The sequence below is a fragment of the Ovis canadensis genome, chromosome 3 (genome assembly GCF_042477335.2).
Source record: "Ovis canadensis isolate MfBH-ARS-UI-01 breed Bighorn chromosome 3, ARS-UI_OviCan_v2, whole genome shotgun sequence".
Lineage (NCBI taxonomy): Eukaryota > Metazoa > Chordata > Mammalia > Artiodactyla > Bovidae > Ovis > Ovis canadensis.
In genome coordinates, this window is record NC_091247.1 from 186,614,034 (window position 1) to 186,685,240 (window position 71,207).

Genomic DNA, 71,207 nt, shown 5'->3' on the forward strand with positions numbered 1-71,207 from the left:
TCTCGTACTTTGGCCATCTGATGTGAAGAACTGACTCATTGGAAAAGACCCTGATACTGGGAAAGCAAAAGGAGAAGGGGGTGACAGAGGATGAGATGGTTGGATGGCATCACTGACTCAAGGGGGCATGAGTCTGCGCAAACTCAGGGAGATAGTGAAGGACAGAGAAGCCTGATGTGCTACAGTCCATGGTGTCACAAAGAGTCAGACATGACTTAGTGACTGAACAACAGCAAAATGACCACATGAGAAGAAACTTACAAGCAAAAAAAAATGCATTGGTTGAGGTGTGCCAAAGATTTTTTTCGTATTTGCAGGCTGGTGCTCCCAGATCATTTAATTCAGAGTCCTCGCATCTTTGCTTTTCTATCCAACAGCATCTGTGTGCCATCAAGGGCATCAGTGATGCAGTGAATGTTCCGCTGTTAATCTCTGAAATGTTCTTCCTGGCTACCACCACCTACCATTCTGTGTATATTTAGACTTGTTATTATAGGACAATGAAGGAAAAAGAGAAAAGGGAGAGAGAGGGAGACTAGGAGAGTGATGACAGATTTTATCTGTCTTTTTTATGCCTATATCTTATGTCCAATATCTGATTGCTCTATATCTTTATCTCTTGGGGGTCTATATCTATTGTTTGTTGTTTTTGGTTACTTTCTGCAGCTTCTTTCCTTGTAAGTTTGGTGACTGTTGTTTGTGAGCTTATAAGTGAGGAACAGATAATGCTTTTCTCCAGAGAGATACGCATGTGTTTCCACAGGGAGTCAGGGACTATCCTCCCCTAGACTTGATTGCGGTCTCCTTCAGGGCTCTAAGTTCGAGGTAAAAACCTTGAATTTACTGTCCCTGTCTTTGGGAGCCCAAAGTCCAGATGGTCAGAGCAGTTAATCAGCATTTGCACTGATCGCAAATTTGACACCACATTTCCTGCTTGCTTAATACTCGAGGTTTCAGCTCACTATTTTTGCTTATTTTTGCTGTTTGTTTTTAATTCTTGTTTGAAAAGAGGGAGTGCCTTAAAGAATTCCTTCTCCCCTGGGAAGTTGAGCAATGCATTTAAAAGACAAGTGGATGCAGAATCTAGGGATTTCAGAGTGAAAGAGACCCTTGGTGTATTTAGATCATCACACCAACTGACCTAGGAGATCTTCTGCTGTCTTTGGGGGTTGACTCATGGTCACGCTGAATGGAATGCCACAGTGGAGCAGCAGATGACGGCCTGATTATTATTATTATTTTCATCCCATGCGGGTGGTATGCAGGAGTCTTGAGGGTCTTTTGTCAGATTTTTGTAGGGTGTCTACTTGGCTCCTTGACCAGCTCCTCTCCACTTTGAAGGGCCTTTCTGTCTGGATTTTCTGACTCACTCTCTTTCTCAGTTTTGCTTCTGACTGAAGGCCAGAGGAGCTGCCTGTGCTGGGCTGCCCACCTCTTCAATGATTTCTTTGCTTCTGTGTCATAAAATCAAGAGCAGAAAGTCACTTCTATGTCCTCGATTGGTTGCTTTGGTACATTTCTTTTCAATTTTCTTCAGGAATTTTTTGTTCATTTTGGTTAGTATCTGGGAAATACAATCTGAGTTTTTGCTTCACACTCTTATTTAATCCAGAAGTCTGAAATCTATATTTTTCACAGCACCTTAGAAGTCGCAGATGGTCTTTAGAGCAGAATTTTAAAAGTCAAGGGTCACCCATGGCCACCAAGTTAGCATGAATAAGCAGAGAAGGTTATGGACAATTCTGATGTCAGAAAGTCTGCCTATCACTTTGTTTAACTGAAGCACATAAAATGCTACTAAGCATAATGTGATTTCATACAAGTAAAGTTCAAAAGCAGGCACAATTCAGAGTGGCAGCCTCTCAGTCACTTAGACAGAAGTACCATAGACTCATCAATTCCACTTCTGGGAATATTCTCAAAAGGAGTGAAAGCAGGGATTCGAACAGATATATGTGTATCTGTGTTTATAACAACATTATTCACAATATACAAAAGGTAGAAACAACCCAGATGTCCATTATAGTTGACTGGAAAAACAAAAGCAGTCTATTTACACAATGGAATACATTCAGCCTTAAAAACAAGGAATTCTGACATGTGCTACAGTATGGATGAAGACATTATGGCAAGTGAAATAAGCCAGTCACAAAAAGCTATATCCTGTATAATCCTACTTACATGAGATACTGAAAATGGTCAATTTCAAAGACATTGACAGTGGAATGGTGGTTGCCAGGGAGTAGGAGGAGGTGAGTACAGGGAATTATTGGTTAATGGGGACAGACTTTCAGTGTTGGATGATGAAGAATCTCTGGAAATGGATGGTGGTGATGGTTGCCCAGCCATGTGAGTGTACTGAACTGAGTGCCACTGAACTGTACAACAGGGTAAAAACAGAAAATTTGTTTATTTCATTCCAATTAAAAAACACACAAATTTACAGTCAGGGAAATCAAGGTAATGGTTATCTTTGAGAGAGAGTGATGGATGGAGGCACAGAATAGACTTCTGGGGTTTGGGAATCTTCTATATTTCATCTAGAGGTGATTATAAGAGCATATAGATTTCTTAATAGTCCCTACACTATATATTTGCTGCTGCTGCTAAGTCATTTCAGTCGTGTCAGACTCTGGGATTTGTGTAATTTAGAGTATGCACCTTTAAAATGTTCTAAATACAAGTACCACGGAGAATTTTATGGAGAATTTTTTTTACTTCCACAAGCAAAACTTGTTTGGTCCCAGGCAGAGAGGAGTTGGGCTCCACGACATTCACAGCAATCGAGAAAAGAATCACAGAGCTGGGAAAAGGCAGCCTGCCATGAACCAGGTGGCGCTCCTCCACCCTCCAGCCAGAACCGTGTTGAGTAACCACGTACCCCATCCCGCCCTGTGGAAGTTCACACCCACGTCATAGTCACGCCTCAAGAACACAATTTCAGTTTCTCTCCGTTTATTTTTTGCGAAACTTCTTGTTGTTGTTGCTTGTTTTTACATTATTGGGGGCTTTATTTTCAGACGTCAAAGACTGTTAATCTCTGATGCTCCATGTTCAGGTCACCTCACTGCTGGAAACACATCCTGTCACTGAGTCCCCCACGTGGAGCCTCGAGCCTGAGGGTCATCTTTGCCCACTGAGAAAGAGGGGTGTAACTCTTGTTGGGAACTCTGCTGCGCTGGGAGAGGGAGCTGGGCTGCCAGGTACCAGAGAGCTGATGACAACAGCTAGCTGACAACTGAAAGGGTTAAACTTTTATCACTTACTGCGATGGTGTAAGATGCTATAAGATGGTAGAAGCAAGATGGTAAAACAGGAGAAACACAGACCCTTGTCCTACCTCCATAGGGCCAGATGAATCCTCTCATTGTTGAGGAAACCAGAACACAAGGCTCCAGCCTTTTTATGAAACTTTGAGTTGGGTGAGGGCCAGGTGGAGGGCTTGGAGTTGAGAAGCACAGGGTTCTGAGTAGGGAAGTGTCCTCCAGGTGGCTCCCTTCCCCCCATAAGGAGACCTCCACCCAAGGCCTCAGCTAAGAGGCCTAGGAATGCAAGGATGCGAAAGAGCATGACGGACCGGGGAGAGCCTGAGTCCTTGACCTCTACTCTGCCGGAGCTGGCCCTGCACCGTGCGTGCACAGTCTGGAGTAAGGGTGGGGGGCAGACAGGGACAGCTAATCTGGGGTCAGGGCTGAGAAGCACACACAGATTTTTAACCAGGAGCCGGACTCCTCAGCAGTGTGTCTCTTGCCCTCTCTAGGTGGGAAACGAGGGGGTGGAGGGTCAGACCTTCCCCGAGGAGACAAGATGGAGTTACTCAGGCTCCCTGGAGAGCTGGAGAGCTCAGCGCCTGTTGCTCTCAGTCCGCAGAGCTCAGTCCAGTGAGACTACCACACCTCGACTTTCTGGAAGGGCCTGTTTCCTCCGCCTAGTGATCAGGCCTGGGGTGGGCCCTTTGGGGTGGGGTCCCCACCCCCTAGACCACAGCAGAGGAGCACAGCGCACGCCTTCTCTGTCCCACAGGACATTCCAGGCATTTGGGCCGGGCCTCTCCTGGTAGGAGAGAAGCAAAGAGGCATCAGGCCAGGAATCCAGTGGCCATAGGTTCCAGCCTTCCTCGCCCTTCTGCCCCAGCCCCTGCCCTGCACCGTTTCCCCTCATTTCTCCCCTTTCCCGTCACTCTGTCTCTGCTCAGGAGAAAAGGTACTGTCTCTTGCCGGACTCCAGTATGGCTCAGGGTGGACCATCAGCACATGTCTTTATTTAAAATGTTGTATTTGTTTATCATGTATTTTAAAAACGTTTTTATAATATAGTATTAAAATATCATCTTGAGGACTTCCCTGGTGGTCCAGTGGTTAAGAATCCACCTGCCAATGAAGGGGACATGGGTTCAGTCCCTGGTGAGGGAAGATTCCACGTGCCACAGAGCAACTAAGCCTGAGCGCCACAGCTCCTGAAGCCCGTGCACCCCAGAGCCCGTGCTCCGCATCAAGAGAAGCCACCGCGATGAGAAGCCTGCACACTGCAAGAAGAGTAGCCCCACTCGCCCCAACTAGAGAAAGCCCTTGCACAGCAGTGAAGACTCAGCGCAGCCAAAAACAAAATAAATGCTTAAAAAATTATATATATATAAATATATTTTTAAAGATAAATAAAACTATCGTATTGATTACTGAGGATTTGGGTGCCACCTGAAACTCTGAGCCCAAGGGGATGCCTTCCTCTTGGCCCTGCTGTGCTCAGGGGCCGCTCTCCATTCACTTCTTCATTCATTCATTCATCTGTCCCACACACAGCTGTTAAGGGCCCCATCTGTGCCGGGGGGCATGCTGGGTACTGAGGAGAGAAAAGGAGCTCACAGGACAGTGTTGGGGAAAGACAGCTGTGAGCCCCAAGACTTGTGGAACAGTGGAGGAGGTACAAGGCAAAGGGGCCCCAGGGGAAGCAAAATTGTACCAGCTAACACTTGGGGGTCTCTTGTACCAGGCTTTGAGCTAAGGTCTTGCCCTGTGACATTTCAATGGCCCTTTGATATTTACAGATACTTCTAAGTCAAGATGTGGGTCCTGAGCCCTGGTGAAGTTACATGCAGGTAATCTGCAGAAGATCTCACCCTGAGCAGGTGGCGATGGGAGGCCAGGTCCCTGTGGCTCTGAGCTCTCACCTGCTCTGGGTGTTGCAGCCCCTCCCCCCGCATCCCCCCGGGGGTGTCTGGGAAGGCTGCATGAAGGAACTTTGCACTGAGCAGAGAGAGCACATGTGGAAGTTTCTAGGGAGACCGCATAGAAAAGATTGGAGTACTTCTAGAAGAAGGAGCAACACTGGCAAAGCCAGAAAGGCTCAGAATAAAGCTTCACATCTTGGTGTCCACAGTTCTGGGAAGCCAGGCAATCTTGTGAAGAGGCGCTTGTACAGAAAGAGGCCAGGGCCTGCCGCTTCCTCTTTCTGCTTCTCTGTTTCCTAACAACGTCAGCATAAATAGGAAGCCTGAGAGGCTCGCTGACTGCCTCCGGGAGACACCACAGAAGGGCCGTCTGTCCCGGCACAAAGAGGTACGTGTGGGCTTCGGGGCAGGCTGAAGGGCGGGGTCGGGAGCAGGGGCGTGTGGCAGTCTGGGATGGGAAGGACAGTGAGAGCCTGGGGGTGTTGAGTGGGCAAGTGTGCCCCAGGGACTTGGGAGGTTAGGGCTTGGCCTTTTGGAAAAATCTGAACCCAGACTCCTGGGCAGCCAGTGGACGAGGAGACAGACAGCAGGGACCAACCAGCCTAGGTGTTGGGGGAAGGGCTTTGGGGGTCCAGTCCTCACTGGTGGATCCGCCTGTCCTGTCAGCGGGGAAGATGCCTGGGACGGTAGAGAGCTCAGGCCTGGGAGTCACACAGCTGTGTTCTGTTGTCTTTACTTTGTCACTAAGGTGTCACTGAAGTTGGTGGCAGTGATAAGATCCTGTCCTGGGCTTCTGTCTCATGTCTGGAACAGGGGAGTGCCGATAGTCTCTGACATCCTGGTTTAGAAAAAGTCTGTGCACGCACGCACATGCACACACACTCGTGTGCGTGCAGACACATGTGTGAATGTCCGTGGGGATGCAGAGACACTGGAGGCAGATGATGAAGCCAGGAACCTTGCTGTGCTCAGACCTAGATTGGTGTGGGGTGAGGAGCTCATGTCAGAAGATAAGAAGGGAGCAGGTTCCTTACTTACTTAGAAGCATGTCTTCCGCCCTCCAAGAATGTTTTCTTTATGGTCGTACTCTGCCCTGACCACTGTTGATTAGTTGGGTTTGGGCCCAGCTGTGGATGCCTGCTCCTGAAGTGAGTTGGCTAGGTGGTGGGCATCTGGGGGTGTTTTCGTCCAGGTGTGCACTTGCCCTCTGGATGGGAAGGCAGGTGTTTCTCTGGGTCCCCACTGAGATAAGAGCCTGGGGGGGCTTGCCAGGCAGCCCACAGCAACAAGTTGCAAATGTGCAACGTTTAGCCTTTAGACACCTCGCTGTTACATTTTTGTATAAACGGATTCTAATTTTCTCTGCTTATCATCTTCCTTGCTTTCCAACGGTTTAATAACAAGTAAAATCTGTCCTGCTAATTTTGGGTCACCCTTTTATTCATTCATTAGTTTTATTTATGTTGTGTTATATCCACTAACATCACTGGATACTTCTTGAGTTCTTTAACGAATGCATTTAATATTAAACAAGTGAATCCATGGATCTATGCTTTGCTAAAAATTTAAAAATTGGGAGTACATTAAAGTGATTATTACATACATGTTGCCCTATGGCTTAGTTTTCCACTTAGTATTACATTCTGGACAACATTCTGTAACAAGGTGGAGAGATGTGACTCATTAATTAGCCCTAAGAGAGACACGACATTTCCCAGTTTAGGTGTTACTGAAACAGCGTGATGGGGTCTGGCTGCTTGCCGTTCAAAAGCCAATAAGCAGGCCAGGTTGGTGGAAAGGAAAGTTTGCTTTATTTCAGATGCTGGCAACTGTGGTGGCAGGGCGTTGTGGATGTCTGTCCAAAGGCCAGCTCCCCACACTGGCAACCAGTGAGGCAAGAGCTTTTATAAACAGAAGGTGGGGATGGGGCTACATACAGAAACAGCACAATCAGCTCTGACAGTCATCTTCAAATTGGTCACCGGTGATCTGACCAGTGTCATCGTTATTGTTTTAGATACAGTTGACCTTCAGTTTCAGGGCCCATTTGTTCCCATTTCTTTGAGGCCAGTTCTCGGAATCGTGGCAGCTGATGTCGTGAGTACAGTCTGGTGGTCATACAGTTAACTTCTCCATCTTGGTGTTTTAGTATCTGCAAGACAGCTCACAGGATATGGCTCAGAATACTATCTATAGCCCTTGAGAAAGCACTAAAGATCCTTGACTCTGCTTAATGATTGCATTATTATTATTATATTATTATTATTTGGTCTCTTTCGACCATTTTCCCTTGCTTCTGTATGTCTCACTTTTCTGATTAAACTTATTCTTTGACTAAAGTTTTCCACAGAAAAAGGCAGGCAGAGGAAGCGGTGGGGTGGAGGGTGGGCAAGGACCAGGGGGTCCTGCTCCATTTCACAGGTGCACCACGATTTACCCAATCGATCGTGGTGCACCTAGACACTTGCTTGACACTTGGGTGGCTTCCAGTTTTCCACACCTGAGAAAGTCTTCCTATAGCCCAGATTCCTAGAAGCAGAATTGCTGGGCAAGAGACTGCACATTTGAAATAATAATAGATATTGTCAAACCATCCTCAAAGTAGCTGAACTAACACACATCCCATGGCAGTGCATAAAAAGTCTGGTTTCTCCTTAAGAAAACAGTCCATCTTTTAATTGTGTCCAGTGTAATGGATGAAAATTATCTGGTTCTTACTTGGATTTTTCCTTTCCCTGGTGATAGGTCAAGTTGTGCATCTTCCACGTGTTGAAAGGCCATTGGGATTCAGTTTGTAATGTGCATGGAAATGTCCTTTACATTTCTCAATGGGTTGGTTGTCTTTTATGTATTGACTATTAATACATTTGGAGCATTTTAGGAGCATTCCATTTATTACGTGTATGAACCATTTATTGACATATGTTGAAAATATGTCTTTCGGATTACTAGTCTATTTTCTCTTTGGTGTGTTTAAAGATACCTTGCATTGTATAAAAATGTATTCATTGCTTTTAAGTCAAATCTGTCATTATTTCGTATTTCGGGCTTTCTGGATTTGGTGTCTTATTCAATCCCTGAGATTAAAGAAATATTTTAGAGCTTTTATCATTTTTAGCTTTGACATTTAAATCTTTAATCCATTTAGAGTTTGGAGGTGTGGGTAATAAGTAATCATCTAACTTTTTAAAAAAATGATTAGCCGGTTGTCTCAATATCATTAATTTTGAGTGTGCAAACCATGTGTTCTCTGTGATTTGAAATTCTATTATTACTTCCAATTCCTAAGTAATTCTTTTCCTTAACATTTTCTGTTCCATCTGTCTACTATTATACTCATCGTTTTTCTAACCAATAGAGCAAGTCCCTCATGTTGGATTTGTTATAATCTAGAATCAATTTGTTAAGCCAGTTGAAAATCTTTCTGAAGTCTTACTTTGGATTGTCTTGAATTTACAGATTACTTGGGGTAAGGCTGATCCCCAAATACGGGTCATGTCATAACAACAGCAGGCAGCCTTCTCCTTTAAAGCAGAAGGTACTGACATTTCTGTTGACTTTAATGTTACTGAAGTTTTCTAGTACATACCCAGAAATGCCAACATTCTTTTCAATTCCTCATTTACCAAGGTTTATTTCTTTGTCTGATCACGAATGGCTTTTGTATTATCAAATATTTAAGGGCATCTGTCGAGATAAGCTTATCTTTTTCTCCTTTTAATCTGTCTGTTGATCTATTTCTATTAATCACAAATAGAGTTGATGCATTCTTCTTTTTAAAGTCTTCATCAGGTTGTCTTATGAAATTGTTTTTGTCTGGAGTGAATTTGTGCCTTTTTTTACCTTTTCCAATTGCTATTTTTATCATTAAATTTCTGCATGAGTTTGAGAATTTTGGTGAGCATGTTTATTTTATTTTGAGCGAGAAGGCATTTGGCTTTTCTCTCCTCTTCCTCCCTCTCCTCGTTCTCCTTTCCTCCTTCCTGCAATCCTCTGGTTTCCATGCTTAATCCTCACTCATAGTGATCTTTAACCCTTACATTTTAAACACATATATTTATATTTAACTTATATTTTCCATCAGCATTTGGGCTTACTCAGAATATATATACTCCTCCAAAACAAGGCAAGATCCTCATCAAGCTTTGGGTTCATCTCTGCTTTTTACCTCTAACCTCATAGCCAACACTTGTGTTAAAATGATCTCAGTTGTACTTCAGTGTTGTTACTGTGTATTTATTTGTTTTTACTTTGAAAAGTGGAGTTGCTCCATCGTGCTGGACTCTTTGCGACTCCATGGACTGTAGCCTACCACGGTCCTCCACCCATGTGATTTTCCAGGCAAGAGTACTGGTGTGGGTTGCCATTTCCTCTCCAGAGGATCTTCCTGACCCAGGGATTGAACCCAGGTCTCCCTCATTGTAGACAGCCGCTTTGCTGTCTGAGCCACCAGGGAAGTCAGTAACAATATTTCTTTACTTAACAGTAAGTCCTATTGGTTTCTTTTTTCAAATTGATTCCAGTATCAGGAGCTATCTCTCTTTTTGGGAACTTTTATTTTTTGTGTGAAATATATGCTAGAGTAACTCTCTTTAAAAAGATCTGGAAAGCTTTTGGACTGTAACCTATCAGGCTCCTCCATCCATGGGATTTTCCAGGCAAGAGTGCTGGAGTGGATTGCCATTTCCTTCTCCAGGGGATCTTCCCAACCCAGGAATCGAACCCAGGTCTCCTGCATTGCAGGCAGACGCTTTACCATCTGAGCCACCAGGGAAGCCCTTTTTGTCCTTACATTTCCAAAATATTATGATTTTTCCCCCTTGAACTTCAAAGTAAGCTAGACTTTTTATATTTCTAGGTTCAAACATATTTTGTTCTCAGTATTTTCAAGACATTACTATCTATTTAGCGTCATGTGTTACTTGTTAGAGGACTTTGCAAACCCAATCTTTTTTCACTGAAAATAACTTATTTGTTTACTTCTGGAAGCTTCTAGAATTACCTTTTACTCTTTGATGACCAAAAGTTTATTAGTATGTGACTGAGTATGGTGCTATTAAAAATGAGTTTTGCTTTTAACTTAGTAGATTATTGCCTGATGTAAAGCCCTGTGAATTTTTCTTCTATTTGCAATTGTATCTCTTTGGTTGCACATGGAAAACCCCCAAATAACAGTAGCATAATACTATATAAGTTTATTTTTCCCCTCACATGAAAGATGTCCAGAGGTAGGCAGACTCAGACTATATGGTTGGTCCACCGTGAGAAGAGCTATCGAGGTTCCTCTTTTTCTGTGATGTATGATTTCTACACTCAAAAGAACCTTCTAATTCAAAATGACTGCTGGAAATCCAGCCAGCGCTGCAAACTGGAGAAAGGAAAAAAAGCAGAAGGGCGAAAATAGATTCCTCCTACCTGAGCCACTTCCTTTAAGCAACTCTTTTTGAAAGACACACCCAATGATTCTACTCACCTCTTCTTGGACAACATTTAGTCACATGACCACACCTAGCAATAGGAGAGTGTAAGAAATAAAATCTTTTATTCTGGCAGCAAGAAACCTACGTAAAACCTAACCTTTTGTTACCAAGGGGAAAGGGGACAGCTAGGTAACCGACACCGTCTGCCGTACCTGCCCTCCGTTCTCTGTCTTCTGCTTCTAGATGTTGGAACTCTTGAATTTCTTTCCGAGGCTTCAATTTTTCTCTAAGACTTTTCTTTTCCTAGCCTATTTGCTGTCTTCAATATCTACATTTGTAACATGACAGTTCATAGTGTTAATTCTGATTTGGCCCATTATTGAATTACGGTGTGTGTTTGTTTCTTTGTTTTATGGATTTCTTCAACAAAACTTCAATAAAATTTCAATTACCTTCAAATGCTAAGAACTCTGATTATTTGTCCTTTGCATAGCAATCTGTTCTTAAGTGGCCATGATTTCTCAAATCTCTCTGAGCATGCTACTTAAGATGTTTTAACGTTTTGTTTTGTTTTTGCACAGACATCTGTGCATATCTACAGAAGTGTCTGTTGGGTCAGTATATGTCAGGATAGAGATGTAGGACTCCAATAATTGGGAAATACAACACTATGCTACTCACTATTATAACTGGTTAAGAACACAAATTCTAAAGCCAATCTCCTGTGCTACAGTCTCAGCCTTTTCCTTTCTGCTGTATCACCATGGACCTATACCAGTTTCCTCATCTACAAAGTGGAGATTTTAACCTACACATTGATGTGTTAATATCTGTACAGCCTTTTGAACAGTGGCCAGATGATGGTAAGTGTTTTGTAATTGTTAGCCACTAATACGAATTCTCTGCATGTAGGTCTTTTATGCTTGTGTCCTTGGACGCCATCAATTTGTTTGAACTATTTATAGCATAAAGGTAGTCACTTGTTCTCCATATTTTGGCACAAACATTTATTTTTCACTTTGTCCTTTGCTTTGTGGTTCAGTTATTTTTATAAAACACTGAAGTGTTCACTTTTAGGCACTTTTATTTGTCAGCCTTTGTCTTTGATTTCTTCTGGTGCTTTGAAGCTGAAATAGTTCAACGATATCCACTTGTACAGTTTGCAGGTTTCATAGGATTTAACTGCCTATATTTAAATTTTTCATTGATTTGATACATGGGGAATGGTGTAAGGTAGGGATTTAGGCTGATATGTTTTATGTTGTTATTCAATTGTTTCAACACTTTTTATTATTCCATCACTTAATACTGATTTGTGGTTCCTCTTCATCACATAGTACATTCTCTGGTGAAATACAGTTCATCTAATCAGTATGTCCACTGATTTGTTGTGTGTGTGCATGCATGTGTGTGCATGTGTGAAAATCCATTACTTTACTTATCAGATCTTTATAATAAATTTTGCTATTGAGTGGAAACTCATTATTTTATTGACTATAGTTGACTTATAATATTTAATAGGTGTCAAGTGTAAAGCAAAGTGATTTGGTTATATATATATATAAATCTAAATTTGTTTTACTTTTGATTCTTTCCCATTATAGTTTATTATAAACATAGTTTATTTATAATAGTTTATTACTGAATATAGTTCCCTGTACTGTACAGTTAGTCCTTGTTGTTTATGTATTTTATATATGGTAGCATACATGTGAGTTCAGTTCAGTTCAGTTCATTTCAGTTGCTCAGTCGTGTCCGACTCTTTGCGACCCCATGAATCACAGCACACCATCTCTGTCCATCACCATCTCCTGGAGTTCACTCAGACTCATGTCCATCGAGTCCGTGATACCATCCACCCATCTCATCCTCTGTTGTCCCCTTCTCCTCCTGCCCCCAATCCCTCCCAGCATCAGAGTCTTTTCCAATGAGTCAACTCTTCGCATGAGGTGGCTAAAGTACTGGAGCCTCAGCTTTAGCATCATTCCTTCCAAAGAAATCCCAGGGTTGATCTCCTTCAAAATGGACTGGTTGGATCTCCCTGCAGTCCAAGGGACCCTCAAGAGTCTTCTCCAACACCATATTTCAAAAGCATCAATTCTTCAGTGCTCAGCCTTCTTCACAGTCCAACTCTCACATCCATACATGACCACAGGAAAAACCATAGCCTTGACCAGACAGACTTTAGTCAGCAAAGTAATGTCTCTGCTTTTGAATATACTATCTAGGTTGGTCATAACTTTTCTTCCGAGGAGCAAGCGTCCTTTAATTTCATGGCTGCAGTCACCATCTGCAGTGATTTTGGAGCCCCCCCAAAATAAAGTCTGACACTGTTTCTACTGCTTCCCCATCTATTTCCCATGAAGTGATGGGACTGATCGTCTATTTACCCCCTACTCCCAATTTACCCCTCCTCACTTTCCATTTGGTAACCAAAAGTTTATTTACTATTGGTGCTTACTCACTCAGTCATGTCTGACTCTTTGCAATCCTCTGGACTTCCCGCCAGGTGCCTGTCCATGGAATTTTCCAGGCAAGAATACTGGAGTGGGTTTTCGTTTCCTCCTCCAGGGCATCTTCCCAACCCAGGGATCAAGCCGGTGTCTCCCGCGTCTCCTGCATTGCAGACAGATTCTTTCACTGCTGAGCCACTGAGGAAGGCCCATTTTTCTACGAGACTTCTGAAGTCTTATTAACTGTCCTCACACATATTTTTTCTCTTGTGAATTCCTGCCAAAAAGAAGGAAAATCTTGTTAAGTTTTGATTAGAGTTGCGTTAAACTTATAACTGACTTTCAGAAGAATTAACCTCTTTACATGTGAAGAATTTGCATTTGTGGTAAGACCCAAAGAGAAACTCTGAGTTTTTAGCTGAGTTCCAGGTAGGCAGAGCAAGCTGCACCAGCTCAGGCAGACTCTCCTTTGCCTGCCAAGGCACTGCTCCCCTGCAGGAGCTAAAATACTCTCCCTCAGCCCCAGACAAACCCACTCTTCCTTCCCAGGCATTTCTTGGACTAACCACCCCACAAAGATCATCAAGTTTGATTCTCTCACGATCTCATGTGAGATACGTCGGGTTGGGCCCATTTTACAGGTTTAGAGAGCGAGGTTCAGAGGGCACTGAAAAGTCAGCCCAGGCCGCCAGCACAGGAGGGACAGAGCCTGTGTTGAAAGTCAGTTTGGCTGAGCCTAGAGCCGCACTTTTCCCAGCAACAGAGCTTCTGGTATATGTGTCTGTGCAGCTTGAGTGAAGTTTTCGACAATTTTACAGACAGAAAAGGAGTCATGGTCCTCTCTGTTCTACTTTCCTGGTACTTCCCAGGGGCTGGATGAAATGAAATGAGGAAATCCCCAACCTTCTGCAGAAAAAAAAGGGAACCGGCATTTCAGGGGGTAGTGTGGGAGGAATGAGGTAAATGGAACAAGGTGGGGAGAGCACCAGGCTTGTGTATGTGTGTGTGTGCATGCACGCGTGAGCATGTGCGTGTGTGGTGAGGGTGTGTGCACATGCTCACTCCCACAGAAGGATCACACCCCAAAACCCAGTGACTCCCCCAGGTCAGTACCTGGTGGGGGGAAAAATCAAATACCAGGCTTCCCTCTTGAATTTTCTCATTACCAGGGCAGTGTGGCCCAGTGGGAACCCACATCTGCAGAGGCCACTAAGTGCATCTCCTTCACGGTCACATCCCTGGCACTGAGTTGAGGAGCAGGGACTGTCCCAAGGGCCAGGCTGAGGCAGCAGTGGGGCTGCAGCCAGGCAGCAAGGCCGCTCCTGGGTCCGCCCTACCACGTGGGCCAAGTCTCATGGGCTGATGATTCCTTCCGCAGGCCTGGAGGAGGCAGGATCCCAGAGAGAGGAGGATTCCCAAGAGCTGATGACATGGGTCTAGCCCAGCCTCCAGCAGGGGAGGAACACAAGACTCCAGGACAGTGAGGAGCCCACACTTTGCCCAGACCTGGACCCACCCGAGCGGGCCACCTGTTCTCCAGAGCTGAATCACGAGATGACACTGACCCAGGGGCTGCTCTCCCTGGCTCTGCTGGCGCTCTGCTGGGGACTCAGCACAACAGGGGCTGAAGGTGAGCCGGATCACCCCCACCCCTTCTCACTGCCGGGCCACAGAACCCAGAGCCCCAGACTTCCGTCCTCCCCACCATCTCTTCTCTCTCCTGATTTTTCCTGCAGACCTCCCTTCCCTCCCCCTACACTCCCGCTCCTTCTTCTCTGGCCTCCTGTAAAGACCCTCTCTGGTTGTGTGGCTTCTCTGTCCACATTTCCTAGTGTGGCATTCCAGACCTCTAACCTCCTGGCTGGCCATTCCAGTCCTTTGTCTGACCTTGTGTTCCCCCCAGACGCTCAGCACCTGGAGGTCTTGACCAGTTCCCACCTCTGTACCTTTGCTCCTGGGGACCCTCAGCCAGGGTGTGGGGGGCTGTCTCTCTTCTTGCCTCAAGGCCCTGCTGAGATGCCCCCCTCACCCCGGGCTCCTCAGGCCACTGACCACCCTCTCCAAGGGCTCCCAGAGAACTCAGCTCCCCTGATAACCCTGGGAACCACACTCCACTTTCTAAGCATCAGGCCTAGTGGGGCCTGATCCAAGAGCAGGGTGGGGAGGTCCCAGAGTAGGGCCCTTAGGGGTGGGTTTGTGCCTCTGCTCCCAGGCTGCGCCCACCCGGGGGGCCCAGGGACAAGGCCTGTGTCTGATGCATGTGCCCACCTATAGTGGGAGGGACTCTGTTCCTCCAGGAGCAGGGCAAGGCAGGGGCTCAGGACACATGCTCTGAATCAACTAGAATATTATGTTTTTCCCGACAGGAGGGTCCACAGCGGGCTCCCTTACATCTGCACACTTGCAGAGACAGCTGCCTCTGCCCCTGCCACGGTCTCTGGGGACCTTTGCCTGGGCTCTAGGAGCCTCTACAGGATTCTGGGAGATTTTTCTGCAGTGCTGTGCACCCAGGAGGTGGTGACAAGGGAGAAGGTGTGACCCTCTTTCTGCTTTCCTCCCTGGCAGGGACTATCCCTCTGGAGACCCTGCGCTGCCACAATGACTACACCAGCCGCATCATCTGCAGGTGGGCAGACACCCAGGATGCCCAGCAACTGGTCAACGTGACCCTCTACCGCAGGCCCAAGGAGTGAGTGAGGCAGGGCCCAGGGTTGGAGGGCAGTGAGGGGTGCTGCTGTGTGGGCAGTGCCAGAGGTTTGGGGCTGGACAGAAGGTAAGGATGGGAAACTCCTGCCCAGGAGCTCCTGACCCATCAGGCAGCCTGCTGGGCCCAGGGGCTTGTGTCTGATGTCCGGTTTGGGGGAAGAACCTCCAATGTTAATATTGTTGATGACGGTGATAATCTCTTATTTTGTCACAACTGAACAAAATCAATCGGCAGAAGTCAATTTTGGTTCATCCTCCTTATGAGGTTGGCAGGACAGGGACATGATGCCCAATTCACAGATGGAGAAACTGAGGCTGCAGAAGTGAGGTCTCTCCCCGTGGCCACACAGTGGGTTCAAGGCCTTAGCAGGACCAGTGTCCTGTGTCCAGCCTGCAAGGCTAAGCACCATGTCTCCCCCAGGCCCTGCTGCCTCTGGAGTGGGGGCTTCTCTTCTCACCTCACCTAGTCTCCAGGGCATAGCCCATTTGGGAGGGTACTCCCACCATTCTGGGATCCAGTGATAGTCTAACTCACCATAATGGAAGTAATTAAACAGCAGGCATCACACAGGGTCTGGGGAGACCCCTGACGACCTCCCCTTGGAAGAAGGGCTTTCACTCCACAGCATCATTGCCCCTACACTCTCTCCCCTGCTCTCCCCAGAGCCTCCATCCTCCTTGTCCACTGCCCCCATCCCCATCCTCAGCTGTGGCCTGCCTCCTCCTGCACTGGGACACCAGAAGAGAAGCTTCCCAGCACCTCCCCCCGCCGTGGCCTTCCACCTCCCTGGATATTCCCTGCAGTGATGGCCTGTCCCAGGCCTGTCTGAGGCCAGAGCCGGGGTCCCAGTTGGTCTTGCTGCTCAAGGACATCACTGCCATCCCAGTCTCCACTGTCCCCACGCTGTGGAGGGACACTGTCCCGGATCCACTTACAGATGCCAACCAGACTGCAGCTCAGGGCCTCGCGAGCCCAGTCTCCTAGCCCGGCTGTCCACTCTCTGCTTCCCTCTGAGGGAACCTCCTGTAAAGAGTGGTCTGGAGCCCTGTTTCCAGTGCCTCTCAGGTGCTTCCTCCAGAGCCCACTCTCCCAGGACTCTGCTGCCCCCAGCAGGCCATTTAACCTGCTCCTGCTGGAGTCAGTGATGCCCACGTGGTGAAAATCAGTGGTTAGTCCTGGCCTTCTCCCCACACACCCGCAGGCAGCACCTGACAAGGACCTAAGCACGAGGCACCATGGCACCTCCCTCCCTGACCCTGGCCAGCACCCGGGCCCTTCCCCACGTCCCCCTGGCCTGCCCTTTTCTGTCTCCTAGTCTGTTTCCTACTCTGAAGGGGACGAGGTCCCAGGGCTCTTGGACCTCCATTTTCTTGCATCTGGATCCAGTGGCAGAGATCCAGCCCCAGACTATGGTTCTGACCCAGACATGCTCTCTCCAGCCTGGACCTTTCCCCAAGTTCCAGAACCACAGGTGCACTTGCCTGTCCACATTGTCCCTTATAGTCTTTAACTTCAAGTGTCCTAAACAAGTGCCTGCTCTGCCTCCCAAAGACAGCCCCTTTGCTAGATTCCCATCTCAGCTCACCAAAGGGGAGCTTCCAGGGGCTCAAGCCAGACAAATGGGGGCAGTCTTTTATTTTTTGCATTCCAGTCTCCTTTCCCTCTTTTCCTTCTTCACCGCAGCGTCCAATCCATCAGCAAATGTGATCTACTTCATCTTCAAATAGAAAGTGAATCTGGCTAACACCTGATTCAGACCACTTCTTATCACTGAGATAGTCCAGAAGCCTCCTAACTTGTCCCTCTGCTTCCAGTATTGCCGCCCCCAACCCCCAGCAACCTAAGTCAATCTATCCACAGCTCAGCAGCCACAGGAATCCTTTCAAAATGTGTGTCAAAACAGCACTCCTTTGCTCATAACTCTCAATTTTCCTCACTTCCAGTGAATTCAAAATTCCTTACATTCCTTTTAAGCACTGACCTTCTGTAATCTCACTCTGCTAGGCTCCTGGACCTCCCACCCTCACATCTCTACTCTGCATGCACTGTTAATTGCCTAGTCACACAACATCCCAAACCTATGCCTACCCCAGGACCTTTGCACTTGCTGTTCCTTTTCCTTGAAATCCTCTTTCCCCAGATTTGGCATGGTTCCCTCCCTGATCTTCAAGTTTCTGCTCAGATGTCACCTTCTCCAAGAGGTCTTCCCTGCCTCTTTTACTTCAAATTGTATCCCCAGGCCAGCCCTTCTGACCTGCTCACACCCCTTTCCTTCCTGACTTGTCTATGTACGCTTTTCTCCATTTGACATGTGACATCATTCTTTCATTGCTTTGTGTATGTCTGCCTCTATTAGGACGTCTGCACTGTAGACAGGGATTTGCATGTGTTTTGTTTCCTGCCAGGCTCCCTGGTACTAAACAAAGCCTTACACGTAGGAACCACCCGTTAATATTTGTGAGTGAGTGATTCTTCTCTCTCGGCTAACCTTATCCTCTCCTGGCAGGGACCATCCACAGCGAGTGTCCTGCAATCTTAGTGACGACAAGCCCTGGTTAAACAGCCCTTGTCCTGGCTGTGTACCCAGAAAATGTGTTATTCCTTACCGAAACTTTGTCCTTGCCGACTATGACTACTTCTCATTCCGACCGGACCAGCCTCTGGTCACTGAGCTCACCGTTAATCTGAGTCAGCATGGTAAGGCCTGGGGTCCCTGGCCAAGCGTAGTCCCCTGTGAGGACAGAGAACCCTGGAGTGTCCACAAGTGCCTGGCCTACTTGGGGAGGCAGATGTGGAAACATCTAATCCTCCAGGGTTGTAAGGACCATACAAAGGGTGTGGTGGGCCAGGAAAAGGAACAAGGGATTCTGCCTTGGGGAGAGGACCCAAGAAGTTTCCAGAGGATACACATCTGCTAGGTACTGAGAGGTGCAGGATGACCCTGGGCAGAGGAACTAGTTAAGTGTGGCCTGAAGAGGGAGTTACAGGAGTCACAGTGCCCTCTGCTGGTGGCCACGCAGGCCACCTCATGGACCGTGGGGACAGAAGGAAGCTAGCTCCCTCTGGAGTTTAATTTGAGCACCTTTTATGGAGTTTATGTTCTGAGGCCTAGGAATCTGCACAGCTTCATTCATTTTCACGCTGAATCCCCACGATTTAGCAGAAGGCAGTCTGAGGTCCATGGAGAAGAGGGGTCTGTCCAAGGTCACTCAGCCAGTGGGAGCAGTGCCTGGCCTGGGACCCAGGCCTATCCACACATGGGCCACAGAGCACCTTCACCTCCCGCACAGTCATCCAGCCCCTTAGGGACCCTTTCCTTCCTGTCCCTCCAGTGCAGCCCCCCACACCCAAGGACCTCAGCGTCACGACTACCAGGGAGAGTCTCCTGCTGTCCTGGAGGATAGCCCATGAGGGTTTCCAGAGCCACTGGCTATCCAGCCTGGAGTTTGAGGTGGCCTACAAGCGGCTTCAGGACTCCTGGGAGGTAGGGAGCCCACCAACTGTGCCCCAAACCCACAGGTACCCGGCCTAGCCGGCCCTGCTCAAACAGCCCCTCTCCCCTCCAGGATGCCCACACCATCCACTCCACGTCCCCCCAGGCCATCTTGGAGCTAAAGTACCTCCTGCCCAGCAGCACCTACGTGGCCCGAGTGTGCACCAGGCTGGCCCCAGGCTCGGGGCTCTCAGGACGACCCAGCCAGTGGAGCCAGGAGGTTTCCTGGAACTCCCAGCCAGGTGACAGAGTTGGGACAATGCTCCCTTGTGGAGAGGGGAGCTCATTACAGCTCCAGGACAGGAGTCCACTGTCCACACAAGAGGATCCTCGGGTGCTCTGTGTTCAGCGTGGCTTCCTTGGACCCACCCCATCCCTACTGTGACTCTGCAGAGGCAGAGGCTGCATCTGACTCACCCCCAGGCCCCAGTTTGCTGTCCACGTTCTGTGGAGGAATAATTACAATTTAATCACAATGGCATATGGGCAGCTGTGTTTTCATGAGGGCTGCACGACATGTGGACACACCAACACGACGGTGTTATTTAATAAATCCCCAAACCCCGAGGCTGAGAGGTCCTCCCCATTTTGCACAGGGGGTGTGAAGTTTCACAGAATTCACCCTCTGACCTGAGGTCACACGGCTGGCAGGTCAGGCTGAGTTTAACCCCTGATGTTTTTAGCCCCACAATCTCTCTGTGACGAGTCTCATGCTGAGCCCACTGAAGGCTAGGAATGAACGAATGAGGACTGAAGGAGGGTTTGTTCTCCCTCCCAGGGGATAAGGCCCAGCCTCAGAACCTCCAGTGCTTCTTTGACGGGGCCGCCCTGCTTACTTGCACCTGGGAAGTGAGGTCCGAGGTAACCCGCTCTGTCTCCTTCACCCTCTTCTACAAGACCGGCCCTGATGCACGGTGAGTGTTCCCTGCCTCTGTCGCCTCCCCTCCTCTAAGCCTCACCCTCTCCAGGCCTCCTCCTGCCCCTGGAGCCCAGCAGAAGCCACAGCTCCCCCTGAGGTCTCACCCCTCACATGGCCTGCCTCCCCCTGCCCTGACCTCTGCCGTGATCCTCAGGGAGGAAGAATGTTCTCCTGTGCAGAAGGAGACTGGCAGTCCCTACATCCGGCACCGATGCCAGATTCCTGTGCCTGACCCCAGGAACTACAGCCAGTACATCGTCTCTGTTCGACCAAAGATGGAAGAGAAACTTATAAAGAGCTCAGACAACAGTGAGTTTGCCCCTAGCCTTCTGTGTGGAGCATCTCCCAACAGCACTGTTCCGTTCCTCATGGTCCGGACTTCATGTGTGTCAATTTCAATGAAATATCCCAGGGAGCCAGATGGAACAAAAATGATTCCAGTCTATCCTGGAAGTTCTCAAGAAGCAATAATGCAACAATGACAAATAACATGAAGGAAGATGCAACTGATATTCCTCAAGAATATCAGTATTAAAACACCTTTGATCTCAGTCTTTTAGCTCTATCTGCCCTGGTGGCTCAGATGGTAAAGAATCTGCCTGCAAAGCAGGAAACCCCGGTTCAGTCCCTGAGCATCTTGGGAAGATGCTCCAGAGAATGGAATGGCTACTAACTCCAGTGTTCTTGCCAGGAGAATTCCATGGACAGAGAAGCCTGGTGGGCTATAGTCCATGGGGTCACAAAGAGTCAGACACGACTGAGCTACTAACACTTTCACTTTATTTTCCCCTCCAACTTCTCAGTTGCTCAAAAGTTCCTACTTCTGCCCATGACCTCCTGGTCTTCCCACCGATTTTTCCTTTTCTTTCCCAGATTGGATTTTTCTTTTTTAAGTTTCCAAAGTCCTCCCCAGATTGATATTTTCAGAGTTAATAATAATTCATCTGTGATTTCATCTGTGATTTACTTCTTATGTTGGGTACTGATGCTGCTAAGTCACTTCAGTCATGTCCAACTCTGTGCGACCTCATAGACGGCAGCCTGCCAGGCTCCCCCGTCCCTAGGATTCTCTAGGCAAGAACACTGGAGTGGGTTGCCATTTCCTTCTCCAATGCATGAAAGTGAAAGGTGAAAGTGAAGTCACTCAGTCGTGTCCAACCCTCAGCGACCCCATGGACTGCAGCCTTCCAGGCTCCTCCGTCCCTGGGATTTTCCAGGCAAGAGTACTGGAGTGGGCTGCCATACCAGGGGGTATGCAAATGGACTGTGGTTCCTTGCAGGCTAAGCTCCCCAGTTCCTGTTACATAGCGAGGACCTCATGCAGAGGAAACTCCTGCATTGTTTCTCAATAATCAAGTTCTTCTTCCCAATCTCTAGTGTGTGTCAGGGACAGCAGCTGATTTGTCTTAGTTACCTGGGTTTAAATCTGCTACTTATTGTTTGGGATCTCCCATGCAATCTTTGTCTCTACCACTTGATAGCTGCCTGTCCTTGGAAAGTTACCTAATCATTGTGGGGCTCAATTGTCTGAAAAGTGGACAGATTCAGAGTACTTACTACATCCAGTTGTTATAACTGAGTGAAATTATTCATATAAATTTAGCATGTATAATAATGCTTAGAACAGTGTCAATACTCTAGGTTAGAATACATAAACAGTACATTTATTTCTATTTAAATACTAGGGGTAACCCATACTTTTGGTCACCTCACCACAAAACAAGTGTATATTAACATCTCCCAAGAGAAGGGCATTTCAGGTCAAAATAGATGACATGGTGAAACCGGGGTCCAAAGACCCTAAGATGGGTGGGATCTGGGGTCCTGGGTTAATGGAGAGAGCACCTATGATGAGCACGGAACACAAGAAGTGTTCCACTGGAGGAATATTAGAAACAATAGGCCTTAAAAGTTTTCCTCCCTCCAGTCCAGATGGCTCCCCCAACCCTCAACGTGACCAAGGGCAGAGATGGCTACATCCTGCACTGGAAAGAAGAAAAAATGAGCTACTCACACATAGCTTGCATCTTCCAGGTCCAGTACAAGAAAGAAGGAGCCTCATGGGAGGTGAGAGCCTGTGCCCAGGGAGGGGCCTGGAGGGGAGGAAAGGGCAGTGAGACAACACTTGGGAAAATGTCACCTGCCGGATGCCTGGCTCCCAGCACATGACCAGCCTCAGAGAGCCACTGGGACTTGGCGGTCACTCCAATGAGCAGTCTCATTGTCTCTTCCTTTGGTGAAGGAACTGAGACTCACAGAGATGATGTGAACTTGGCCAAAATGTACACATGACCCTGAGTTGCAAAGGGGGCATAGACATCAGGAGGGGGAGAGCTGAGAGGCAGCTGGAGGATGGGTTTTCAAAAGTCACAATAAGGGGACACTTCTTCATAAGAATCTCATCCAGGATGCAAATGTGCAGTTGCTAAGAGCAGAGCAGCTCCTGGGGAGGCCAGCAGGGCCTCAGCCCAGGGCTCAGTATCTTGCCCCGGCCCTCAGGCAGCCGCTGGGGCCTGTGGACAGAACCTGGGACTCCACAGAGGGCAGACCAGAAACCTCAGAGCCAGCCCCAGAATTTTCGGCTAGAAATGGGGAAACTGAAGCCAGGAGGAAGTGGGTTAGTGGTGGAGCTGGGAGTGGTCCTTGGGCTCCTGAACATCTGTTTTATGGTCCAGGTTTCGGTCACCCTGCACCACACTCCAAGGGAGACCATATCTGGGGTTCAGGCTGCCCCAAGGTGAGCTGGGAGGGTGAGCGGGGCATGATGGCTCCTCAGGGTTTCTGCACCCCGATGTTGTCATGTGTGCCAGGAGTTCAGTACAAGAGGTGCTCCCTGGTCCTGTCCCTCTGGAGTGCAGTCCTCCGTGGTGAGAGTGATGCTGCTCAGATCTGCGGATGTGACTGCAAGCTGGAAACTGATGGGTAGCAGGAAGGTTGGGGTGCTGAGGCGGGAGGGTTTCGTAGCTGTGCCCACGCACCCCAGACCTCAAGACTCCTGCTCACACACCTGCCCCTGCAGGACACCAAGACAGAGGACTTCCAGAATGCCCACACCATGTCACTGCCGCCTCTGGAGCCAGCCAGCCGGTACCAGGCCAGAGTGAGAGTAAAACCCGACCCGGGGAACTACAATGGGATCTGGAGCGAGTGGAGTGAGGCAAGGTCTTGGGACACCGACTGGGGTAGGTCTGCCACGCCCTGCCTCACCCCTCCTGGCACAGCCCTGCTGGGCAGAGGACAGGGAGGATATGAACACAGAGATGTAACCCCACCCCAGAATAGCATCCTTCCCTCCCAGGCATCATTAGGGATTAGAAAATTATACCTCCTGGTGTGCAATGCAGACTGCAGGCAAGGTCTCCAGAGGACAGAGGAGAGAGCACGTCTCACCAACAGGTCTCCCTGAGACTGAACCTTAGCCTTCTGTTAATATGGCCCAGGCTTATTGGCTTCCCAGGTGGAGCAAGGGTAAAGAATTCGCCTCGCCTGCCAATGCAGGAGACACAAGAGATATGGGTTTGATCCCTAGGTCAGGAAGATCTCTTGGAATAGGAAATAACAATTTGCTCCAGTATTCTTGCCTAGGAAATTCCATGGACAGAGGAGCCTGACAGGCTATAGTCAATGGGTTCACACAGAGTCAGACATGACTGAGAGCACACACACACACACACACACACACACACACACACACACACAGAGGCATGCTTTCATTAGCCTTTGTGGAAGCTACTACCCAGGGACCACTCAGCCTGAGGAACTACAGACTGGGGCCTGAGACTGGAAAGCTTTGGTCTGATTTCTCAATCTCCTACTTTTGTTAATTTCATTTATCTATCACCATGGTGGCCACCAGGAGACAAGTATAGGACAAGGTCCAGGAGGTGGCTGCAGAAAGAGGACAAAGTATTTGCAACAAGGTCCCCAGTCCCAGCCAACTGTCAGGGAAAGAGCCCCAGAGAGAGGACCTCAACCAAGCAGAAAGGAGAACTGGGCCACAGGACCTAAGGGAAAGAGATCAAGGGAGTTCTGGAGGGGCCCAGCCAGTAAGGGGCTTAAGCCCAAGTGGACAGTTGAGAGAGTCTTTGATGGGACTTTGCATTTTATGGTTCCTCCACCATCACCCCTTGCTCCATCTCTGCCTCCTGTTGTCCGTGTTCTTGATGACCACCTTATATGCCACCTCCTTTGGGAAGTCCCTTGTGATTGCCTTTGGCCACAGTTGCTGCCCTCCCATAGCAACTCCTGCTACTGGCCAGGATCTAACCCTCTGTGTCCTCCCACCGAGCCAACATTGTGGGTGGCTCAGACAAAGGCCCCCTTCTTCTTAGTCAGTTTCTGGCCTCCTCTCCTCTGCACCCCAAGGAAGCAGCTACACCCCATCTTCTGAGTCTCCAGCCCTTTCCCTCCCTGGATGCTAATGATCCTTTTTCCTTCCTGGCTTCCTGAAGTGCTGCCCATGTGGGTCCTAGCCCTCATCCTTGTCATCAGCACCTTAATCCTGCTTCCAATTCTGCACTTCTGTGGCGTCTACGGGTACAGGTAAGGGTACTCCAAGAGGAGGGAGAGTGTTATCCAGGGCCCCAGAGGATGCCAGGGCCACTCTCTGTCACTGCTTTGTCACCTGCTCCCAATGGGGTCTTGGACAAATCTGAGCTCTCCCTGGGCTTCAATTCCACCTCTGTACATGAGCACAGGCAGCTGCCCTGAGGTCTTGGGCAGCAGTCACCTCTTTGCTGTCTTTCCAGGCTGAACCGGAAATGGGAGGAGAAAATCCCCAACCCCAGCAAGAGCCACCTGTTCCAGGTAGGAGCTGGCCGTGAGGGCAGCGGAGGTGTGGGGCTCGCGTGCTCCTGCGCCCATGTCCCCATGCCCGCATCCTGCTCCCCTTCCTGTGGGCTTTGAGTGGGGCTAGGGGTGCAGGTGGCTAGAGAAGGGTCTGGGAAGCTCTAAGAGCCAGGCCATCCCGCAAGCCCAGCGCTGAGACCCCCTGGTCTCCCCTGGCGCTCATGGTGCCCTGCCGGTGGGGACTCACCCAGGATAGGAGGGAGGGTTGGCATGGGGGGCTGGTCCCTGGGAGGCTCCAGGAGAGGCGTAGTCACATCGAGGGCAGGTGGATGGTGGAAGGCAGAGTAGTTTTCCAAGGACAGAACGGCAGAGCTGAGCGCTAAGGGGTGCAGGGTGGTGGCAGGTGGGAGAGGCCACGGCAGGCAGAAGGCATGTGGTGGGTGGAGATGAGGCTCCTTCGAGAAGGGAATTGAGTGGGGAGGGCGGTGAGTCTGGGGCACATCGCAGGAGGCTGAGAGGACCCTGGGGAACAGGAACCCTTTGGTCAAGTACACGGGGCCAGAGCTGCCTTGGGAGGGTCTCACGGCAGTGCAGAGGGGGCTGGGGTGAGCATGGAGCAGGGACAGTCCAGATAGAGTCCTCAGAAGACCCAGGACCCCGGTGAGGTCCCAGCCCCTCTCTGGCCTCGTCTCCCTAGTGTCAGGAGGCCGTCCTGCTGGTACTGAGAATCTGCCTCTTCTGGGGGCTCCTGAATCTGTACCATCCTCAAGGCCTTCCTTCCATCTGCACCTTCTGGAGCACCTTGACTCCCAAAGATACAAATGCCCTTTCTCTTCCCAGAACGGGAGTGCTGGACTCCGGCTGCCAGACAGCATGGCCACCCTGGGCGGTGGAAGCTGCCCACAGAAGGGGCCGTGGGGCAGCAGCTGCCCTCAGCTCCTGGAGGGGTGAGTGTCGTGCAGGGGATCCCTGGGTGGTGGGAGGGTGGCCCCCTCTTGCACACCAGAGGTTTGGAGGAGGTGGCCTGGGTCTGGGCCTCAGTTTGAAGACATCCATGGAGGCTAGTGGCGCTAAAGCAGGAGGCATCCCAGGTTAGCGAGGGTCACACCTCAGACTTGACTGGAGGCAGGAGACTGGAGCAGATGACCCCCCTTCACCCTGCTGCCCAGGGAGACCACACTGCCTTGGCTCCACTGGGTGGCAGAGGGTCTGTGAACCTTCATGGCCTCAGCATCAGAGCCACCAGCTTGCCACTAACCCTCATGTGAGAGATGACTGAACCCAGGCTGGACACTGACCTGGGGCCTGAAGCTGGGTGATAGCAAGGAGCGGAGGGTGGGAGGGGTCCTTGACCTTGAATGAGAGCATGGAAGCTGGAGGGCCAGACCCATGGGGAGGCTGAGGAGCATCTGATTTCCTGCTCTGGGCCTGCTCCCCAACACTGCCCTGCTCTGAGTTTTCTGTGGGTGTGGCCAGGCCTCTCGTCCCACTACCCCCTCTGCCATGAGCTGAGACGTCTGTCCAAGGAGGTCCCAGCATCTCACCCCTGTTCTTCCCACAGGGTGTTCCCTGTAGACTGCAGGCACAGCGAGGTGTCACCTCTCACCACAGAGGACCCTAAAGATGCCTGTGACTCATCATCAGAGCCTGACATGACTCTGATCGCCTCGGACCTTCCCACGGAGCAGCCCCCCAACCCCCCGACAGAGCTGACTGCCCCCTCAAGCAGGCCTGAGAGCCAGGCTTCCGGCTTTGACTTCAACGGTCCCTATCTGGGGCCGCCCCACAGCCGCTCCCTGTCTGACCTCATGGGCCAGCAGGTGCCCCCACAGGCAGGCATGAGCAGGAAGCCACAGTCCTCGGGGTCCCTGGAGTACCTGTGTCTGCCCGCAGGGGGGCAGGTGCAGCTGGTCCCGCTGGCCCAGGTGAAGGGGCAGGGCAAGGCTGGGGATGGGGATACAAAGTCCAGCCCAGGGGCCCAGAGGAGCCATTCCCTGGAGTCAGGGGTGGGCCTTGCCCCTCCAGAGCCTGGGCTGATGGAGGATGGTCAAGACCAGAAGGATAGGGCCCCCACAGTTCTGCCCACTGGCTGGCCTGAGGATGGTACCATAGCCTCTGGTTATGTCCCCGCTCCAGATCTGATATTCACCCCACCCACTGAGGCCCCATCTCCCTCCCAGGCTGCCCCTCCGAACCTCCCCTCAGACCAGAACCCCACTTTCCATCCTGGACTGGCTAATGGGCCCCCTGTAGCCTCAGCTCCCCGGAAACCAGAGTTCGAGGGCTATGTGGAGCTCCCTCCAGCCACAGGCCAGTTTCCCCAGTCCCCTCTAGCCAGCCCTGCCCCTCCTAGAGTCAGCAGCCCTGTCCTGAGCCCAGGCCTACACCGGGCAGATGTGCCCCCCACCTCCCCTACCCCTGAGGGTCTCCTTGTCCTGCAGCAGGTGGGTGACTACTGCTTCCTTCCTGGCCCTCTCTCCCCCCAGAGTAAGCCCACTTCCCCAGGACCATGTCCTGAGATCAGGGACCTCAACCAGGTGGTCCAGGCTAAGAAGCCTCCAGCTCAGGCCTTTCCCCAGGTGCCAGCCATTCAGCTCTTCAAAGCCCTGAAACAGCAGGACTACTTGTCACTGCCCCCTTGGGACATCAGCAGGCCTGGGCAGGTGTGCTGAGTCTCTGTAGACCTGGAGGGAGGGGAACAGAGGAAAGGGCCTGCCTTTCCTCCTGCCCTGCCTGGCGCTCCTGCCACCCCTGCTCCCTTCCCTGGTCCTTTCTGCAAAGCCATGGAGAAGCTTCCATGTTGTAACAGATGGAGACCAGAAAAATAAGTTAACCATCTACCTCCTTCCTTGACCTTCAGCAAGGTCAAGCTTCTCTCCCTCCCTTCCTCTCTGCCACACACACACATACACACACACACACACACTGTTCTTTGAAATTAACTTATTTTAAGTTCTGAATTATTGGAACTTTATATATATATACACACCAGAGAAGGAAATGGCAACCCACTCCAGTACTCTTGCCTAGAGAATCCTGTGGACAGAGGAGCCTGGTGGACTGCTGTCCATAGGGTCGTACAGAGTCGGACACGACTGAAGCGACTTAGCATGCCTGCATGCATTGGAGAAGGGAATGGCAACCCACTCCAGTATTCTTGCCTGGAGAATCCCAGGGACGGAGGAGCCTGGTGGGCTGCCGTCTGCGGGGTCGCACAGAATCAGACACGACTGAAGCAACTTAGCAGCAGCATATATACACACACTCATTTCATTTGTCTCCTTTTCCTTTTTTACTAAGTTTCCCTGCTCTTGCTATTGTCTTCTTTCTCTTTCCACTGATTTATCACTAGAATTAGTTTGCGGTCTGGGCTAAGCCCATTCTGAAGTTCATCCTGTCTCCATCAGAGCCTTTTCTGATGCTGACACGTCTGGTTTCGTGGAGGATTTCTGTCTGTCCCTGGCAGGCGTGAATGTGCACAAGAGTCCAGCCTGGAGGCAGGAGGCTGGAGGCAGTGTGGAGGCTTGGGGGTTTCAGACTTGGAAGAGCAGCCCTGGACACAGCAAGCATCTGTCACCCCAGGTGTGGTAGCAAAGCACCAGCCTCAACTGTCTCTCCAAGAATTGTCACTTCCCATGGACTTGGCATGGGAAGCACTGTCCTGAACTCATGGGAAACACTGCTAGTCTCTTCGAGGTGACTGGGGAGCTTCGGGGGACCCCCTAGTCCCTGCATTTAAGCAGTGGGCAGTGCAGGTTGCTGGTTGAAGTGATCTCCTTCCTATACTTAGGCTAGTGGGGCTGGGGAAAGTTTGAGAGGGGAGCAGAGTTCAAAAACCAGGTAGAAAATTCAGAAAGAATTGCTCAACAAGGGGAAAAGGAAAACGACCCAAGGGCATGGACGCTTGAGCTTATAGCCCAGATATCCCGGCTGCCCTCCCTCCAGAAAGATCTTACCACTCTCACCCCACCAGCCACCTACAAGAGGCTTTTGGTCTGTGATTGGCCTACATTGAGGATCATGGTTCTTTTAAATCTTTGCCTTTCTAATATGCAAAAGATAGCATTAAATTGTTTCAATTTGCATTATTTCGAAACTGTCATGTTTGCACATATTTTCCTATGTCTTGGACATTTGTAATCCGCCCCCCGCCCCCCCGAGCTAAACTCATTAAGATCTCATTGCGTCAGATGTCCACTTTTTTCTAAGTAAACTTTACAAAGTATTTAGCTCTGGCTGGCCTTTCACAGATGGTGCAAATTTATTTTTCCAGTTTGTGGTTTGCCTTTTAATTCTGTTCATCACGCTTTTGAGTGTATTCAATGCAGGCTTGTCTGGGTGGTCTTATGAATCTATGGGTGAACTCCATGGCTTCCCTTTTGGTGTCAGATTTGACAAAGGCCTTCCCCATTGAAAGCTGCATTTGTCCAAAGTCATATTTTTTTCTGGTTCTTTTTGTGTTTGAAAATTGTATGCATGGAATTCATTTGGAATGTATGCATTTAAGATGGAGAGCCAGCTTAGACAAGTAGCCCAGATGTTCTGGAATCCTTGGTGGAATCACCCATTCTTCATCCGTGTATCTGATATAGAAAATCTGTGTATACACTTGGTCAGTTTCTAGACTTCCCTTTTTATTACATGGTCTTCTCCATGGACCCCACTGCCCTGACTGTTCTAGCTTTATCATATGTTTTAGTAAATGGCAGAGCAAATGTTCTTGTTTCTTTCATCCACAAAAATCCCTGTTGATTATGGCATTGTTTGTAGCTGAAGAAAATGATAAACAGTTGAAATCTTCACCCATAGTGAAACTAATCACAACATTTGAGTGCATTCTAAGGTGGAATCCAGTGTGCAAAATGAATGAAGTGGACCTATGCGCATTAGAGAGAAGTCCAAGATGTGAATTCCAAAATGTTTGGAAAAAAATTGTGATAAAATATTTTTATTACAAAACATTAATGTGTATATAAGTGTTTAGGTGGATGGGCAGGGGTGCCGTTTGAAAGCATACCCTAAGGAGGATGGATTCTGTTCAACAGAAGGGCCTTCTGTCTACCACAGTGAGTTAGGGGCAGTTTTGATCAGACCTAAGATGCTGGTTGTAACAGAATGAGAAGCAAGTGACACTCCCAGGACAAGCCAGGAGAGAGTGAGGGAAGGAGAAAGATGGGCTGGGGGAAAGAAATATAAAGGACACATGCAAGCTAATAAAGGGATTCCTTGTAATCCAAAATTCAAATCTAACTGGGCATCCTGTGTTTAGTCTCTAATAAGAGTGGAGACAGAGGGAAGAGACTGAATTCCTCATAAAAATAGATGAGAATTATTTTGCTGTTGATGTGGATTTTTTAAAATTTTTATTTATTTATTTTTATTTCCAGCTGTGCTGAATCTTCACTGCTGCTTGGCCTTCTCTCTAGTTGCAGTGCGTGGGCTTCCCGTTACGGTGGCCTCTCTTGTTTTGGAGCACTAGCTCTAGAGAGTGTGGGTTTCAGTTGCTGCCCATGGGCTCAGTAGATGCAACTCCAGGTTCCAGAGCACAGGCTAAGTTGCCCCAAGGCAGGTGAGACCTTCCCAGACCAAGGACTGAACCCTTGTCTCCTGAGCTGGCAGGCAGATTCTTTACCACTGAGCCACCAGGGAAGCCCTGCTGCAGCTAAGTCGCTTCAGTCGTGTCTGACTCTGTGCGACCCCAGAGACGGCAGCCCACCAGGCTCTTCTGTCCCTGGGATTCTCCAGGCAAGAACACTGGAGTGGGTTGCCATTTCCTTCTCCAATGCATGAGAGTGAAAAGTGAAAGTGAAGTTGCTCAGTTGTGTCTGACTTCGCGATCCCATGGACTGCAGCCCACCAGGCTCCTCCATCCATCGGATTTTCCAGGCAAGAGTACTGGAGTGGGGTGCCATCGCCTTCTCTGAGGGAAGCCCTAGATGAGCACTATTAAGAGCTTATGCCTGTCAGGCCCTGCTCCATTGATTTAGGGGATTGCAACCCCTTCAGACAAATTCTACCTTTATCATATTCTTTTCTGTGTGTGGGGAAACTAAAGCACAGAGAGGTTATATGACTCACTCCAGGTCAACCAACCAGTGGGTGGCAGAGGCAGGATTCAAACCTTGGCCCTGTAGCTTAGAAGAAAAAAAAAAGCCAGTCATTCAGTTGTGTCTGGCTTTCTGAGGCCCCATCATAGAGATCCCATGAGCCTACCAGGCTCCTCTGTCCATGGAATTCTCCAGGCAAGAATATTGGAGTGAATATTGCTAATTCCTTCTCCAGGGGATCTTCCCAACCCAAGGACTAAACCTGGGTCTCCTACATTTAAAGTGGGTTCTTTACTGTCCGAGCCACCAGGGAAGCCCTGGAATTTAGAATCTGCCCTCAAAAGCAAGGTCTCTCACCAGAATGTCCACCTGTGAATGCAAAATGATCCATATTGCTTGGCAAGACAGAAAAAAATTACAAAATGAGCAGGTTTGGCAGGGCGGGAGGGTGGGGGGGGGGGGGCGGGTAGGGGCAGGGGATACTGAGCCAGAGCCAAGCAGAAAAACATGTTTTTACTTCTTTAAGTGTAAGTAAGTGAAAGTCTCTCAGTCGTGTCTGATTCTTGCGACCCTATGGAATATACAGTCCATGGAACTCTCCACGCCAGAATACTGGAGTGGGTAGCCTTTCCCTTCTCCAGAGGATCTTTCCAACCCAGGGATTGAACCCAGATCTTCCTGCATTGCAGGCAGATTCTTTACCAGCTGAGCCACAAGGGAAGCCCAAGAATACCAGAATGAGTAACCTATCCCTACTCCAGTGGATCTTCCCAACCCAAGAATCAACCCAGGATCTCCTGCATTGCAAGCAGATTCTTTACCAACTGAACTATCAGAGTAACCCTTTTATCTCTTTGGGAGCTAAATATTAAGGGTGTGGGTTCTCACTCACTGATGTCTTGAGATACCTTGCAAGTAGGACCATGTATTCTTCACCTGTGTGCCCCTGAGAAGCCAGCCCAGAGCTGTACACATGAGTAAGGGACCACCGAGGAGTTGTCATGACTGAGATCTCCAGGAAGCTGTCCCTGAGATGGAAGGAGACACACAAAGGACCTACTGGGGTGTGACAACACAGCGGAGAGGGAGAAGCAGAGATGAACAGGAGCCGTTAGGTTTTCCAGACCTGGATAAACATCTACCAGCCTACAGGGAGCTCCAGAGCAAAAAGGCCCTGCTGAAAGAGCCCCACAATGGACAGAAATGACCAGGCCCTCGGGCTCTCGTGGTGTTGGCTCATGATGTTTTCCTAATAGACTTTACTTTTTAGAGAGGGTATCCCTGGTGGCCCAGTGGTAAGGAATCTGCCAGCCAATGCAGGAGACATGGGTTCAATCCCTGGGTCAGGAAGATCCCCTGGAGAAGGAAATGGCAACCCGCTCCAGTATTCTTGCCTGGGAAAACCCATGGACAGAGGAGCCTGGCAAGCTACAGTCCATGAGGTGGCAAAGAGTCAGACACAACTTAGCAACTAAACCACAACAATTTTTTTCAAGAAATATTAGGTTCACAGCAAAATCAAGCAGGAAGTACAAAGATTTCTGATATATCCCCTATCCCACATATGCACAGTGGCCCCCACTAGCCACATCTCTGGTTCACCAGAGTACATTTGTTATAATTGATATATATAATCAATTACACCCATCCAAAGTTCATCTGCAGTCCATGGGGTCGAAAAGAGTTGGACATGATTGAGTAACTAACACACACCTTGGTGTTGAACATTCTATGGGTTTGGAAAAAGGTGGAATGACATGTGTCCCCATTATGGTATCATACAGAGTACTTGCACTGCTCAAAAAACTCTCCATGCTCCGCCTATTCATCTCTCCCTACCTCCTGACTCTAAGCAGCAACCGATCCTTTGACTGCATTCATATTTTCGCCTTCTCCAGCATGTCATATAGTTGGAACCACAGTGTGTAGCCTCTTCAGTTCAGTTGAATTCAGTTCAGCTGCTCAGTCGTGTCTGACTCTTTGTGACCCCATGGACTGCAGTACGTTAGGCTTCCCTGTCCATCACCAATCCCGGAGCTTGCTCAAACTCGTGTCCATCGAGTTGGTGATGCCATCCAACCATCTCATCCTCTGTCATCCCCTTCAGATTGGCTTTCTTTCACTTTGCAATACACACTTCAGTTTCCTCCAAGTCATCTCATGGCTTAGTAGCTCAGTTTCTTTTAGCACTAAACAATATTTCCTTTGGCTGTTACATTTGGATGTATCAGTTTATTGTCCATTCACCTACTGAAGAACATCTTGGTTGCTTCCAAGCTTTGGCAATTAGGAGTAAAGCTGTTATAAACATCCATGGGCAGGTTTTTGGTGAACATAAGTTTTCAGTTTCTCTAGGTAGATACCAAGGAGCATGACTGCTGGATCATATGGTAAGAGTACATTTAGTTCTATAAGAAACTGTCAACCTATCTTCCAGAATGACTGTCCCATGCTACTTGCCCACTAGCAATAAATAAGAATTCCTGTTGTTCCACATCCTTGCCAGCATGTGGCGATGTTGGTGTTACGGATTTTTGCCATTCTAATCAGTGTGTAGTGGAATCTCATTGTTTTCATTTGTAATTCCCTAATTACATTTGATGTGGAACATCTTTTTGTATGTTTATTTGCCATCTGTACACTTCCTGGTGGGAGGAATCTGTTCACCTCTTTTACTCATTTTTCAATTCAATTCAGGTCAGTCGCTCAGTCATGTCTGACTCTGTGACCCCATGGACTGCGGCATGCCAGGCTTCTTTGTCCATTACCAACTCCCAGAGCTTGCCCAAACTCATGTCCATCAAGTCAGTGATGCCATTCAACTATCTCATCCTCTGTTGTCCCCTTCTCCTCCTGCCTTCAATCTTTCCCAGCATCAGGGTCTTTTCCAATGAGTCAGTTCTATGCATCAGGTAGCCAAAGTATTGGAGTTTCAGCTTCAGTGTCAGTCCTTTCAATGAATATTCAGGACTGATCTTCTTTAGGATGGACTGGTTGGACCTCCTTGCAGTCCTTGGGTTATTCATTTTCTTCTTATTATTATTCACTTTCTTATGATTGTTATAAGAGTTATGTGGACCATTTGGATAATGATCCACTATCAAATATGTCTTTTTCAAATAATTTCTCCCAGTCTGTGGCTTGTTTTTTCATTCTCTTGAGCAAGTACTCTTACACTATTTTGGTGGAAAGTAGTTTTTTAGACATTTTGTTTCTAAAAATATTTGAGAAACATGACCAAAAAGATAGGTATATAAATGTTTATTGCAACATTATTTGTCTTTCAAAAACAGAAACCACACGGAAGCAGCAGTGTGTTCCCTAAGTCTGGGGGGGAGAGGTGTGGATGTGTGTACTCCACCCTGGGGAATACTATATGGCCGTAAAAAGAAAGGCTAGTAAGGAAAGATTTCCAAGATACATTAATTAGAAAAAGCAAGGTCTAGAACAATCTGTTGAGTAGAATCACATTTTTAAGGTGGGGAGCCTGGAGGGAAGTAGTCAATGTAGGCTTAAGTCTATAAATGCAAGGGGAGACAATGAGCGCACACAGCCACCCAAGACTGGGGTTTCCTCTAGTGAGGGCAGGGAATCAGAATATTTTTATTCTGCAGCCTTTTAAACTGATCTTTTAATGTTTATGTGCTACTTGTGTAAAATAAAACCAATATTTAAAAAACATTATGATTGTGTCAAAAGCAAGGGAAGTGAAAAAAAAAAAGTCAAATACCTATTTATTACTATGAAAGCAAACAGAACCATAAGGCCAGGATTCTCAGATTGGATTACATATGTTTTAATGCAGTTGTGGTCTGTTTTCAAAACACATACACCACACATAGGGTTTGAAATTTAACAATAATAGGATGGAAAAGGCAAATGCTAATAACAACAAAAGGCAGGTGGCAGTGTTAATATCAGATTGAACAATATTTAGGACCAATATATTAAATAGAACAAAGAAGGACACTTACAGCAAAAATAAACAACTTTGAAGACACAGTGATCATCAGCTTTTAAAAACTGAACAGCACGCAAGACATGGAAGCAACCCAAATGTCCATCTGCAGAGGAATGGATAAAGAAGAATGTGGTACATATATACGAAGGACTATTACTCATCCACTAAAAAGAATGACATAATGCCATTTGCAGCAACATGGATGGACCCAGAGACTGTCATACTGAGTGAAGTCAGTCAGACAGAGAAGAAGAAATACCATATGACATCCCATATTTGAGGAATCTAAAAGGAAATTATACAAATAAATTTACAAAACAGAAAGAGACCCACAGACTTAGAGAATGAACTTATGATTGCTGGGTGAGGGGAAGGGGTGGAGTTTGGGATGGACATGTCCACACTGTTATATTTAAAATGGATAACCAACAGGGACCTACTGTATAGCACATGGTCTGCTCAAGGTGATATGGCAACCTGGATGGGAGGGGAGTTTGGGGGAAAATGGATACATGTGTATGTATGGCTGAGTCCCTTAACTGTTCACCTGAACCTATCATGACATGATTTGTTAATCAGCCATACCCCAATACAAAATAAAAAATTAAAGAGCTTAAAAAAACCTGAATGGCATAGGACAATCCATAAAGCAAATTCTTATAAATTTAGGAGAATCGGATAAAACTCTCAAATAGCAAATGTACTTATTTCATATTTGGCAGATCCCATAGATAAAATATTTACAAGAATTCAAGAAAGTATCCTGGTACAGGACACACAGTGGATTCTCAACAAAAATGGGTGAATGAGTGAGGGGAATCAATTTAAAAGCTGACAAAGAGCATTCGATTTTATACCAGGCACTTCACTCTCTTAATCTTCCTCACGACCTTGTGAGATGGGCATGGTTATCACCCTATTTTACAGATGAGGAAGCAGAGGCACAGAGAGGGTGGAGATTTGCCTAAAGGTAGTAAGTGGCTGAACAGGGGGTTGAACTTAGGCAATTTAACTACAGAATCAGAGCTACTATCCTCTCCTGCCTCTGGAAATAACTTACATATGACAATAATTAACAAGTGAGATTATATAGGTGAATAAGTTTATTCATAGCTGTATAATATACATATGTGTATATATATACAAATAAAGATTACCTTCTCTTGCTTCTTTTTCTTTTATTCCTAAGGAATAGATAGACAGATCAACTTAGCCACAAGGAAAAGTTTAAAGAAATTTCAGAGAGGAGAATTTTCTATATTGTGATTACATTTTCTGTCACAACGAAAATAAAAATCAGTAATAGGGGGATCAAAGAAGAGTCTTGATTGCTTGCTTATAATTAATCTTAATTGAGAACAATTTCTGGAAGTGAGGGCTTAGACTAAATAAACTTGGCTGAGATGCCTTTGCCAGGCTGAGCGTGATGGACAATGTATAGCTCAGATCTTCAAAGGGTGAAGCCAAGGCAGGATCCAGCATGACTGAGGAGTGACAGGCAGGCCTGGAAAGGTCTGGCTCGTCTCTTGACTCAGCTGAGGCTCTGCATCTGCATTAAATCCCGGACTTCTTCCCCAGAATCCTCCATGTGTCTAGAGAAGGCTTCCCTCGTAGCTTGGTAAAGAATCTACCTGCAATGCAGGAGACCTGGGTTCAAGCCCTGGGTCAGGGAGATCCCCTGTCGGGCTGGGGGGCTGCTCCATGGGGGAGGTCCGAGGTGGTCAGAGTCATGTCAGGCTCTGATGATGGGTCACAGGCATCTTTAGGTTCTACAAATTAATTATTATAAATGTGAGTCTCCACACTTTAAATGCTGACATTTTTCTGGGTAATAAGTTTCCCAGCACTCAGCACCAGATCATTCCTGGGTTTCCTCTCCTACACTCTTGTAATATCCAACTGTTGGAAAAATTCCTAATCTTTTGAGGCACAGCTGAAGATCTGTCAGTAAAAGTTTTGGGCAATGCATTTCTAGAAAGAACTCTGTACCCAGGACTAATGGTTCAGAAAGATCCTAAGACCTTTATCTTTGACTGTAGAAAATGGTTGGCAGTCTAGAGCAGTCATTTCTAAAGCATTTTATTTAGACTTTAGCCTCTGAGGACTCAATACTATGAGGAATGGCCTTGCTAAGTCATTCTTGTGACGTCCGCTGTTTTGAGATTTGAATAAGAGGAAACAATGTGGTTGGGTGCCTTGTTGATCTGTAGGTCTGGCTGCTTTTCTTCTTTGCGCCATCATCTTCAGGGTGTCTGCCTCAAAGATAATTTATCATGAATCTAAAACTCAGTTTTGAACTTACTTGTCTTGGTGAAATTTTGACATGGCTAAGCTGACGTTTTGCTTCTAATTTATTCACACGAGATATGAACAGTTGGGAGCTATAGTCAGTTTCCTGTGATAATGGAAAAGAATATAAAAAAGAATGTATATGTGGGTATGAGTCACTTTGCTGTACAGTAGAGACTGGTACAACATTGTAAATCAACTATATATGCTTCAATAAAAAGTAAAAAAATACCAAGGAAAAGATGTGACAATTCTCACACTGGAGCTCTTCTTGAAGGATATATCGCCTAAGTGGAATTAAACCACTAAAAAATGAACTAGAATTCTTAAAAGGATCCTGTTCCATGTGAGGAATATTGCTACTCTAAAACTTCTACAGTGATGAGACATAATTAAATCTCCATTCCTGCCTTTTATTGTTATTTCAATTTTAGAAGCTCAAACCATCTATAATATTCTTCCAGAAATTATCAAGCAAATGCACTCTCTTAATATTTGTATTAACCATCAATCTGGTCTCCTAGTCAATGATTTAAAACGCTTATTATTTTTTTCTTCAGAAAATTAACAGCTTTCGCCACTATTAATTAGTGCAGCCTTTTACTTTTGAAATAATAAATATATGTTTATACTTCAAGTGACTGATTCAATTTCAGCATGAAAAGTGTGTAAGCAAACATATTGCAAGGAGAAAAAAGAGAAGTAGATGGAGTAGATACAAATTTTAAAAGATAAAACTATGATAAAATGTTTGGTGACATATCTTGGATGATAAAACAATAAAGAGAGGACTTCCATAGTGGTCTAGTGGTTAAGACTCTGCACTTTCAATGCAGGGGGCTTGGGTTCAATCCCTGGTCAGGGAACTAAGATCCCGCATGCTGCATGGTGTGGCCAAAAAGTTAAAAAAAAAAAAAAAAAAAAATATATATATATATATATATATATATATATATATATATATATGTTTGCAGGGCAGTAGTAGGGATGCAGACACAGAGAACAGACTTGTGAACATAGCAGGGGAAGCAGAGGAATGGACAAATTGAAAGAGTAGCATTGAAACACATATATCACCATATGTAAAATGGATCACCAGTGGGGAGTTTCTGTATGACACAGAGAGCACAACTTGGTGCTCTGTGACATCCTAGGGGGCTGGGATGGGGAGGAAGTGAGGTTCAAGAAGAAGGGGACATATGTACACCTATGGCTGATTCATGTTGATGTATGGCAGAAACCAACACAATATTATAAAGCAATTATCCTCCAATGCTGGAGAGGGTGTGGAGAAAAGGGAACCCTCCTACACTGTTGGTGGGAATGCAAACTAGTACAGCCACTATGGAGAACAGTGTGGAGATTCCTTAAAAAATTGCAAATAGAACTACCTTATGACCCAGCAATCCCACTTCTGGGCATACACACCAAGGAAACCAGAATGGAAAGAGACACATGTACCCCAATGTTCATCGCAGCACTGTTTATAATAGCCAGGATATGGAAACAACCTAGATGTCCATCAGCAGATGAATGGATAAGAAAGCTGTGGTACATATACACAATGGAGTATTACTCAGCCGTAAAAAAGAATTCATTTGAATCAGTTCTGATGAGATGGATGAAACTGGAGCCAATTATACTGAGTGAAGTAAGCCAGAAAGAAAAACACCAATACAGTATACTAACACATATATATGGAATTTAGGAAGATGGCAATGACAACCCTGTATGCAAGACAGGAAAAAAGACACAGATGTGTATAACGGACTTTTGGACTCAGAGGGAGAGGGAGAGGGTGGGATGATTTGGGAGAATGGCATTCTAACATGTATACTATCATGTAAGAATTGAATCGCCAGTCTATGTCTGACGCAGGATACAGCATTCTTGGGGCTGGTGCATGGGGATGACCCAGAGAGATGTTATGGGGAGGGAGGTGGGAGGGGGGTTCATGTTTGGGAACGCATGTAAGAATTAAAGATTTTAAAATTTTTTAAAAAATTTAAAAAAAAAAGAGAGAGAGAGAAATTCTAAAGTGATGGACTCTGCCCTAGAGGTCCATGTCACCCCCAAGCCCCAAAAACTCTTTATCTCCCTGGGCCCTTTCTGGTTGAGTCAGCCTTGTGTCTAAGCAACCTCCATCCAAATTTCTTGAGGCACATGCTGAACACTTCCTTAGACTCATGCAAGGCTATTATTTCAAAAGAATCAAATTCTACGGTGGAGAGGAAACCATGGAAAGGTCTGAACTAAGAGGAAGGCTGGCTTTTATTCTGGTCCCTAAGATCTGTGCATATGAAGCTAGGAACTTGGGATGCAAACCTGGACTCACCCTGAAACCTTGACAGGTCCTTGCCAATGGTGATAGCTGACTGGACAGAGGGTAAGCCAGCTACCCAGACCAGGGCTTGGGTCACAGGCTCCCCGTGGCTGGGGAGGGCCCCAGCTCAGGCAAGCCACTCTGAACCCAGCCCTCCACACCCACCTCTCCTGCCTTTTGCCTCCTGCCTCCTCCATCAGCACCACCTCTGCCCACTGGCCCTCCATTAGTGGCAGCTCTGAGCCTTGGGCTACACTTGCAGGATTTGTCCATCCAGGTCTCTCTGTGCCCAGTGGTGGGTCCTCCTCTCTCCTTGACTAAGCCGCCTGTGCCCACCCTCCCATTCCTTCCTTCCTCCCACTGCATAGCTGGAGGCAGCGATCCATGCTCCATCCTAAGACCAGCCTTGGCTCTAGGCAGCAGGGATGCACAGGGCCAGAGCAGTTTTTGACCCCATGCAACTCTGTTCTTTTCCTTATTCAGTTCAGTTCAGTCACTCACTAATGTCCAGCTCTTTGTGACCCCATGGACAGGCTTCCCTGTCCATTACCAACTCCCAGAGCTTGCTCAAACTCATGTCCATCATGTCGGTGATGCCATCCAATCATCTCATCCTCTGTCGTCCCCTTCTGCTCCCACTTTAAATCTTTCCTAACATCAGGGTCTTTTCCAAAGAGTTGGTTCTTTGCTTTGGGTGGCCAAAGTATTGGAGTTTCAGCTTCAACATCAGTCCCTTCAATGAATATTCAAGACTAATTTTCTGTAGGATTGACTGACTGGATCTCTTTGCAGTCCAAGGGACTCTCAAGAGTCTCCTCCAACAACACAGTTCAAAAGCATCAATTCTTCCAAGTTCAGCTTTCTTTATAATCCAGCTCTCACATCCATACATGACTACTGGAAAAACCATAGCTTTGACTAGGCAAATCTTTGTTGGTAAAGTAATGTCTCTGCTTTTTAATATGCTGTTTAGGTTGGTTATAGCTTTTCTTCCAAGGAGTGAGCGTCTTTTAATTTCATGGCTGCAGTCACCATCTGCAGTGATTTTGGAGCCCAAGAAAATAAAGTCTGTCACTCTTTCCATTATTTCCCCATCTATTGCCATAAAGTGATGGGACTGGATGACATAATCTTAGTTTTCTGAAAGTTGAGTTTTAAACCAACTTTTTCACTCTCCTCTTTCACTCTCATCAAGAGGCTCTTTAGCTCTTCTTCACTTTCTGCCACAAGGGTGGTGTCATCTGCATATCTGAGGTTATTTATATTTCTCCCGGCAATCTTGATTCCAGCTTGTGCTTCATCCAGCATGGCATTTCGCATGATGTACTCTGCACAGAAGTTAAATAAGCAGGGTGACAGTATACAGACTTGACATACTCCTTTTCCTATTTGGAACCAGTCTGTTGTTCCAGAATTCCAAAGAATAGCAAAGAGAGATAAGAAAGGCTTCCTCAGCAGTCAGTGCAAAGAAATAGAGGAAAACAATAGAATGGAAAAGACTAGAGACCTCTTCAAGAAAATTAGAGATACCAAGGGAACATTTCATGCAAAGATGGGCTCGATAAAGGACAGAAATGGTATGGACCTAACAGAAGCAGAAGATATTAAGAAGACGTGGCAAGAATACACAGAAGAACTGTACAAAATAGATCTGAAGATCATGAATGACCAGATAATCATGATGGTGTGATCACTCACACTCACCTAGAGCCAAACATTCTGGAATGTGAAGTCAAGTAGGCCTTAGGAAGCATCGCTATGAACAAAGCTAGTGGAGGTGATGGAATTCCAGTGGAGCTATTTCAAATCCTGAAAGATGATGCTGTGAAAATGCTGCACTCAATATGCCAGGAAATTTGGAAAACTCAGCAGTGCCCACAGGATTGGAAATGGTCAGTTTCACTTCAATCCCAAAGAAAGGCAATGCCAAAGAATGCTCAAACTACTGCACAATTGCACTCATCTCACTGCTAGTAAAGTAATGCTCAAAATTCTCCAAGCCAGGCTTCAGTAATACGTGAACTGTGAACTTCCATTTGTTCAAGCTGGCTTTAGAAAGGCAGAGGAACCAGAGATCAAATTGCCAACATCCGCTGGATCATCAAAAAAGCAAGAGAGTGCCACAAAAACATCTACTTCTGCTTTACTCACTATGCCAAAGCCTTTGATTGTGTGGATCAAATAAACTGTGGAAAATTCTTCAAGAGATGGGAATACCAGACCACCTGACCTGCCTCTTAAGAAACCTGTATGCAGGTCAGGAAGCACCAGTTAGAACTGGACATGGAACAACAGACTGGTTCCAAATAGGAAAAGGAGTACGTCAAGGCTGTATATTGTCACCCTGTTTATTTAACTTATATGTGGAGTACATAATGAGAAACGCTGGGCTGGAAGAATCACAAGCTTGAATCAAGACTGCCAGGAGAAATATCAATAATCTTATATATGCAGATGAAACCACCCAATGGCAGAGAATGAAGAGGAACTAAAAAACCTCTTGATAAAAGTGAAAGAGGAGAGTGAAAAAGTTGGCTTAAAGCTCAACATTCAGAAAACGAAGATCATGGCATCCGGTCCCATCACTTCATGAGAAATAGATGGGGAAACAGTGGAAACAGTGTCAGACTTTATTTTTTTGCGGGGGGGGGGGGTCCAAAATCACTACAGATGGTGATTGCAGCCATGAAATTAAAAGACACTTACTCCTTGGAAGGAAACTTATGACCAGCCTAGATAGCATATTCAAAACCAGAGACATTACTTTGCCAACAAAGGTCCATCTAGTCAAGGCTATGGTTTTTCCTGTGGTCATGTATGGATGTGAGAGTTGGACTGTGAAGAAAGCTGAGCACTGAAGAATTGATGCTTTTGAACTGTGGTGTTGGAAAAGATTGTTGAGAGTCCCTTGGACTGCAAGGAGATCCAACCAGTCCATTCTAAAGGGGATCAGTCCTGGGTGTTCTTTGGAAGGACTGATGCTAAAACTGAAACTGCAATACTTTGGCCACCTCATGTGGTCAAAGTTGACTCATTGGAAAAGACCCTGATTCTGGGAGGGATTGGGGGCAGGAGGAGAAGGGGAAGACAGAGGATGAGATGGCTGGATGGCATCACCAACTCGATGGACATGAGTTTGCGTGAACTCCAGGAGTTGGTGATGGACAGGGAGGCCTGGCGTGCTGCAATTCATAGGGTCACAAAGAGTTGGACACGACTGAGTGACTGAACTGAACTGAACTGAACTGAACTCCTTGGAAGGAAAGTTATGACCAACTTGGACAGCATATTAAAAAGCAGAGACATTACTTTGTCCACAAAGTTGCATATAGTCAAGGCTATGGTTTTTCCAGTAGTCATGTATGGATGTGAGAGTTGGACTATAAGAAAGCTGAGCATGGAAGAATTGATGCCTTTGAACTGTGTTGTTGGAGAAGACTCTTGACAGTCCCTTGGACTGCAAGGAGAACCAACCAGTCTACCCTAAAGGAGATCAGTCCTAGTTGTTCATTGGAAGGACTGATGTTGAAGCTGAAACTCCAAAACTTTGGCCATCTGATGCAAAGAGCTGATTCATTTCAAAATACCCTGATGCTGGGACAGATTGAGGGCAGGAGGAGAAGGGGACAACAGAAGATGAGATGGTTGGATGACATCACCGACTCAATGAACATGGGATTGGGTGAACTCTGGGAGTTGGTGATGGACGGGTAGGCCTGGCATGCTATGGTTCATGGGGTCGCAAATAATCAGACATGACTGAGCAACTGAACTGAACTGTTTTCCATATCCAGTTCTAAATGTTGCTTCTTGACCTGCTTACAGATTTCTCAGAAGGCAGGCCAAATGATCTGGTATTCCCATCTCTTGAAGAATTTTCCAGTTTGTTGTGATCCACACAGTCAAAGGCTTTGGCATAGTCAATAAAGCAAAAGTAGGTGTTTGTCTGGAACTCTCTTGTTTTTTTGATGATCCAGTGGATGATGGCAATTTGATCTCATCCTTGGGTCCAGTCTTATTCCTGAGAGCTAGGAGGCTAGCCTCTGACACCTGAATTCCTGCCTTCTTTCTCATGCTGGAGTCTCTGTCCTAAAAGACTAGAGAATCGTACCTGTCCTGTTCTGCCCCTGCCCAGCTCCTGACATGCTTCTGGTCCCACGCTTGGAAGGAGGACCCCTTTCTACTGAAGATTTCCTCCTGGCCCCCCTCATTAATGAGTGAAAACACGCTTCCTCCTCTATTACTGCTCAGTGCTCTTCTCTGCTTCCCTATCTCTCTCTGCATACATGGCTTCCAAGTTTTGCATTTTACTGATATTTGTGAGTCTTAAAAAAAAGAAAAAACAAGAGAAGCAGTACTAAATTTTTATTTTTAAAGCAGATCAGTTAAAAAAATTATTAACTAAACTTTAGACCAGCTTCTTGACCCTAGGCTCTGACCTCCCTTTTCTTGAAGCATTTTCCTTAGAAATCTTAACTCTCTCTGTCCTGTTGAGATATGTAGACATCATTTTTTAAAAGGCTCTCTCCAGTCTTACAACCCAGAACTGCCTTACTCAAGGACCTGGCTGCTATCCTTTTGAAGTGTCATCCTCAAAGAAGTTGGGTCTCTCTCTCCCAGTTACTGTGCAGAGGTAGGTGCTTGACTGCACTGAGCACCTTACTCCAAATTGTAAAACTACTTTCTGGCCTTTGATAGGAGAAAGCTTGTTTCTTTGGGTAAAGCCAATTAGCAAACTCAGACAGGCCAATGAGCTCCCTCTCTGGAAAACTCTTAAAAAACCTCCCGCCCTTTTTGTTTCAGGAAAATTGAGTTTACATTTGGTTCTAGTCTCTCTCCCCTAGCAACAGTCTTTTTTTTTTTTTTAATTGGAGGCTAATTACTTTACAATATTGTAGCGGTTTTTGCCATACATCGACATGAATCAGCCATGGGTGTATATGTGTTCCCCATCCTGAACCCCCCTCCACCACCCTCCCATCCCATCCCTCAGGGTCATCCCAGTGCACCGGCCCTGAGTACCCTGTCTCATGCATCGAACCTGGACTGGCGATCTGTTTCACATATGATAATATACATTTTCAATGCTATTCTCTAAAATCATCCCACCCTTGCATTCTCCCACAGAGTCCAAAGGGCTGCTCTTTACATCTGTGTCTCTTTTGCTGTCTCACGTACAGGGTTATCATTACCATCTTTCCAAATTCCATATATGTGTGTTAATATACTGTATTGGTGTTTTTCTTTCTGACTTACTTCACTCTGTATAATAGGTTCCAGTTTCATCCACCTCATTAGAACTGATTCAAATGCATTCGTTTTAATGGCTGAGTAATATTCCATTTTGTATGTGTACCACAGCTTTCTTATCCATTCGTCTGCTGATGGACATCTAGGTTGCTTCCATGTCCTGGCTATTATAAACAGTGCTGTGATGAATATTGCAGTACACTTGTCTCTTTCAATTCTGGTTTCCTCAGTGTGTATGCCTACCAGTGGGATTGCTGGGTTATATGGTAGTTCTATTTCCAGTTTTTTAAGGAATCGCCACACTGTTCTCCATAGTGGCTATACTAGTTTGCATTCCCACCAACAGTGTAAGAGGGTTCCCTTTTCTCTACACCTTCTCCAGCATTTATAGTTTGTAGACTTTTTGATAGCAGCCATTCTGACAGTCGTGTGATGGTACCTCATTGTGGTTTTGATTTGCATTTCTCTGACAATGAGTGATGTTGAGCATCTTTTCATGTGTTTGTTAGCCATCTGTATGTCTTCTTTGGAGAAATGTCTCTTTAGTTCTTTGGCCCACTTTTTGATTGGGTCGTTTATTTTTCTGGAATTGAGCTGCAGGAGTTGCTTGTACATTTTTGAGATTAATTCTTTGTCAGTTGCTTCATTTGCTATTATTTTCTCCCATTCTGAAGGCTGTCTTTTCACCTTGCTTATAATTTCCTTTGTTGTGAAAAAGCTTTTAAGCTTAATTAGGTCCCATTTGTTTAAGTTTGCTTTTATTTCCATTACTCTGGGAGGTGGGTCATAGAGGATCCTGCTGTGATCTATGTCAGAGAGTCTTTTGTCTATGTTTTCCTCTAGGAGTTTTATGCCGGGAGCCAGTGTGAGGAATCCCGCCCGTGACAAGGTCATGGGGAAGGAAGCTGACATACGCAAGGCGTGCTCAGACTTCAGGGGCCCCTCTGGAAATTCCTAAGCATGTACCCCAACAAAAATCTGCCGGCTTTTGTGCTCTGCTTTTCCACTCTTCTGACATTTTCTGGAAAAAGTCAATTCAGGGCTTTAGTCTTCTGCATTTGAAAGAGTGTTTCAATCCAAATACCCCTCTGATGTCTTTCTAGCCTGCCTGCAGCACTCGTACAGCTGCGCTGTGTGATTGTTTGAGGCCTCCTGACCGCAGGAGGCACAGGAAGCTTAAAATATCCTAGGAATGTAGGGGCTTCCGAGGAGTCAAAATCTTTAGAATAGGACTGATTAAAGGTTTCATTTGTTGAGTCAATATTTGCTGCCAAATTTTCACATCCTTTATTTGTAGATATAGTTGGTATACAGAAATGCAAGTAGTAGACCTGGTATTAGCAACATTAGATCTTTGAGTTGAGTACCTTCTTTGTTATATCCCACTGCACCTTTGTTCTATAGAGATGTAACTTTAATGCTTTAAGGAGATGTAAATTAAAGAAAAACACTTCAGGGGAAACAAAATTAACATTCATTAAGGAAGAGAGCCAAAAAGTGTTAACAAGCCTCTTGGCCGGAAGATAATGTAAATCACCTGAGACCTTTTGTATACAAAATGATGTATAGAAAGAGTCTGAGCTGGGAACGCTACATAATTTTGTGTTACCCATTGATCTCTGTGTTTTATCAAAAGTATAAAAGGCCTTCTGAACAATAAAGGATGGGGCCAGTTTCTCGGACCAGTTTCTCGAACTAGTCTCTCGGCCTGGTTTCTTGGGGCTCTGGCTCCCCCCGTGTCTCTCTCTCTCTTTCTTCTTCTCTCTCTTTCCCTCTCTCTGCTCTTTACTTTAACTTCAGGCTGAATCTCCACCTGGGGCGCGGAGGCTCACCAGGTCTACTTACTTGCCCTGGCTGTTAAGACCCACGAGAAAGGGAGCTTAAGGCGAGGCACCCTTAGATATTCAAGCGGGCGCCGGTGGCCCAACGTAGATGGTGCAAATTCCTTGTCTGGAATTTTATTGGTCTTCCGGGTAAACCAAGCTATTCAGCCCTCTTCCTCCACTTAATCTTCTTACTACACTATAGTTTCTTAATCTAATCTTATATTAATAAATAAACAAGTCTTTCCACGCCAACGCCGTCCACCCTTCAAATTCCCTGGATCCACCGGGGCTGGACCCTGGCAGTTTTATAGTTTCTGGCCTTACATCTAGATCTTTAATCCATTTTGAGTTTGTTTTTGTGTGTGGTGTTAGAAAGTGTTCTAGTTTCATTCTTTTACAAGTGGTTGACCAGTTTTCCCAGCACCACTTGTTAAAGAGATTGTCTTTTCTCCATTGTATATTCTTTCCTTCTTTGTCAAAGATAAGGTGTCCATAGGTGCGTGGATTTACCTCTGGGCATTCTATTTTGTTCCATTGATCTATATTTCTGTCTTTGTGCCAGTACCGTACTGTCTTAGTGATTATAGCTTTGTAGTACAGCCTGAAGTCAGGCAGGTTAATTCCTCCAGTTCCATTTTTCTTTCTCAAAATTGCTTTGGCTATTCAAGTTTTTTTGTATTTCCATACAAATTGTGAAATTATTTGTTCTAGTTCTCTGAAAAATATCATTCATTGGTAACTTGATAGGGATTGCATTGAATCTATAGATTGCTTTGGATAGCATACTCATTTTCATTATATTGATTCTTCTGATCCATGAAGATGGTATATTTCTCCATCTGTTTGTGTCCTTTTTGATTTCTTTCATCAGTGTTTTATAGTTTTTTATATATAGGTCTTTTGTTCCTTTAGGTAGATTTATTTCTAAGTATTTTATTCTTTTTGTTGCAATGGTGAATCTTGCAACAAAATTTATCTTTCTGTTTTGTCATTGTTACTGTATAGGAATGCAAGGGATTTCTGTGTGTTAATTTTATATCCTGCAACTTTATTATATTCATTGATTGCTGCTGCTGCTGCTAGGTTGCTTCAGTTATGGCTGACTGTGCGACCCCAGAGATGGCAGCTCACCAGGCTCCCCCGTCCCTGGGATTCTCCAGGCAAGAACACTGGAGTGGGTTGCCATTTCCTTCTCCAATGCATGAGAGTGAAAAGTGAAAGTGAAGTCACTCAGTCACATCCAACTCTCAGTGACCCCATGGACTGCAACCTACCAGGCTCCTCCACCCATGGACTGTCCTGGCAAGAGTACTGGAGTGGGTTGCCATTGCCTTCTCCATATTCATTGATTAGGTCTAGTCATTTTCTGGTGGGGTTTTTAGGGTCTTCTGTGTAGAGGATCATATCATCTGCAAACAGTGAGCGTTTTACTTTTTCTTTTCCAATCTGGATTTCTTTTATTTCTTTTTCTTCTCTGATTGCTGTGGCTAAAACTTCCAAAACTATGTTGAATAGTAGTGGTGAAAGTGGGCACCCTTGTCTTGTTCCTGACTTTAGGGGAAACGCTTTCAATTTTTCACCATTGAGGATAATGTTTGCTGTGGATTTGTCATATATGGCTTTTATTATATTGAGGTATGTCCCTTCTATTCCTGCTTTCTGGAGTGTTTTTATCATAAATGGATGTTGAATTTCATCAAAGGCTTTCTCTGCATCTATTGAGATAATCATATGGTTTTTATCTTCCAATTTGTTAATGTGGTGTATCACATTGATTGATTTGTGAATATTGAAGAATCCTTGCATCCCTGGGATAAAGCCCACTTGGTCATGATGTATGATCTTTTTAATATGTTATTAGATTGTGTTTGCTAGAATTTTGTTAAGGATTTTTGCATCTATGTTCATCAGTGATATTGGCCTGTAGTTTTCTTTTATTTTGTGGCATCTTTGTCTGGTTTTGATATTAGGGTGATGGTGGCCTCATAGAATGAGTTTGGAAGTTTACCTTCCTCTGCAATTTTCTGGAAGAGTTTAAGTAGGATAGGTGTTAGCTCTTTTCTAAATTTTTGATAAAATTCAGCTGTGAAGCCATCTGGTCCTGGGCTTTTGTTTTCTGGAAGATTTCTGATTACAGTTTCAATTTCCATGCTTATGATGGGTCTGTTAAGATTTTCTATTTTTTCCTGGTTCAGTTTTGGAAAGTTATACTTTTCTAAGAATTTGTCCATTTCTTCCAAGTTGTCCATTTTATTGGCATATAGTTGCTGATAGTAGTCTCTTATGATCATTTGTATTCCTGTGTTGTCTGTTGTGATTTCTCCATTTTCATTTCTAATTTTGTTGATTTAATTCTTCTCCCTTTGTTTATTGATGAGTCTGGCTAATGGTTTGTCTATTTTATTTATCTTCCCAAAGAACCAGCTTTGGGCTTTGTTGATTTTTGCTATGGTCTCTTTTGTTTCTTTTGCATTTATTTCTGCCCTAATTTTTATGATTTGTTTCCTTCTACTAACCCCAGGGTTCTTAATTTCTTCCTTTTCTAGTTGCTTTAGGTGTAGAGTTAGGTTATTTATTTGACTTTTCTCTTGTTTCTTGAGGTAAGCCTGTACTGCTATGAACCTTCCCCTTAGCACTGCTTTTACTGAGTCCTATAGGTTTTGGCTTGTTTTCTTTTCATTTTCATTCATTTCTATGCATATTTTGATTTTTTTAAAATTTCTTCTGTGGTTTGTTGGTTATTCAGAAGCGTGTTGTTTAGCCTCCATATGTTGATATTTTTAATAGTTTTTTTTTTCCTGTAGTTGATATCTAATCTTACTGCATTGTGATCAGAAAAGACATTTTGAATGATTTCAATGTTTTTGAATTTACCAAGGCTAGATTTATGGCCCAGGATGTGATCTATCCTGGAGAAGATTCTGTGTGTGCTTGAGAGAAAGGTGAAATTCACTGTTTTGGGGTGAAATGTCCTATAGATATCAATTAGGTCTAACTGGCCTATTGTATCATTTAAAGTTTGTGTTTCCTTGCTAATTTTCTGTTTAGTTGGTCTATCCATAGGTATGAGTGGGTTATTAAATTCTCCCACTATTATTGTGTTACTGTTAATTTCCCCTTTCATACTTGTTAGCATTTGCCTTACATATTGCAGTGCTCTGATGTTGGGTGTATATATATTTATAGTTGTTATATCTTCTTGTATTGACCCTTTGATCATTATGTAGTGTCTTTCTTTGTCTCTTTACACAGCCTTTATTTCAAAGTCTATTTTATCTGATATGAGTATTGCTACTCCTGCTTTCTTTTGGTCTCCATTTGCATGAAATATCTTTTTCCAGCCCTTCACTTTCAGTCTGTACTTAAGGGTCTTGTTTTTGTATCCACTCAGCCAGTCTTTGTCTTTTGGTTGGGGCATTCAACCCATTTACATTTGAGGTAATTATTGATAAGTATGATCCCATTGCCATGTACTTTGTTGTTCTGGGTTCAAGTTTATACACTTTTTCTGTGTTTCCTGTCTAGAGACGATCCTTTAGCATTTGTTGAAGAGCTGGTTTTGTGGTGCTGAATTCTCTGAGCTTTTGTGTGTCTGGAAAGCTTTTGATTTCTCCTTCATATTTGAATGAGATCCTTGCTGGGTACAGTAATCTGTAGGTTTTTCTCTTTCATCACTTTAAGTATGTCCTGCCATTCCCTTCTGGCTTGAAGAGTTTCTATTGAAAGATCAGCTGTTATCAGCTGGAATCCCCTTGTGCGTTATTTGTTGTTTTTCCCTTGCTGTTTTTAATATTTGTTCTTTGTGTTTGATCTTTGTTAATTTGATTGATATGTGTCTTGGGGTGTCTCACCTTGGGTTTATCCTGTTTGGGACTCTCTGGGTTTCTTGGACTTGGGTGACTATTTCCTTCCCCATTTTAGGGAAGTTTTCAACTATTATCCCCTCAAGTATTTTCTCATGACTTTCTGTCTTCTTCTTCTGGGACTCCTATGATTTGAATGTTGGGGTGTTTGACATTGTCCCAGAGGTCTCTGAGGTTGTCCTCATTTCTTTTAATTCTTTTTTCCTCTCTACTTCATTTATTTCCACCATTCTCTCTTCCACCTCACTTATCCTATCTTCTTCCTCAGTTATTCTGGTTCCCTCCAGAGTGTTTTTGATCTCAGTTATTGCATTATTAATTATTGATTGACTCTTTTTTATTTCTTCTAGGTCCTTGTTAAACATTTCTTGCATCTTCTCAATCCTTATCTCCAGGCTATTTATCTGTAACTCCGTTTTTTAAAAAATTTTATTTATTTTTTTATTTTACTTTACAATGCTGTATTGGTTTTGCCATACATTGACATGAATCCACCACGGGTGTACGTGAGTTCCCAATCCTGAATGCCCCTCCCACCACTCTCCCCATATCATCTCTCTGGGTCATCCCAGTGCACCAGCCCCAAGCATCCTGTATCCTGTATCGAACCTAGACTGGCGATTCGTTTCTTTCATGATAGTATACATGTTTCAATGCCATTTTCCCAAATCATCCCACCCTCTCCCTCTCCCAGAGTCCAAAAGTCTGTTCTATACATCTGTGTGTCTTTTTCTGTCTCACATACAGGGTTATCATTACCATCTTTCTAAATTCCATATATATGTGTTAGTATACTGTATTGGTGTTTTTCTTTCTGGCTTACTTCACTCTGAATAACCGAGTTTATAAGTTTCATCCACCTCATTACAACGGATTCAAATGTATTCTTTTTAATGGCTGAGTAATACTCCATTGTGTATATGTACCACACCTTTCTTATCCATTTGTCTGCTGATGAACATCTAGGTTGCTTCCATGTCCTGGCTATTATAAACAGTGCTGCAGTGAACATTGAGGTACACTTGTCTCTTTCAATTCTGGTTTCCTCAGTGTGTATGCCCAGCAGTGGGATTGCTGGGTCATAAGGCAGTTCAATTTCCAGTTTTTTAAGGAATCACCACACTGTTTTCCATAGTGGCTGTACTAGTTTGCATTCCCACCAACAGTGTAAGAGGGTTCCCTTTTCTCCACACCCTCTCCAGCATTTATTAAAAATATGGAATGCATCACAAATTTGCATATCATCCTTGCACAGGGGCCATGCTAATCTTCTCTGTATCGTTCCAATTTTAGTATATGTGCTGCTGAAGCGAGCACTGTAATTCCATTTTTTTTTCAAGATTTTGAATCATTTTACTATCATTATTCTGAATTATTTTTCAAGTAGACTCTCTATCTCCTCCTCTTTTGTTTGGTTTGGTGGTCATTTATCATGTTCCTTTACTTGCTAAGTATTTCTCTGTCTTTTCGTCTTGTTTATATTGCTATGTTTGGGATGGCCTTTCTATATTCTGGCAGTTTGTGTTTCCTCTTTATTGTGGAGGTTCCTCCCTGTGGGTGAGGTTGGATGAGTGGCTTGTCAGGGTTTCCTGGTTAGGGAAGCTTACATTGGTGTTCTGGTGGATGGAGCTGAATTTCTCCTCTCTGGAATGCAATGAAGTGTCCAGTAGTGAGTTTTTAGGTGTCTATAGGTTTGGTGTGACTTTGGGAAACCTGAATATTAAAGCTCAGGGCTATGTTCCTGCATTGCTGGAGAATTTGCATGGTATGTCTAGCTCTGGAACTTGTTGGCTCTTGGGTGGAGCTTGGTTTCAGTGTAGGTATGGAGGCTTTTGGATGAGCTCCTATCGATTAATGTTCCCTGGGGTCAGGAGTTTTCTGGTATTTTCAGGTTTTGGATTTAAGCCTCCTGCCTCAGGTTTTCAGTCTTATTCTTACAGTAGCCTCAAGACTTCTCCATCCATACAGCACGAATGATAAAACATTTAGGTTAATGGAGGAAAGATTCTCACAGTGAGGGAACCCAGAGAGGTTCACAGATTTACATGGAGAAGAGAAGAAGGAGGAGGGAGATAGAGGTGACCAGGAGGAGGAGAGTGGGAATCAAAAGAGGAGAGAGAAATCTAGCCAGTAATCAAATCCCTATGTGCTCTCCACAGCCTGGAACATCCAGAGAGGTTCATGGAGTTACACAGAGAAGAGAAGAGGGGGGAGGGAGATAGAGGTGACCAGGAGGAGAAGAGGGGGGATCAAAAGGAGAGAGACCAATCTAGCCAGTAATCAGTTCCCTAAGTGTTCTCCACAGCCTGGAATACCCAAAGAGATTCACAGAGTTGGGTAGGGAAGAGAGGGGGGAGGGAGGAGAGAGAGGTGACCTAGGGGAGAAAAAGGAGAGTCAAAAGGGTGAGAGGGCAATCAAGCCAGCAATCACATTTCTAAGTAAAAATGCGTACTGAAGATTGGATTCTTAAAGGTACAAAATTTAAAATAAATACCAAAAAGCAAAGATTAAAAATCTAGAGTAGAGGTTAGACTCTCAAAAATACAATATTTAAAAAACAAAACAGAATCACGAAAATTATTTTTAAATATATGAAGTTTGCTTTAAAAATAGGGTCTTTTTTGGCAAGGTAATAGTAGGTTATAAAAATGAAAATTAAAGGAGTAATAAAGGACTTAAAATTTAAAATTTTTTAAAAATGATAATAGTAAAAACATACACAGGAATTTCTCCAGAGCTGTTGTGGGCAGTGTGTGGTCAGTTTAGTTTCAGATAGTTCCTTGTTCCAGCTTATACTTTTTCAAGGCCTTTAGGCTCCTTCCAATGTAGTTGGTGCCAACTACATGTTTTTAATCTGTTGCACCTGTCACTTCAAAAGCAGTTCCTTCTATTTTGGCTTCTTCTGTTTGCAAGTCTCTTTAGTGTCTAATTTCTGTCCTGACACAAGGGGGCGAAGGTGGTCACTTATTTAGGCTCACTTGTTCAGTGATGCTGTGGGGAGGGAGGAACACTGCAAACAAATATCACTGGTGTGTGTGGGGAGTGCTCGCAGTGTCTCGGCCACACTGGGTTTGCCCCCACTCATGGCATGTGTGCTTTCCCAGTCTACACTGCTCAGGCTCCAGGTTGCTCTGCAGGGGGACTGTCTAAAGTGGGCCCTGGGTGGCGTGCACTTCCCGGGTCTAAGCCACTCAGGTTTAGGTTCTCAGGTACTTCACAAAGGCGCAGACTCGGTTGGGCCTGTGTTTTCCGCCTTTCCCAAGTCCGAGCAGCTCAGGTGACCTGATGCTTGGTGAACACACTCTCCCCAGGTGGGGTGGTGAGTCTTATCACCTCCCCCGTCCCAGCTGCTCAGCTTCCTGGCTGCGCAGCGGGAGCACTGTCTCAGGTGTGCCATGTGTCTCCTCTAGGGAGCTCATCTCTGGCTGAGACCCTCCTGGCGGATGTCAACCATCCAGGATCCCAGGAAAACTTGGTTAGCAACTGGGAGCCTGCTCGCAGTTTGGTAGAGGATGCCATCTCTGGGGCTGAGATTGCCCCTTTCCGGCTCTGGCTGTCGCCCGCCTGCCTCTCTGCCTCCAGTGGGGGATGGGCCGGTCCACAGTTGGCTAGCTCTCCTCTGGTATTTGCTCAGTCCTTTGTTCTGTGAGCGGGCTGGCAGTGTCTTAGATTAGAGCTTTTCTCGTGAAAGTTCTATCCCTCCCTCTCTCTCTCTCTCTCTCTCTCGCTCTCTCTCTTCTCTCTCTCTCTCTCTCTGGCTATCCCACAGTTTGGGTTGCTATCTCACTTTAGCTCCCTCAGATTGTCCTCAGTGCATTCAGGCCCAGTCCTTACCCTAAGCAATGCAACCCTCGCCTCCCTGTTCAGCCCCCGCTTGCTGGTGGCAGATGTGAGCATCTGGACTACTTCTCCGCTGGGAGTTGCCATTAGGCATGTAATCTGTGGGCTTTATTTATTTATTTATTATTTATTTTTCCTCCTGGTTATGTTGCCCTCTGAGATTCCAAAACTCCCCACAGGCCCGCTGGTGAGAGGATTTCCTGGTGTTTGGAAACTTCTCTTTCACAACTCCCTCCCTGTGACAGGTCTCCATCCCTAACTCTTTTGTCTCTGTTTTTATCTTTTATATTTTGTCCTACCTCCTTTTGAAGGCTTCCCTGGTGGCTCAGAGGTTAAAGCGTCTGCCTCGAATGCAGGAGACCTGGGTTCGATCCCTGGGTCGGGAAGATCCTCTGGAGAAGGAAATGGCAACCCACTCCAGTATTCTTGCCTGGAGAATCCCCTGGACGGAGGAGCCTGGTAGGCTACAGTCCACGGGGTCGCAAAGAGTCGGACACGACTGAGCAACTTCACCTTCACCTCCTTTTGAAGACAATGGGCTACCTTTCTGCATGCCTGGTGTCCTCTGCTAGCGTTCAGAAGTTGTTCTGTGGAATTTGCTCAGCATTCAAATGATCTTTTGATGAATCTGTCGGGGAGAAAGTGGGCTCCGCATCCTATTCCTCCACCATCTTAGGACCGCCCCCCTCAATAGTCTTAAATAAAGTCTTCCTTGTCTGTTTCATTTGGCAACAGAAGCCACAGTGGTGGGACTGTCCCTCAGAACCTGAAACCCGCCAGAGATTATGGGTTATGCAGAGATTTTTAATGTCACAGAAGCTACTGGTAGGGCCTTTCCTTTAATTTATTGTACTGATTGATTTCTTAAGTTGGCACTATCACTGCACTGTGGGAGTGAATTATTCTACTCAGTCAGATAGTCCTTTGAAACACTGTTGGATCTGATTTGCCAATACTTTATCAATGATTTCATGTCTGCATTTAAAAGTCTGATAAACCTATAGATCTCTTTTTGTGCTAGCTTTATCAAATTTGGGGAACATGGAGAAAAAAAGATAAGTAAAAAAAGCATTGCTTTCACATTTAGATTACAGGGTTAGAAAAGCTGTCAAATATCAAGTATTTTTAAATTGTTACAGTAAAAAAAGGAGAGGACTCTCTTAATGATGCAATCATCTGCTGAAGCTTCATGCTTTCTAAATATTGTGCTGCTTCAAGAAATTTGCTAAGCTTGCTGTTGAATCATTTATGTATACTGACATAATTTTTGAACTATCATCAATTTTCATGAATTATATAATTTAGCCTGAGCAATGTTTCAGAAGCCCTTTGAAACAACTGAATTATTCAAAGAGTCTTAATATGAGCAATAAAAACTAAATGAATATGCTCATGAGCACCAGAGGAATTCAGTTTTTTCTGGGAGGTGAGTTTGAGTTCAGATAAAGCAGGTAAAGCAATCAAGCATTGGTTTTCAGGCTTTTTATTCTGTTGGTAATTTTAGCTGCAAGCCTGTTCTTGATTAGCAGCTGGTCAAATGGCCACTCTAAAAAGGACCTTCATCTTCTTGATCTTAGGTTTTCTCTCTCAAGAGAGGCTTATGTGTTTTCTTCCCACAGTTTAGGAATGTGACAGCTGCACTGAACCTAACTGGGAAGTTTTCCTTCCATCTTTGCCTTTCCTCTGGGATCATGTAAATAACACAGGGATAATCTGTTGCTTAAAAGTAAATTGTCTTAAAAGAACTTGAACACTAAATGAATTTAAGCATTTGAAAGAACTTGTTAAACAATACACTTATAAGTGGTTAATTATTATATATGCTTTTCCTTTTGTTTCTACTATTATTCTGTTTTTCAGTATTTTACAATACTTTTAAGGAGACTTGTTGGTTTCTAAAAAATACTCTTTCTACATGACAGCTGACATTCATCTCCCAAGGATCTATGTCAAAAGAAAAGCTTCCCCTGCCCAGTCCCAACCCTGCCAAGAGATGTGTCTGTCTCCTGGGGCATAATATTAATTTGATATGCTTCTTGACATATTATTTCTTAAAACTTTATTGAAGTATGGTTGATTTACAATGCCAGGTTTAATTTCTGCTGTACATTGAAGTGACTCAGTTATACACCTATATATGTGTAGTGTGTGTGTGTATATATATATATATATGTATATATATATATATTCTTTTCCATTATGTTTTATCACAGAATAAGCATAGTTCCCTGTGCTATACAGTAGGATCTGCTTGTTTGTCCATCCTATAGATAATAGTTTTCATCTGCTAATCCCCAATTCTCAGTTCTTCCTTTCCCCCACCTCTTCCCCTTTGGCAATGTGACATATTATTAAACTGAACATCAAATTAAAACCTACATCAGAAATATACTCATGTTTTTTCTCCCTCATTAGCATTTCTACTTCTTTTTGAATTGGTTTTGGTGTGTGATATTTTACCAGATAATCAGGCTTTTCAACTAGACCTTCCAAATTATGGGCACAAAGTTGCACATAATGTTTCCTTGTACTTGTCAATTTTCTCTTTCTATGACAATATCTACTGTTCTCATTTGTATATTGCACACTTTTTGTCCTCTTTTTTAAAATTAGGCCTAGGCCTGGGCAGCATTAAGTCTTCTGAAACACTCAGAATAAAATTATTGATATCATCTACATAAAAGATATAAGATCATAAATGTCTTTAGTGCCAAAAGTTTTCTAACCCAGAAGCAGAAAAAGACCTCATATAACTTTTTCAGTATTAACGTTTCATCTCTGGTGGGTCATTATCAGGTTCCTTCAGGAAAATTCTTCACATGGAGCCTAAGGTTCCGTGTGTACCAAAGCATCAGGACTTTCTTCTTTTGGTGGGAAGAAAGAGGGGAATTACTCTTACTTCTTCATTCCCCCTCCTTCTTTCCTTCTCACTTTTCTTCCTTCCCTTTTTCTTTCCTTTCTCCTTGTTAAATGTTGCCTCCTTTTCTTCAGGAGGCTGTGCCAAGGGCTTCGTGTCCCTCCAAGTAAAGCTTGCTTATCTCTAACAAGAAGGAATTACCCCACATCTACAAGTTCTTCATTCTAAGTAGCCATCTCAAAATTAGGTTTAAAAATAATTCAGATTTGTGGTTGGAATTGTACCTGCTTGCTGGCTACATATGCATATACTTCTCTTAAAAACTAGAGAAAAGTGAGTGAGTGTATCATTATTCCACATGAGATAAAAGGAACATGTGATTGAACATCATACAGGTCCTGGTGGTAACTTCTTCATCTGGCTATTGCAGGGAATCTCTTGGCCATGGGCAAACCCCACTGGTGTCACTGCTGTCAAAAAGAGAACTGATATAAAGTCAAACTCTAAGACAGCCTCAGAGGTTGAAGAACCCTACCTTCGAGCAAAGGACTGGGAACGGTGCCAGGGTGCCTGGCTTACAACACTGTGTATTCTCTCACAGTCTCTGGCTCAGACCAGATGTGCCTCAGCTGGATTGCCCAGCTCAGGGTCTCTGGCAAGGACACAGGCAAAGTGTCAGCTGAAGCCACAGTCATCTTAAGGTTCAACTGAACCAAGATTCGCTGCCAAGTTCACTCAGTGATAACTGAGGAGATTGTGCCTTGTGTACTCTAGGACCAGGAGCCTCACTACCTTTCTGACTACGGACCAGAGCCTGACACGCTCAGTCTTGTAGCATATGGGCTGTTCCATCAGGCAGTTTGCAACATGGCAGGTGAAGGGCTTAGTTGCTCTGCAGCCTATGGGATCTTCCCAGACCAGGAATCAAACGCATGTCTCCTGTATTGGAGGAGCCACCAGGGAAACCCTTGAGAGAGTATTTTTACTGGCAGCTTCCCATTCGATGATGTATTTCAAACCAAAGATGTCTTGGGGGAATTTCTTAAAAGAAATTTCTATCAATCAAGTACTGGAACATAGATAAAGCTGACTTAAGTTTGTGGGACATTGATGCTTCAGGATATGCTTAGTAATTCAACAAATAATAAAATGAAGTGTACAGTTATAAAAGAGAGAGAGAGAGAAACTGAATAACACCACACACAATACTCATTTTTGCAACTGGCCATGTGGGCACAACTGGTGTTAATAACTTTTCCTTCCATAACTCATTCTCTTTTCCTTGTGCCCAACCAGCACTTCCATACTCCTGGTTCTTTACCTGTCAGAGCAGCTCACATTATCCTTGAAGGTGGTTCTACCTCATTTAGTTCGCTGTAGTTCTGTTCTTACTTTTTCCATTGGGCATACAATGTTATGGAGAAGGAACTAGCAACCTACTCCAGTATTTTTGCCTGGGAAATCCCATGGACAGAGGAGCCTGGTGGGCTACAGTCTATGGAGTAGCAAAGAGTAGGTCACAACCTAGCAACTGAGCATGTAATGTTAAGAGGCGTCACACAAAGGCCTGGATCCTTTCCTTGGTGTAATAGCAATCTTCTCCCTTGAGCATCACAACCAATGACCCCAACAGGACCATGGCTCACTTCTTGCCTGTTGGTTTAGTGATGTGATAAGCCTCAAGTGGGCAGGTGCAGCCTCAGCTTCTGGGACAGCAGAACCTTTGTCTGATGTCCCCTGTTAGAATCATTTCTCCCACAGTAACCTAGATTTCTAAACCAGCAAAGCCCAATATTGCAGAGACAGGAACACAATTTTTGCAAATGGGCCATTAGGAAAGTCTAGTCCCAGTTCTGGCCCTTGTTCCTGGACCAGAATCTTCAGAAAGTCTGAAGACTTCCCTGGCAGTCCAGTGGTTAAGCTTCCATGCTCCCACCGCAGAAAGAACTGAGATCCCACAAGCCCTGCGGAGTAGCCAGGAAAAAAAATCTAGGTCCTCCCCTTTCCCTGATGCTCAGTCCCTTTGTAGAAAGCTAGAAGAAACATTTGCCATATACATGTTGGGCAGTGAGGCAGGGTCCTTCCTTGAAGGGACCCACCCTTCCCTTCAATCAAGGGCCTCTGTTCTAAGAACCTGCCCAATTCTAGGAATTGAATAAGGGGGAAAATCTCCTTAGTGTGGTGACTCAAATCACATCCCTGTCCATTAGGAGTTTTTTCATTCGTACAGATTAAAACTTTCTTAGGTTGCCCAACTACATCACTCCTAAGTACACCATGACCAATTAACTTCTGCTAAAGCCCTCTCGGGTTATACTATTCTTTCACTATTTCAGCTCTGCTTCCCAAGGTGCTAACCACACCCACCTTACAAGTACTTCCTCTTAGCCTCCACAACCCCTGGACTCTATCAAGGCCCTGAATTCAGGGAACCCATTGCAAAGGTGGCATCTCCCACATCGTTCCTGGTCTGCAAAAAGCAACCAGAGTCTTTCAAGGAGGTTGCACTCCTCTCACTGCTGAAGCAGGGATTAACGCACTTCCAAAGGTCTCTATGAACACGTGGTTTGCTTGATAGAAAATGATGCAAACAGTGGGACTTCCCTGGTGGTCCAGTGGCTAAGACTCTGCACTTCCAATGCAGGGGGCCCAAGTTGGATCCCTGGTTAGGGAACTAGATCCCACATGTCAAAACTAAGAGTTTGCATGCCACAACTAAAGATTCCTCATGCTGCAATGAAGATGGAAGATTCTCTGTGTACCACAACTAAGACCTGGGACAGCCAAATAAATAAGTAAATTTTTTAAGGAAAGAGAGAAAGATAGAAAGTGATGCAAAGAGACTAAAGAGAAGGACTTATGGTGATGTTAACAATTTTTCCTGTTAGCTCAGCTGGTAAAGAACCTGCCTGCAATGCAGGAGGATCCCAGTTCAATTCCTGGGTCAGGAAGATGCCCTGGAGAAGGGATAGACTACCTACTCCAGTATTTTTGGGCTTCTCCGGTGGCTCAGCTGGTAAAGAATTCGCTTGCAATGCGGGAGACCTGAGTTTGATCCCTGGATTGCGAAGATCGCGTGGAGGAGGGAACGGCTACCCACTCCAGTATTCTGGCCTGGAGAATTCCATGGACTATACAGTCCATGGGGTCCCAAAGGCTCAGACACAGCTAAGCAACTTTCACTTTCACTCTTTCACACAACAGTCCTTCAGTGAAGCATCTGGTTTCTCATTTCTTCCAACAATAAATCATACCTTCCCTTAGTGTCTCCTGCAGGGATTGTGGGGAGATCACACCTGAAAGATCCAGCTGGCTTGATCAGTTGCCCAGCGCTTGCACATCATCACAAGTTATGCCCTGCTATGAGCTTTCCTAACAACGATGTATTCTGAGCAGACACTCTGCATGTTCATTAGATATTTTTGTCTCGTGCTGCTGAACATCTGCACTGCGGTGCAGCTCCGTGTCCCTGGATGACTGATGGGGAAGAGGCTTCCCCATCTCCAGTAGGCTTTGCCACATCTCATCAGCCCAAAGTATTTCCCCCAGTTTTATTGAGGCATGGTTGATGAATAAAAATTGTATGTATGTACATGGTACTGTGTGATTTCTTCACACAACATGATGATTTAATATACTTTTGCAGTGTGAAATGAACATCACAATCGAGTTAGTTAATACCTCCATCAGCTCACGTGGTAACCATGTTTGAGACCTACTCTCTCAGCAAATTTCAAGCAAACAATGAATATGAGACAGTACAGCCACTATGTTGTAATTTACATCCCCAGAACCTATTCGTCTCATAATTGAAATTTTGTACCTTTTGACCAGCATCTCCCCATTTGTCCCACCCCTAGTTCCTGGCAAACACTATTCTACTCTCTGTTTCTCTGAGTCCTGTTTTTTAGATTCCACATATAAGTGAGATGATACAACATCTGTCTTTCTGTGTCTGGCTCACTTTACTTAGCATAATGTCCTCCAGGTTCAACCATGTTATCACAAATGGCAAGATTTCTTTCTCTTTTTATAGCTGGATAATACTCCACTATGTTTATATACTACATTTTCTTTATCCATTCATCCATGAGAAGATCCTCTGGAAGAGGGAATGGCTACCCCCTCCAGTATTCTGGCCTGGAGAATGCCATGGACTGTATAATCCATGGGGTCCCATGAACACTTGGGTTGTTTCGGTATCTTGGCCATTGTGAATAGTGCTACTGTGAACAAGAAAGGGCAATTCTCTCTTCAAGATTTCATTTCCTTTGAATACATACCCAGAAGTAGACTTGCTAGATCATATAGTAGCTCTACTTTTAATTTTTGTGAGGAACCACCATACTATTTTCCATAGTGATTGCACCAATTTACATTATCACCAACAGTGTGGGCTTCGCTGGTGGCCCAGATGGTAAAGAATCTGCTTGCAATTCAGGAGACTGGGTGCAATCCCTGGGTCAGGAAGAGCCCCTGGAGGAGGGTGTGGCAACCCACTCCAGTATTCTTGCTGGGAGAATCCCATGGACAGAGGAGGCTAGTGGGCTACAGTCCAGAGGGTCACAAAGAGTCATGACTGAAGTGACCTAGCATGCACACATTCACAGGAGAAAATGTGCTGAAGTAAAGAAAATGTCGTGGAGGGGGGGACACACTGTCACTTTCTGTTACAGGATTTTAAAAAGTGCCAAGCTATGGATGAGTGGCTCAGATGGTAAAGAATGTGCCTGCAATGTGGGAGACCCAGGTTCGATCCCTGGGTTGGGAAGCTCCCCTGGAGAAGGGAAAGGCTACCCACCCTAGTATTCTTGCCTGCAGAATTCCATGGACAGAGGAGCCTGGTGGGCTACAGCCCACAGGATCTCACAGAGTCAGATATGACTGAGCAACTAACACTATCCCCATCCTGTGTGATTATGACGAAATGTGTTGCGTTTGCAATCTGAAAATTGAAAGAAACAAAAAAAGAAAAATATTAAAAGTAAATGAGAAAAAGTGCTGCTGCTGCTAAGTCACTTGAGTCGTGTCCAACTCTGTGAGACCCCATAGACGGCAGCCCGCCAGGCTTCCCTGTCCCTGGGATTCTCCAGGTAAGAACACTGGAGTGGGTTGCCATTTCCTTCTCCAATGCAGGAAAGTGAAAAGTGAAAGGAAAGTCACTCAGTCGCGTCCGACTCTGTGAGACCCCATGGACCGCAGCCTACCAGGCTCCTCTGTCCATGGGATTTTCCAGGCAAGAGTACTGGAGTGGGTTGCCACTGCCTTCTCCGGAGAAAAAATGAAGTGGATAAAAATATAGGCACAGAAGAATGGAATGGGTAAACCTGTTACTTTGGGAAAACACCAAGCTTTCCAGAAAAGGGTAGATGCACCTACATTCTCTGCGGCCCGGCCCTTCTTTCCTTTCCAGCCAGAGATGAGGCTTGACTCAGCTTGGTGCTGCCACCTAGAGGTCATCATCAGACATGACTCCAAATACAATCGGTAGTGACAGCCCCTTCTGCGGCAGTATGCAGTTTTCATTCTAACAAGGCTGACGGAGCTTCGTGGGAACTTCCAGTGTGAAGACAAGACGGCAGGAAAGAGTGCGACAGAAAGAGACAGACAACACATGTGTGTGCGTCTGTTCAAAAGTATTAAGCATTTCAAAAGCATGGCAATAGATCATTAAACCAAGTGGGGGCCCCTCTGACTGTAACGCCCTGTGTGACCACAGAGGTTGCACAACGAAGTTGTCCTGTTTGCACACTTGAGTCTGGCTGTGTGCATGTTTTCGATGCTTTTCTATATCTCTCATATGTGTATGTGTGTACAAACACACGTAACTGTGTGCAGGCATCAGGCTGATGTTCAGCCGTCTGTGAATACACATTTGTTCAGGTAACTGTGTATGCCCATGATGGTGTATTTGTGTGTGTGAGAGAGAAGGCAGGTTTCTGTATTTCAGGACATGGGAGCCTCAGGTCTGTGACTTGGGCTGTTGGGGAATGGTAAATGGGCTGGCTGGCTTCCTGGGTAACACTTGCAACAGATCCATCTGGACCTGCCCACCAAAAACTGCAGAACTCTCACAGGATAACTCCATACAAACCCCCACATTAAAAGACTTGATCAGACTCTAGTCCAGCTTCTAGCAACCTAAGGCTGTGCCCCTTGGATGACACCAAGCCTTCCACTGAAAGGCCTGCCTGAGAAAACATAGCTGCTGGGAGAATTTACCATCTGTTGCAGCCAACACCCAACCGTAGGTCTCTGCCCTCCCTTTCTTAGAGTGTTTGCCAGAAAGAGCTTACTTGACAAGTCCCTCCTCTATGCTTTTGAGATGTTTGTGTTTCTCCTCCAACCCAGGAGTAGCTTCCTCAAGGACCCAGACGAAAGACATCCTTTTGAAACACGAAGACCAGGGAGGCCAATCCCATCTCCCAGACTCTGGGAGGGCAGAATCTCAGCCTCCACAACTGCCAGCCTCCAGCCACCCGCCTCATCACATTTACTTGACCCAAACCTCAGGCTCTGTTTACCTTTGACACCACACCCCCGCCATCTGCATTGTCCAGGGCACCCAGCCACAGGACAGAGGATGCTCTCTGGCTCTGGGAACAGAGCTCACCAAAGGCTTCAGGGACCAGGGACTTGGGGCCCCTGGAGAGCCTACCCTGCCCCGACCCTTCAGTGGGGTAACTGAGGCCCAGGGTCCAGACGCTTTTCAGACTTCCTTGGGGGAATCAAGTTCTTTCCAGTTGTCCACGTGGTAATTTACTTCATAATGTACATTTTATTTCTCTCTCATTTCCTGAGTAAACCGTTCACAGGATCCCTGCCCCAGAGTCTGCTTCTGAGGACCCCAAACTCAGGCTGCCCTCCAAGGCTCGTACCCCCAGGGACTGCTTTAGAAGAGTTTTTTGTTTTCTGAGCTTCTCTCTGCTCAGTCAGCTGACCAGCACCCAGGCAGCCTGGCAATGGGCCATGTGTGTATCTGTCTCCTGCAGGCCGAGCTACGCTCAGACGCCAAGGAGGGGGGCCCCTGGCTCTTTTTTCTCACCCTCCATCTCCCCTCTCAGCTTTTCTGCTTCCCAACTGAGTTTTTACCTTTTTTCCTCTTTCTTCGCTTGTTTGCTTTTTAATGATTTCTGGGGAGCAAAGAAAGATCTTCCATGTGGAAGATAAAATGACTGCATAGCATTTATCAAGCACCTACACTGGGCCAGGCACTGCTACTGATCACTACATTTAGGGAGCCGTTGACCACCCTCTGTCCATCAAGCTGCCTGAGGAGATTCGTTCTCCGACTTTCCTGTTATTACATATGAGGACGCCAGGATTCAGAGCAGCCTTAAGGAACCCGTCCAGGGACTCACAGATGTTTGTTGGCTGAGTCAGGCATCCCAAGGGAGAATGCTGAGACTCAGGTCCCAGGTCTGCCTGCCAATGTGAGGTGGGTTAGCAAAGATAAGGAGGTCACCAAGAGGTCATCACTTCACTTGATTCCTTGTGCCTCATTTTCCCCATCTGTTAATTAAGGAAATGCAAGGGTTTTCTAAAGTCCCTCCAGCCTTTGCTTTCATCCTCCTCTTTAGGGATGGAGTACGTGGTCTGCTGACCTCAGGCCACAGTCCAAGACTCCCTGCATGCCTGGTTGCCTGTAAACAATTTACCCAGGTTAATTTTCCTTGTTGACATTATCTGGCTCTCACTCAGATCAAATACTCGAGCACTTGCCTCCTCCTTCACTCAGCTTTTAAAAGATCACTGGCATTCCACTATCGGAAAGAATTTAAGGATCAGCCAACATGAAAATCCCTGTGTGAACTTCCTCCTCTGGATTCAGATACAAACATTTTAGAAGCCTCGCGCTGTGCCCACAATAATTCCTGAGGAAACCACTGTTTACATTTCTTCAGAGCAATGTAACCGGTGCTTAAGGGCAAGGACTTTAGAGACCCTCAGAATTCAAATCCCAGCTCCACCACTTACCGACTGCGCGGACCTCTCTGTGCCACCATTTCCAGATCTGTAAAATGGGACCATTAAAGGAAACGATTTTGAAGGAGCGTTGTGACTGAGTTGATATATGTAAAGCTCTCAGTGCTATTTTCTAAATGGAGTCTGCCTGGGTTTCTAGTCCCTTAAATCCAAGGACACAGAGGCTCTCCACAGTGACTCACCTTTCCTGTGGGAGACCCTTGCAAGGTGGCTGAGGAGGGGGTCTTACCTTGGGCAACAGGGTAAATAGGTAAATAGAATGAAAGGGAAAGCAAGAACCTAGGGAATATCTCTTAAGGATCATAGGTTAAGATCTGTGACTGAAGAATGTTGCTTGCCTATCAGCAAACAGAGAATGTTGCATCTGTCAACCACTATAGCCACTCAAACGGTGAGCCCGAGGGGACTCAGGATGAGAAAGCACAGGATACCGGCCCTAGATATCAAAGGTACATATCAAAGGAATGATTTCAGGGAGCCCAGACTCTGGTATCTTCCCATACAGAGAAAAGCTAAATTCCTTAACTTGAGATACCTGGTTTTCTTTAATTAATGGTAATTTTTGATGTTCTAGTTACCTAGTCTTTGTTAGAAAACCCCTCTATAGCCAGGACCACCTCCCCCGCCCCTTACTTCTGGGGAGCAGTTCCTCTGTTTCCCGGGGTTGAAGTTCTCAGAAAATCCACCTAATCTAGCACAACCCTCAACATTTAGGTTGTTTTTTTTACCTCCCACCCCCACCCCGGCTTCTCTTCCGGAGAAGGCAACGGCAACCCACTCCAGTACTCTTGCCTGGAGAATCCCAGGGACGGGGGAGCCTGGTGGGCTGCCATTTCTGGGGTCGCACAGAGTCGGACACGACTGCAGCGACTTCGCAGCAGCAGCAGTGGCTACTCTTCATTGTGGCTTCTCATGGCAAAGGCTTCTCTTTTTGTGGAGCACGGGATTAGTTGCTCCAGAGCATGTGAGATCTTTCCAGATCAGGGATCGAACCAGACTGGGATCTTCCTAGACCTTGCACTGCATGGCAGCTTTTTCACCACTGGGCCACCAGGGAAGCCCTTGTGAGTCTTATTATAATTGCAAGGCCCCGTTCAGCAATAGCCATCAGGAAACACTGAGAAAATAAAGGCTTATTACTTACAAGACCTGGAATTTACACAGTACGGTAGGGCCAGAGAGCGAGGTCCTGGAGAGGGAGAGAGAGAACAACCTGGGTTTCTACTTTTACTGGGGTCAAAGGTGGGGGGCTAAAGTTCTGAGGGTTCATTCTTGTCAACTACAGATTGGCACTTGCCATCCGCCTCTACTAGGATTATTAAATCAGTTGCTGCTGCAGCTGCTGACTTTCAACGCCCTCTGAAAGGAGTTCAGGGCAGAGCACAGAAATGAGGCACTCTGAGCTCTGGGAAAACTGGCAGAACAGGGCTTCAGACAGGTATCTTCAGGAGCCAATGTATGAGCCTGACTCTGGCACCTCCTTGTGGGGACATCTTGGTGACGTGTATTCTCCTCGTGACTAGCAGTACTGTGCTGTACTGTGCTTAGTCCCTCAGTCGTGTCCGACTCTCTGTGACCCCATGGGCTGTAGCCCATCAGGCTCCTCTGTCCACAGGGATTCTCCAGACAAGAATACCAGAGTGAGCTGCCATCTCCTATTCCAGGGGATCTTCCCAACCGAGAAATCGAACCGGGGTCTCCTACATTGCAGGCACATTCTTTACCAGCTGAGCTACCATGAGTAGCAGCAACCTTCTGTAAAAAATGTGTGTTTGATTGCCTGTACTCCCCCTTTACCAAAATCACATATATACTGACCTTCCCTTACCTCTTTGGAGCAGTTTCTCAGAGCTATCTGAGATGCTATCTCCTGGGCTATAGTCCTCGTTTTGCCCCAAATAAAACTTAGTTCACAACTCTCATATTGTGTTTTTGTTTTTTTTTTTTTAACTTGGTACTGTTTATTGGTGAATTTAAAACATAAGCAGGGAAATTTAAAGTGTGAGAACAAGTGACCCAAATAGTCAGTGATTGAGATCAACCAAGATCTCTATAACTGAGGAAACTCAGTGGAGGGGTAGGGGCATGGGGTGGGAGGTGGCATGACTCTTTTCTTAGCCCTGTGGCTGTGCAAGGTGCTTCTTTGTGGTCTCCATCTTTCAAGTGGATGCCTCTGTAATGAAAGCTTAAATCAGGCCCTTGCATTGCAAAGAAGAAAAAAGCAAACTTCAGGGCTTACCCTCTACACTCCTTAGTATTCTGCTCATCTCTGTCTTCCATTATTTTTAAAAATATTTATTTAATTTTATTTGGCTGTGTCAGGTCTTGTTGCAGCATACAGAATCTTTGTTGCATTATGCAGGATCTTTCATTGCAGTGCGCAGACTCTCAGTTACACAGGCATGGTTGCTCCATGGCATGTGGGGTCTTAGTTCCCTGATGAGGATCAAACTCACATCCCCAGCACTGCAAGGCAGAGTCTTAACCACTAGACATCAAGGAATTCCCTCTGTCCTCTGTTATCATCACCCTGTAGCCTGGGAGCCCTCTGAACATAAGGACAACTCATCTCTGTCTCTTCCATGGTGCCAAACACCCAGTACATACTAGGTGCTTGGTAAATGCAAGTCCACCGGAAAGAGATTAGGAATGGGGGAGATCCAGGCCTGCCTTCTGGCCACTACCTGTAGCAAGTCACCCTCTAGCTTATAATCCAGGGAATCCAGCAGCACAAGAATGGGAGAAGAGGCTGGGTTACCCCTCACGTGGCCTAATTCACACAGGATCACCATGAAACTCACCCCCTTGTCCTAAGGACAGGCTCATGCCTTCTCTTATTACTTATAAGCTTCCCAGATGAGATGCCTGCATGCTTGGCCAGAGGGAGGAGGCCAGGCCCTTTGGCCTTGATACAGAGCATCCTGGATGACACATGAGTCCATCCACCACCACTCTCCCCCTGCCAAAAAAAACAAGGCTCCTCTCCCCCAGATGATTCCCCAAGCTTCTGAACCTGCAATTTTAATAAAATCAGTTTTATTCTTACAGCTACTGGTGGCTTTCTCTGTCTGTGCTAGGCACAATGGAAAACAGTGAAGACTAGGCAATAATTTGCAGTGGCACAATGAATCTTTACATATTCCAGGTCCTAAGAAATCTTGCACAAAGAGAAAATTAAATCAACATCATCCATTTGACAATGAGACAATTCTTTACATCATACTTATTAATATGTCCCAGTGTTTCTTGAAACACAGTTGGGAAACCTTGGCCTGGAAGAAAAGAATAAGTATTTATTACATGCCTGAAAGAGGGCTATGTGCTATGCCTGATCCTGGACATGCGTTTTCTCAGACAGTCCTGAGACTGGTGTTATTTGCCCTGAGGTAAAGGAGAATGAGTCTCTGATAAGCAAGGTGATCTTCTCAGGGACTAGAGCCCAGCTAGAGAGTCACTTACAGCTGCAGAGTCTCTTGTTGCCTCTTGGACTTCCTCTGGGCTTCCTGCGTGCAGGCGTGCATGCGTGCGTGCGTGCTCTCACTTCAGTCATGTCTGACTCTTTGTGACCCCACAGACTGTAGTCTGCCGGGCTCCTCTGTCCATGGGACTCTCCAGGCAAGAATACTGGAGTGGGTTGCCATTTCTTTCTCCAGGGGCTCTTCCTGACCCAGGGATCAAACCTAGGTCTCCTGCAGCTCCTGCATTGGAGGCAGATTCGTTACCGCTGAGCCACAGGGGAAGCTTGGATTTATTACAGTTCCTGCTAGCTCCCATTTACCACGGAGACAATGATTCCCAGAGGGAGAAGGCAGAAAGCCTCTTCCAGCCACTCTGGACTGTCACTGACACTTTGGGTTTCAAAGCTGACTATGTGTACTGCTCACTTTCAGATTAAACAGAAATTCACTCAATTGGGCCTTAGCTTCCACAGCTCTAAAATGGAGCTATGAATGAAGAGCAGGAAATACATGGTTAGAAAGGTGTAATTAAATGGTCTCTGGACCCCCTCCTTAGCACATACATGCTGGATTTCTAAGGTCTAAGTACTTTGCTGTAATTTAGAGACACTACCACCAGGGAGCGAGCTGGACTAGGATAACAGCCAGGTCCAGCAGGTCGCCTGAGTCCCAGGATAGAGCACTGGAAGTTGTTATAGGTTTCTCCCTCAGGTGGTACTTGAATATCACAGAAAATATGAAGACAGATCTGAATCACTTTGAGTAAATGAAGTCCTGCAAGAATGGAGGATGAATAACTTTTCCATTCTATGCACTAATGCTACTTAAGACCTGGTCCCTGTACCTCCTAGAAACTTAAGAATCACCATGTCTAACATCTAATGGGCTTCTCTCGTAACTCAGTCAGTAAAGAATCTGCCTGCAATGCAGGAGACCCGGGTTCAATCCCTGGATCAGGAAGATCCCCTGGAGAAGTTAATGGCAATCCACTCCAGTATTCTTGCCTGGAGAATCCCATGGACAAAGGAGCCTGGCAGGCTACAGTCCATGAGGTCGCAAGAGTTGAACACAACTTAGCGACTAAACCACCACCACCATCTAATGACCTCAGAAATACAATGAACAAGGAATGCTGTTGGAAACAGCACCAGTGAAATTAAGGTCTCATTTAAGTTTTAAAAGCTGTGCATGTTTTATTTTGCCAAGATTGCAGCTTCTCTCTCTCCAGAATATTCAATGTTTAATTAAAAAGGGCTTCTCTTAATGTCCGGAGATAAAATCTTTAACTGAAGCAAAGACATAAAATGTCTTTGTTCATTTGTTCATTTTGTTCAAATTGAAATTGCTCGTTTAACTTAAAATCACCTTACCCACATTCTGTTACTCGGAGGCTCTCTTCCTGAGCATCTGAGCTCTCTCAGAGGGCATCTTGCCAGCTCTCGCCAGCAGTTACAGGAAACAAAGCAGTTACAGAAACAAAACAAATGTAATGTGAACTTGAATTTCTGCAGTATCTTTTCAATCCACCTTCCATACTGTGAAGGTGGAAAATTGCTCAGCTCTGATGAGCAATGAAGCTGTTGGGTGTATGCTTTTTGAAGGTTACATAAATGGCACATTTCATACTGTAAGGCTCATTCTGCAGACTGTCATTTCCACCCACTATGATATATCGCGAGATCTTTCCATGCTGGTGTATGTAGATGTGGTTCGGCCCTTTCCACTGTCATAAATTACCCGCCTTGTCCATTCTCTGCCTAACAGATCTGTGTGTTGTCTTGCTGTTACAAACAATGCTGCAGTGAATATCTTTGCATGAGGTTCCTTGTGTGCATGTTTCAGTCTCTAAGCTATGCAGAAATTGAAGTGCTGGGTTGTAAAATTTAATTTCAATCTTGCTAAATTCCTCCTTGCTGTTCTGGACTCATGATTCATGGAGTGTATGTGACTTCTCATTTCTCTCCTCACCTATACTTGCATTTTAATGTTTGCCAACTCTATGAATTTATCATTTTAATTTGTATAATGGTCTCTCTAATTAGTGGAGGTACTGAGCATCTTTTCAACTTGGCTATGTGGTTGCTTCTGTCATTATCAGCCCTTTGTGTTCCAGCCAGACTCTAAGTTACTGGAGGAAGGGTTGGATCTCACATCCAAAACCCTCAGAAGGCACAGTCCCATCCAAGTATAGATTTTCTTCCTGTGAACCTTTTCCCCTTGACCTTTGTGCCCCACCTTGGAGTCCTACCCTTCAAGATTAATGAATAAGCAGCTCCCCAAATAAGCATGCTAGGTTTGTGCTTACACAATACCTTCAGTCTGGAATGCTGTATCTCTTCCAGGCCATCTGAACCTACCTACTCATGTCCCAAGGTTCACCTCAAGATCTTCCTTTTCTATGAGGTCATCTATGAGCCCCCAGCCCTCTCTCCCACCCCAAGTTCACCTCTGTGCTTCCACTGGCCCCATATAACCTTCTCACTGCATGTGTAAAACTTATGAGGATCTTTGATTGATTCATCTCTCCACCAGACTCTGGACTCCTTGAGGACAGGCACC

The 71,207-nt window shown here is 45.7% G+C and overlaps 1 protein-coding gene and 2 non-coding genes across 6 annotated transcripts; 2 read left to right on the forward strand and 1 right to left on the reverse strand.

Annotated features, from left to right (window-relative positions):
• The first annotated feature begins 5,240 nt into the window (after positions 1-5,240).
• Positions 5,241-29,662, forward strand: CSF2RB (colony stimulating factor 2 receptor subunit beta). Of its 4 annotated transcripts, none has more exons than XM_069585346.1 (14): positions 5,241-5,555; positions 14,419-14,670; positions 15,606-15,729; positions 18,254-18,444; positions 19,080-19,231; positions 19,314-19,482; positions 20,019-20,154; positions 20,314-20,468; positions 22,087-22,226; positions 23,179-23,341; positions 24,611-24,701; positions 24,908-24,965; positions 25,788-25,894; positions 26,509-29,662. In XM_069585346.1, the coding sequence occupies exons 2-14, from the start codon at positions 14,595-14,597 to the stop codon at positions 27,617-27,619; spliced, it is 2,673 nt and encodes an 890-aa protein (XP_069441447.1). In that variant the 5' UTR covers positions 5,241-5,555; positions 14,419-14,594; the 3' UTR covers positions 27,620-29,662. The 4 variants fall into 4 exon arrangements, with proteins under 4 accessions (XP_069441447.1, XP_069441451.1, XP_069441450.1 ...); XM_069585349.1 differs by lacking the exon at positions 5,241-5,555 and adding an exon at positions 7,101-7,264; XM_069585347.1 differs by lacking the exon at positions 5,241-5,555 and adding an exon at positions 11,321-11,450.
• Positions 29,663-51,716: 22,054 nt separating this feature from the next.
• LOC138438385 (U6 spliceosomal RNA) lies at positions 51,717-51,823 on the reverse strand. The gene has a single exon (XR_011256324.1). It is a non-coding gene; the product is annotated as a U6 spliceosomal RNA (small nuclear RNA).
• A 7,982-nt stretch (positions 51,824-59,805) lies between these two features.
• On the forward strand, positions 59,806-59,878 carry TRNAG-UCC (transfer RNA glycine (anticodon UCC)). The gene has a single exon. It is a non-coding gene; the product is annotated as a tRNA-Gly (tRNA).
• Positions 59,879-71,207: the final 11,329 nt, after the last annotated feature.

Excerpts from the sequence above, each read along its gene's own strand:
- CSF2RB (XM_069585346.1), top strand. The coding sequence starts at position 14,595 with ATGACACTGACCCAGGGGCTGCTCTCCCTGGCTCTGCTGGCGCTCTGC. Across the intron at positions 19,232-19,313 it reads GGCTTCAGGACTCCTGGGAG|GATGCCCACACCATCCACTC; the intron begins GTAGGGAGCCCA and ends TCTCCCCTCCAG. Across the intron at positions 20,155-20,313 it reads AAGACCGGCCCTGATGCACG|GGAGGAAGAATGTTCTCCTG; the intron begins GTGAGTGTTCCC and ends CGTGATCCTCAG.